At 33.4% G+C, this 72,089-nt stretch overlaps 2 protein-coding genes and 2 pseudogenes across 2 annotated transcripts; all 4 read right to left on the bottom strand.

Moving 5' to 3' along the window:
- Nucleotides 1-15,952: 15,952 nt before the first annotated feature.
- Nucleotides 15,953-18,576, bottom strand: LOC149549371 (L-type lectin-domain containing receptor kinase SIT2-like). The gene is made up of 2 exons (XM_089792781.1): nt 18,325-18,576; nt 15,953-18,166 (listed from the first exon to the last, which is right to left on the bottom strand). Exons 1-2 carry the CDS (start codon nt 18,348-18,350, stop codon nt 16,198-16,200), a joined length of 1,995 nt encoding a protein of 664 aa, XP_089648907.1. The 5' UTR covers nt 18,351-18,576; the 3' UTR covers nt 15,953-16,197.
- A 3,045-nt stretch (nt 18,577-21,621) lies between these two features.
- LOC149549370 (L-type lectin-domain containing receptor kinase SIT2-like) lies at nt 21,622-24,122 on the bottom strand. Its single transcript, XM_089794903.1, has 2 exons — nt 23,904-24,122; nt 21,622-23,729 (listed from the first exon to the last, which is right to left on the bottom strand). The coding sequence occupies exons 1-2, from the start codon at nt 23,927-23,929 to the stop codon at nt 21,713-21,715; spliced, it is 2,043 nt and encodes a 680-aa protein (XP_089651029.1). The 5' UTR covers nt 23,930-24,122; the 3' UTR covers nt 21,622-21,712.
- A 22,472-nt stretch (nt 24,123-46,594) lies between these two features.
- LOC149549369 (protein WHAT'S THIS FACTOR 1, chloroplastic-like) lies at nt 46,595-50,591 on the bottom strand (annotated as a pseudogene).
- A 9,267-nt stretch (nt 50,592-59,858) lies between these two features.
- Nucleotides 59,859-60,858, bottom strand: LOC149549368 (F-box/kelch-repeat protein SKIP30-like; annotated as a pseudogene).
- Between the last annotated feature and the right edge of the window lie 11,231 nt (nt 60,859-72,089).

The following is a 72,089-nucleotide window of genomic DNA, read 5'->3' as shown; positions in this document are numbered from 1 at the left end:
AAGTGAAGTGTTGAGTACTCATATGTGTATCTCAAGATAGAAAGCTTCATGATTTTTATTTGTACATGATATTTTTATTTAAAGATGGATATTTCTATTTGATGTTCATGATGAATAGTGTATAGTTTCTGTTGGATTATGAGATAGAGATGTGTTTTTTGTTGATGTAGTATTTCACAATGCTTATTTATGTTTCTTAATTGTATCATGTTATTAATATGGGAAAACACTGATATTTTTGATTGGATTCAAAAGGTCTCCTAGAGTGTGTTGATGTATTATTGCCCAACTTATTTAGTTTTCATGTTGCATTAGATCGTGAGTGTGATTGATAGATTGTGGCATACTAGAGATTATATATGTGGGTCCTAACTATGTCTTAGTTTACATATCTTGGGTAAAATTGATTATTGTAGTTCACTTTTGTAATTAATATGATGGTTAAGTTCAACCTTTTTTATGTTAATTGCATGTATATAAAGGTGAAATTGTTTTTTAATGTTACAAGAAAATGGTGATGTTATGAGTGTATGAGATATAAAGGTGTGTAAGAATGTCATACTAAAGATTGATATAAGAGGTATGACTAGAATATATTGAAATAGAGAGTTGATAGTTCTTATTTAGAGTTGTATTCACATATCATAGATGCTATAAGTTAGTCCATAATTCAATGGATTTTTGTCCATAATGGATTGTTGTTTGTTCTAGGGTTGTTTCCCTCAAAATTGTTTCCCTTTTGTATATTCAAGTAGCTAGATCAATTTTTATGTATACTCATTTTGTGACACTAGGGGATTGTATTCTCATTATGGATTATATGTTCATTGCGGGATCAAACAAATTTTAGTAATTTTAGCTTTGTTGGCTTGAAATCTTAGTAATGAATGGGTTAAAAAGGTTATAAAATCTAATATAATCATACAAACTCATAGCTAAAGTTGTAACGAATGTAGACTTCATCACAAGTTGAATGAGTAATGGAAAATTATAAAATGTACTTAATTTAATAGTTTCATAGAGGAAGTTTATAGTTGGTATAGTTTTAATGTCTGAAAATATCAATGTACAAAGATCTAGTATTTAACTTAAGACAATTATATCTATTAAATAGCTCTACATTAATAAATTAATTTTTATACACAATCCATTTCATTATTTAGAACTAAATATTAATAACATATATTCTCAAAATAATATTATTCATATTATCCATAATATTTCTTCAACCCAATTTAAAATCATTAAATATAGTTTTCAAACTTAGGATTAAGATTACTTTCCATTATACCTATTGTTATGGTTACCTAGCTAGGGATCAAGTGTTAGGTTTAAGATTTGAAGTTACAAATAGAATTAGGGTTTAACATTTAGGATTAAGTTTATTAACATGATTAGGGTTAGGCTTAGAATTAAATTTATCAATTTTAATTATATAATTTGTTTAAAATTTTAATCAATGTTAGGGTTAGGTTAGAATTATGGTGAGAGTGAGTTTTTACATCAAGGTTAATGTACTATGTTTATGGTTAGTGTGTAGTTTTATTTTAAAAAATATGATTTTTAAGGTAAGGAAGCACATTATGTAACACCTAGCTAAGGGATCCAAAGAACTAACCTAAAGTTTTGTTGAGTAAGTAATAATATGTATAATAATTTACATAAAAAAAATAAGAGATCACATTCCTTAACAATCCTAGGATGTTGAGTCACATTTCATTTTAAAATAATTATACTAGAAGTAAAATAAATAGCACATCCACATGAAAGAATAACTACAAGTTCAATCCATTTAAATAATATACATTTGTTCTAAATGCCACTTGGCATTAATTCAAAATGTACAACCATCCACTGTACATGTCATAGGGCATGAAAGGCTGAAAGAATATACATTTATAAAATAGTTTACATCATTGATCCATGAAACAAAGTACAATACAATAAGTAAAATTATTAAATAATAACTTTTATGTTTGGATCCCTTAGCGGGGTGTTATGTGATTAAATACTTAGTTTTATGTTTAGGGTTTTATTGTACAGTTATGGTTAGGTTGAGGTTAAAGACTTACAAATATAGTTAGTTTTACTTTCTTTGTTATATGGTTTACAAACTAATCTATAATTGATCACTATTTATTTGAAATAAATATAAAATATTGAATGTAATTACATGTTTAAACAATGAATTTACATCTTTCTAATCATTTAACATTGTAATTTACATATTAAATAAATTTTAGAACATCTAAAATAATAATTTTTAAATGAACATCTATGAAACTATTATTTAAATTAACAGATACAATAATCTAAAGATAATACTATTAACAATGGAAATTTACAATTTTATGTATATTAAAACAAAACAAAAAACAATAAATTGATGGTATATAAAACATAAAATTTAAAATAATTAAATAAAAAAATACAAAAAAAATACCTAGTATGTCAAAAAATAGCAACATGGGGGTCAATAGACATTGAAACTGGGCTCTCGTATTGCTCTGAAATCAGGCTCACATTTTGAAAATGATAAAAATGACACAAAAAATGCCAAAAAGGGGGGGATTTGTAGTTTTTCAAATTGTGTACCTAATATTTTTAGAAATGGGCACCCAATTTTGAACAAATTGGGTACCTGATTTGTTCAAAATCGGGTACCCAATTCTAAGAAAATTGGGTACTCATTTCTGAGAGGTCTAATTTCATGAAATTAACTTCCATAGAATTGTGAGCCAACTTTTTGCTCTTACCCACTAATAGTGTTTAAAAAAATATTTGGACCCTATATCACCATCTCTAAGCTAATTCATTCTTGCCTAAATCCTTTCCTCTTGGATCTTATATCTATGAAGAAATCCTATTTTATGCTTGATGGAAACCAAAATTTTCAGTAGCACTAGGTCATCTAGAAAATTTTGAAGACCAAATTCAAGATCATTCTCTTCTTCATTTTTATCTTTGGCTACTTTTTTCTCAATAATCTGATAATTTTTTTTCCCAAGATTCCACTAGATAGCACTGCTATTTAACTAGTCTTACAGACTGATTACATAATTTGGATTAAAAAATCACCATTCTAATAGCCTCTTTATTATCAAGGTCTTTCAACAAAGAGGTACTTAACATAAAACTTTTTCCTTTCTTTTTCTCTCTATTAACATTATTAACCTTATTAATCAATATCCTTGCAAAAATAGGAGAATGATCTGACATTGTAGTAGGAGACACAGTAATAGTTAATGACCCTCTTTAGTCTGGAAGGAAAAAATGAAGAATCACAGTATCCAATCTACAATATACTCTATTCTACCCCCCTTGATTATTGAACCAGGTGAACCAAATGTCATTAAATTTCTCTCTATTATTCTCCAATGGATCAATTAAATTAAAACACCTACTAAATTTACACCAAAAAATTTCTCATTGCCTTTCCATTGATGCTTCAAACCAACTTGTTTATCACATTTGGCTTCCACCATGTTAAAATCTCCTACAAATATCCAAGATTATTTTGGCAAGTTAGAAGAACACCAATCCCATAAAAACACTCTATCCTTATAACCATTTGGGGCATAAATGTTACATACCCCAATTATATCCTCAAGTTTAAATGTCAACCAAAGTGCCTTTTGACATCTTGAGCATCCATGTTGCATGATGGATTCAGACCATTTGGGACCAATTAACATGGCCACTACACCTTTGTCTTTCTCATACTCAAAATGAAACCCTAGAGCTTTATCCCATAAAAAAATATTAATACAAGATGCTTGAAAATTGACAACTTTAATTTCTTGTAGGCATACACTATCCTTATCTTTTAACTTATTACACCACTTCCTAACAATATATTTTCTATCAATCATTTCCAGACCTCTAATATTCTAGCTACAAGTGTTTAACATCATGAAGGGGGTTGAATAGAGGGAGACTTTTGAGCCTTATAGAGCATATTGAAAAAAATTGGGATGGCATTCTTTGCAATATCCCTTGTGCAAACTGATTGGTTTTAGCTCAAGGAATATTGTCAAATGCTTGAATGTTGCCTCTCAATGCTAAGAAATTTAGAATGTTTGCAAATATTATTACAATGCCTCTTACAATGAACTGATATGCAAGTGTAGTTCTTTTGGTATTTTCAAGCATATACATGGAAACTAGATATGGAATGCATACCTACAACCAATTGACATTTTGACAAATAGCTGACATACAACTATTATGTTGATCATATATGCTATTAGATGGACATTTCATCAAAAAAATGGTATGGAACACGTATCTCCTTTACTGAATTCATTCTCATGGGCTTACAATAATGCCAAAATCTGATTTTGAATTATCACATCATAACCATATGCCTAAAAATTACAATGCTAACTACTAATAGTTGCAAGAGGAACTTGATAATAGTGATGCCCAAGAATGGAATTGAATCAAACATAAATACTATAGCATGGCATCATGCATGCATATCGTAGTAGGACAAATTCATTCTCCAATTTAAGCACAAATAGAAATCCAAAATGAAGCTCTCCTAAACACCAAATTCAGTGGATGTTTCACCACCTCAAATGGTTGCAACACTGAAGAGTTGACATTCTCCAATGGCTGACTGAAATCAGAAACCTTAGTTTCTTCTCCCAAGTTTATATCAAATGCAGCTCACAATAATTGAATGAGAAAAAATGAAGCTCTCACCTCTATTTATTCTTTTCCTTCACCCTTCTAGAAGGAAATAAAATATTATTTAATTGCACTGTAGAAGCTTCTACCTTTTCCAATGCAATGATTAGTTGTATTTCTAGAAAATGCACTCTTGAAGTTTCTCCCTTGTAATACAATTATTAATTGTGCTTCTAGGAAAAATTATTAAATATAAATATGAAGTCACCTTTTTATTTTAATTTATTTAATGACTTTATAAGAAATTAATTTAATCAATTTCTTCTTATTTCTCCACTTAGCCTTCAGAGAATGTAAAGGCTAAGAACTCCACTAAGATGCTAAAAATATGGGGACATTGTAGTCCGCCCTCCTTGAAATTGTTTGTCCTCAAGAAACTTCAAGTTTTGATGCTACAAAATCTCCTCATTCTCCCATGTTGCATCCTCCATTATTAGGTCCATCCATTTCACAAAATACTCCCTTATAGTGCACCACCTCAAGTTCCTTTCCTTGAAATCAATGATAGTCTCTAGCAGCAATACCAATTTCCCCTCATCATCCAAGGGTGGAATTATTGTAGAAGGAATAATATGATGTCCTAGCACCTTCTTGAGGCATAACATGTGAAAAATGTTGTGCACTTTAATCTCTACTAGAAAATCTAACTCATGAGCCACTTCTCCCACTTTCTTGATAATCCTAAATTGACCATAGTATCATGGCTTAAGTTTCTTGGCACCATTGTTCTTGAGAGTGGATTGATGGTAAGGTTGCAACATAAGATACAACATATCTCTAACCTCAAAAATCTACTCAGTCCTTTTCTTGTCTGCATACTGCTTCTACTAATTCTATGCCTCGGTTATATTATACTTGAGAGTCTTAAAAATGTCTTGACTCTCCTATAAAAAATCACCTACATTGGGCACTCTACTATCACTCAAAAGAAGATCCATAAAATTGGGTGTCTCATACCCATACAGGGCCATAAAGGGTGACATCTAAATAGACGTGTGATAAGTGGTATTGTAGCAATACTCATAGAGATAAATCCACTTTACCTATGCCTTTTGTTGCCTTGCTATATAATTTTTGAGATATACCTCCACCAATTTATTCACTATCTCCATGTGACCATCTATCTAAGGGTGGTAGCTAGTACTCAAAGTGAGCTTTGTTACACACAACCTAAATAGCTCCTACAAAAAATGACTCATAAACCTGTTATCTCTATCACTCACAATGCTCTAACGTAAGCCATGTAATCTACATATCTCCTTGAAGAAAAACTCTGCCACCTATGTAACAGTGATCGAAAAGAAGTGTGCAAACTTTGTAAGGCAATCCACAACCACATATATGTAGTCCCTACCTTGAGCTCTAGGTAGTCCTATGATGAGGTCCATAGATAAAAACTCCCACTTCCTATTAGGAATCAGAAATGGCTGAAATAAAATGGCTAGATAGGAGTGTTCTTGCTTATTTTGCTCATAGGTGGGACACTCCCTAACATACTAAAGTACCTCTACTTTGAGCCCTTTCCATGTGAAGCACTCTCTAATCTATCAATATGTCTTATAGAAACTAGGATGTCTTGCCATAGGTGAATCATGAAAATATTTCAAAACCATCCTCCTCACTATTGCGCCTCAAACCAAAAATATTTTTCCTTTGTAAATGATGAGCTCATTCACAAGGGTGTATCTGATGTCTTGAATAGTTCCATTTATAAATCTCGCTATCCATGCATCCTTTGCATACTCTACAAGGATCAACTATCTCCAATCCTCTAATATATTTGTCAATAAGCTCAAATGGCACCTACCTGATAAAGCATTAACAACTACATTCTATGTCCCCTTAAAATATTTAATATCAAATTCATAGGACTATAACTTGCTCACCCACTTCTACCACCTATCATTGAGATCTCGCTCCCCCAAAAAGTGTTTTAGGCTATTATGGCCAATTTTGATATAAAATTTGCTAGCTACCAAATATTGCCTGAATTTAGCCAAAGCATGCATAATGGCTAACCTCTCCTTATCATATATGTTGAAGCTCTACTCTAGCCCTCTTAATTTCTTGCTCTCATAAATAATAGGGTGCTTCTCCTACATAAGAATTGCTCCTATGCCCTCTCTAGAAGCATCATAGTGTAGCTCAAAAGGTTTTTTGAAATCTAGTAAGCTAACACTAGATAGGGATTCATCAACTTAGAGTCCACAAGAAATCTCGCTTTCTCATCAAATCTATCAAGGGTGTTACATGCCTAGAATATCCATCCAAAAACCTCCTATAGAAACCACATAATCATAGAAAGCCCCTAAACTATATAAGGTTCACCGGTGAAGGCCACTCCCTAATGGCATGAATTTTTTTCAAGATCCATGTGTATGCCTTTTGCATTGATGATGTGACCCAAATACAATAACTCTATCATACCCAAATCACATTTTGACTCCTTTACATATAAGGACTCTCTACCCAATATATCCAACAACATGTCAAGGTGAATCAAGTGCTCCTCCCAAGATCTACTATACACCAATATATCCTTAAAGAGGACAAGTACAATTTTTTTCAATTGAGGATGGAAAACCCAATTCATTGTTGCCTAAAAAGTAGCAGGTGTGTTAGTTAGCACAAATGGCATAAATAAAAACTCAAAATGGCCATAACAACATCTAAAGGTTGTCTTCTTGATGTTCTTCTCTCTAACTCTAATCTAGTGATAACCTGATCTCAAATTTATTTTTTAGAAGAAGCAAGCTCCATGAACCTCATCTATCAACTCATTGATCCTGACAATGGGGTACCTAATTTTTATTGTCTTCCTATTAACCACCCTATAATAAATGCACATCCTTAATGTCTCATCCTTCTTCTTCACCAACACCACTAAAGAAGCAAAAGGAGACTTACTTGGTCTAATGCAGCCCATAGCAAGTAACTCCTTTATGTTTTTTTTAAAATTTCATCCTTCAACCTCTTTGGATGCCTATAAAGTGTAATCATGATGGGATTAGCCCCCTCCTCTAACTCAATGATGTGCTCAATACCCTTGTTTGGTGGTCTACTTGGTGGAATGTCACTAAAAACCTTAGAGTGTTTAACTCTAATCTCCTAAATATTAGGAGGATATTTAGTGTTCGATTGTCCCTCCTATGATGGAAAATAACATGCACTCTAGTGCTACTCTACCTGATCATGTTGAATCAATCTAGCCATCCTCTAGAAAGAGACCATACTAAAATCATTGTCCCTAATTTCTTTAAGAATCTATGCCTTCCCATTCACTTTAAACCTCATCTCCATCTCCTTAAGATTAAGAGTGAATTCACCAATATCGTGCAACCAACTCATCCCAAGGACTATATCTATATCTCCCATAGGCACAACATAAAAATATGCCTTAAAGGCATAATTATTAACTTCCAAAGGGAGTCCAGTGATCTTACAATCATAATTGAGGACATAGCCATTAGCTAACCCTCAATCTAATTCCCCCAAAATCCTCTGTTTGTATATCACACTTCTCCACCAACCTAGCATCAATGAAATTATGAGTGGCATTGGTATCAACCAAAGTTATAATTCATTGTCCAGAAAGTGCTCCTCTCATTTGAAATGATTTTTCCTGCTTAATACTAGTGAGACAAGCTTCCCTAAGTTGCCCATCTTGTCCCCCATCCTTGGACTCTATTTTAGACAAGTTTTTAGCATTGTCTTCTTTTATCACCATCTATTTCCTCTATATCAAACTGTTGGTTTGAAATATATGCGTATGATTCTTCATAGTATGCCCACATAAATCTATTAGCTTTTTCCTTTGGTCTAAGAGGAAGATTATGGTTTGCATCATAGGGTCCCTTACAGTAGAAACATAATTTTTTCTTCCTCAAATAATTTAATGTTTCCATGTCAAAAGGTGTTGTAGTTTTATCTTTAGAACCATTTTAAAAATTGGTCCTCTCTAGATTTTTATAAAATGGTTTGTTATCCTTACTAGAAGATGCTCCTTTGGACTAATATTTTTTTATTGGGACTACATGTTCCATACTTCTTGCATTTTTCATAGCTTCCTGTAAGGAAATGAGATCAAATTCCTTTATCTTAGTGGTTTGAATAGGCCCTCAATGAAAAGAACTATCAATTTATGCTCTGAAATGTTTGGCACCATGACTACCAACCACTAAAATTCACCAATGAAATACTCCAAGTTGCTTTTTTGTTTCAACTATGCTAATTCTAAGAAATAAACCTCTAGATCTTTCTTTTCAAATCTTTCAACCAACCTATCCACAAAATTCTGGTACTCTATCACCTGATTATGCTTCAGTGTTACCATACCATGGTAACAACAATCATGTACTACTCCCTCCAAATGCAAAGTGTCATATTTGATAGATTCAATCTCTTTCATTAGCCTTAGTGCCAAGAATGTGTCAAGCTTATGAATCCAAGCTTGAGTTGTCATCTTACCACTCCCATCAAATGTAGGCATAGTAAGCTTTCCTATAGCCCTCTTTAGCTCACTATTTTGACCCCTAGGCCTCCTATCCTGTCTAAGTGACCTATAATGTTCTCTCCTATAATTCAAAAAGTGTTTAAAGGTCATCCTCTCTCAAACTTGAGGAACTAATAATTCCCATTTATCATTTGCAGCCATAGGGAAATCTTCAAATCTCTTAACCTAAACTTTCTCCATTAGTTCCTGCACTAGTTCCTTTCTAACAAAGGAAAGATGTTTGGGCTTGCCTGCTATTTTGGAAAGAGTTCTATGAGCTTTAGGTGATCCCACTGCACTCCTATTATCCTCATATTCTTGATTCAATCTATCCTATGGGTTCATGTGCTCAACCATGGTAGTGAGTGCCTGCAAAGTCTGTGCCATTCACTCTTTTCTTGTAACCATTGCTCTGAAAAATTCTCTTTCATCCCAATCCTCATTCCTATTATCACTTGGTGGGCTACACTCTTTCTTGTAACCCATGGTGTCTGGCTACCTATCGAAATCATGTTCCCTATCAACAAAGCTTGCCTAATAGTGAAAGATCTATGAAAGCTAACCCTAGGTGGCTTGTGATTGCTAAACCCTCAGGGTGGTAGGATTCATCTCTGATACCAATGTAATATCCCTTCCCCAAATTGACTAATTTTAGCTCAAGGAATATTTTCAAACACTTGTATGCTTCCTCTCAATGTTGAGAAAATTAGAATGATCGCAAATGATATTACAATGCCTCTTATAATGAACTGATTTGTAAGTGTAGTTCTTTTGGTATTTTCAATGAATATACATGGAAACTAGATATGGAATGCATACCTATAGCCAACTGACATTTTTACAAACAATTGACATACAACTATTATGCTGATCATATATGCTTTTAGATGGACATTTTGTCAAACAAATGGTGCAAAATGCATCTCCTTTATTGAATTCATTCTCATGGGCTTGCAATAATGACTATAGTAATGCCAAAATCTATATCTAAATTGTCATAGCATAATCACATGCCTAATAATTACAATGCTAACAATTAATAGTTGCAAGAAGAACTTGATAATAGTGATTCCCAAGAATGGAATTGCATCAAACATAAATATTGTAGTGCAGCATTATGCATGCATACTATAGTAGCCAAAATGTATTCTCCAATTTAAGCACAAGTAAAACTCTAGAATGAAGCTCTCATGAATACCAAATTTAGTGGATATTTCACCACCACAAATGGTTGCAACATTGAAGAGTTGGCATTCTCCAATGGCTAACTAAGATCAAAAGCCTTAGTTTATTCTCCCAATTTTATATCAAATGCAATTCATAATAATTAGATGATAAACAATGAAGCTCTGACCTCTATTTATTCTTTTCCTTCACTCTCCTAGAAGGAAAAAAAACATTATTCAATTGCATTCCCTAGAAGCTTCCCCCATTTCCCAATGCAATAAGTAGTTGTATTTCTAGAAAATACACTCTCTAGAAGCTTCTCCCTTGCAATACAATTATTAATTATTCTTCTAGAAAATTAAATTAATTAAATATAAAGTAACCTTTTATTTTAATTTATTTAATGACTTTATAAGAAATTAATTTAATCAATTTCTCCTTATTTCTCCACTTAGCCTTTAGAGAATGTAAAGGCTAAGAACTCCATTGAGATGCTAAAAAGATGGGGACATTACATTCTTACCACCAGAACTACCTGAAACTGACCTTTTCTCATATGTTTTCCTTTTCTTTTTAACAACATCAATGAATTGCCCCCTCGCATCTAAATTAAGATTTTTTTGAATCACAAGTGAGGGAGAACTGATCTCTTTAGGGATACCAACCTTATTATTAATAACCTTTTTCCTTTTCTTTAATGGATCTAATAGCAAGTTGTTGAGCATTCAATCTGGTAGGGATCTCACCAATACTAGCCTTAGCCACCTCTGGTCTCAAAATAACTTAGACCATGGGATAAACTTCACCAAGAATATGACTAGCATGTACAACCAGAATCATGTCAAATTCTTTATCATATAAAGGATTATCTAAAGAGACAAACCCACACATTCCAAAGAGTCAGCTTCAAAAGGGCTTTTTGATGGCATAGACTGGTTAGACATACCACCATCCAATTTTCCCTTTGGAGTAGATGGTAAACCATCCTTGTTTGATACTTTAAAAGCATTAACCCTCTCTGGTATTTTTTCCTTGGTATTATCAACATTCACCTTAGCTTTCTCAAAATGCATAGTGTGAGTCTAAATTTTTTTCTTAATGTGACCATTAAGTTTATAATGAAAACATGCATGTAAATTACTTAACAAAGAAACTTCCCAAGGGAATTTATCATCTTCTAAATTTAGGGAGATAATATTAGGAAAGATCACCTGGGTATAGGGTCACAAGAACATGTACAATTAAATGCAGAAGAGTAACCCTAGACTCTTCAATCTACAAAACTAACCCAAGGGCCTTCAAAATATGAGAAACAAATGGCCAAATTTTGGCTTGGAGATTCTTATTTTTGACCCAATTCGGAATGAATTTTTTTATAACTTCATCAAAATTATGATTAGATGACCAAGGATGCTCTAAATAAACAATGTCCAACATTACCATTTTTTAATATTCTTTCTTGCATATTATGGGATTTTAAAAAAATAACGAAGAGCCCTTTTTGAATCATTTTGCAAAAGTTAACATGTAAATTCTTTTCCCCACATCATATTTAATCAATCATCAAGAAATTTACGTGAAGATAAAGCATTAGCATCTACACAAACAAAGAATATGGTAATATTTCTTAACCTACTTTGCTCTACTCTAACAACTTTAACCATATCTTCATTGGGAGACAAGGTTAGGGTTTTCAAACTATCAGAAGGACTCCTAGGTATCTTCATGTTCATGAACGACTCCTCCACCATCTCCAACATCCTATCTATCTCCATGGGTTGTCCTCCCACTTCCATTTGAACACTCAAAAACTAGAATCCTTTCAAACTTGCTCTTGAAACAAGTTGTCTCAAGGAAAACTAGCACCAAAGTATTTGTAAGGAGTGTCTTATACAAAGGCTTTTCAATCTTATTCTCAGAGCCACCATTTCCCATGATACCTTCACTAAAACCATCCTTTCCATCATCACCAAAGATATCTAGTTTATCATTGTTTGAAACATTATCAACCCTCAAACTTTTATCATTATCACACACTGGTTCATCTGGCAGCTCACTTGCCATGGCCACATCATTACCTTCCATTAGCCCTCATCACATATGCAAGCCAATGTCAAAACCAAACAACAAATTCAAACTGACAAAGAAAAAAATACAAAAACCACACACAAATTGTAGGCCAAGGCACATAGGAAAAAAACATGGGTTAAGGTACATAGAACCAAAAAAAGAACAAAAAACCACAATAAAAAAAGGACACAATAGAAAATTCATGAGTTTGATGCACTATAATCATATGGGGTTGTAGATTCATAGATAACTCATAAATTTGTTAATATTCTAATATTATAAATTCTAGTCAAAGAAATATAGGTGCTTTCTATATATCCATATCTATGAAAAGTGCTTCTAGCTTGATATAGGATTGATGACAAAATTACTAATCATCACTTTGTTATTGAATAAAACCTATTAGATGTTGAGCCTTCTAGTTCTCTTTTTAGAGAGTAGTTGAATCTCAAGTAAATATTATGGTTGAGGATATTACAGTGATGACATTTTTACCTACTCATCATCTAATCCTTAGGGATAGAGTACTATTTTATTTCAACCATTGGTAATTGGGCAACCTCTAGTGCATAGAGGTACTATGGTTTGATTATTTTATTTTTCCTAAAATTGAGGATTTCTCATTAGATTTTTGAAATGGGGTACTTCAACCATTCATAACCTTCAGAGTTTGATTTATTTTTATTTAAGAAGATAAAATAACTTTGCATCAATACAAATCTTCATATTTTTAACTATCAATTCCCTATAGTTACTCCTATTTGCAATCCCCACTTTTAGATTTTAACATACAATTCCTATGAGCAAAAACTATAGGATTACGAAGAACAGAAATGTTAATTTTAAGTAGCTCCTTTAAAAGAGAAGGCTAAAAATTATAAATATTCCTAGAGTTCCCAATTTTATTCAAAATATCAAGCCATATGATTTGCAATGGTGGCTTTGAAAGAGTTGACCATATTGGCTCAAGATGAGAGATTTTTTTAGAGTATTGGTAATGCAATTTCTGAGGGAGGATGAAAAAAACATTACCATGCCAATAGTTTTAGGATTGAGGAATACTAGGGGGATGACTTAGTGTTATGAACTTATTAACCTTATTAAACATATTGCACAACCATAACACAATAGTAACATAAACTAAATAAAAAAAGCATAAATAGTGAACCCACAACATTATGGCACCATTTTTTTTGTGCCAAAACCATGTTAGGGGGATGCCATAGTAGGGATGGAACCCAAAAAAATTTAATATGCAGAAGTAATGACCCTATTAAAGGTTTGAGTACAATAGGCGAATGCATTGCATTTAGACACACTTCCTAGAGCTCACTAGTTAGATTACAACATATAAAGGTTTCTTGCAATAAAAAATAATTTAATAAATGAATGAACAATTAAAAAAGATTATAAATTATGATCAATAGCCAAAGTCAAAGTGGTAATGGTGTGTTGACATGCAGTCACCTTGTTTTTTGACGACATCATACATATCCACAAATATATGTGCTAATGCATTATAATATGTATATCAATAGTATATTCTTTTATGAATGGTTGTCATAAAAATTGGCATACTGAACACTAGATAAATGTTGCAGCTTGGACATTGACACTACACAATAAACGATGTGGTGACCCATTCACACAAAGGTTCCATAATTTATTAATCTGTAGTGTTTTAAAAACTTGTATGCATTCTTGATAACTACACATTTAATACTCATATTGCATCATTTTTATCTACTAATATTAGAGACTCCTATTGTTAATGACACAATTTTAAAGGAACTTGTAAAATGCAAGATATGTAAACATAGTATGTTGAGTATTTATTTTAAAGACATATAAACATGAATTTTCTAACCAATCCTACATCTACTTGATTACATTTTCCTTAAACATAAACACCTCATTATATCACAAATGAACTTGATAATATTGTATAACAAAATAATAAATATAAATAAATAAATGAGACTATGAAAGGAAACATGTTTATACAGTATGTATCTCATAGTCAAATATACCTATCAATTTCTTACAAGAAAACAACTTGAACATGAACTATACATATTTTTCATTTGTTCATTTTTTAGAGAGGTGGATTTATGATAATTATCTAAATAAATCATTCTACAATGTTTATCTCTACACAAATTTTTATAGACATAAGACCTCTAGTGCATAGATATACATGGAACTTATAAATATGTAGGACTACCTCATACTTCATAAAAGACACTTTTACTAAACTAAAAAGGGAGGTGTATATACCTTATTTCTTGTAATAGTTTAACTTGAATTAACGAGTTAACTAACTTAGATGCATAATAATTATATTAGCCACAAAACTAATGAATTTTAAATGAATATATAACATACTAAAAGTAAACAATAAAAACTATACCAAACAATAATTTTGAGGTTTTGAGGTATATACAATTTTTTTTGGGTTTTGAGGTGGCTCAAACCCCATGTAAATACTTGGGCATACCTTTCTTTCAAGGTAAGGATAAGGCTGCATACTATAATCCAACATAATAGAGTCTAGATTGCTTCTTGGAAGGCAAGATGGCTATCCTTGGCTAGGAGGATCTTGTAGGTCAAGGTTGTCCTCTCCACTATTCTGAATTATGTTACGCCAATCCTGCTTGCTCCTAAGACAGTTCTAGAATCAAATAAGAGATATATTTGGGACTTTATTTGGAAAGACAACTTAGATGATAAAAAGAAGGTTGTGTTGGTTTCCTAGGACAAGATGTGCATTCCTACATCTTCCAGTAGGGTAGAGATTCATAACTTTGTTTACAAGAATCTAAGTTTGGGAGCTAAGTTGGATTGGAAATTTTATGAGAAACCAATTGTCCTTTGGGATCGGATAATCAGAACTAAATATTTGGACTTGCATAATCCAGAGAGAATATTCACTGTGAGAAATCCACCAATAGGATCTACAATGTGGAATTTCTTGGTAAAGAGTAGGGAGATCTTACTTCCTTGCCCCTCATAGGTAATTAACTCTGGTGATAAAGCCCTTTTTTGGTCAGATTCTTGGTATGGTTATCCCCCTCTTAATTCACTTGGAAAATTTCCTATTGCTCAAGTATATTTAGAGATATTATAGGGTACCAATGTTCATGATTACTTTCACATCTCAGTCATGGAGGATGGTATCAAGGCTAGCTGGAAAGTCATACCGGATGGTGTGACCAGCAGAGGAAAAATCAAGTCTGGTTAAAATCCTTAATCAGAGGTCTATCTTTATTTCCGATGAAGAGGATAAACTAATCTGGTCATTCAGCAGTTCAGCCATAGCAGGCCTTTCAAATACCACAGACCCCTGCTCTAGATGGCAGCCTCATACTGTATTTTTCTGTGCAGCATTCCTAATTTTGTAATGTTTACATCTATATTTAATATAAGTATGACAGTATGGACCTTTTATTAAAATTAAATAAAATTTAAAAAAATTGTATCATGGATAAATACTTTAATCGATATGTTTCCAGACTTAAATGAAGATTACAATGGTAAAAGAAAGTCTTATCATTGAAACTATAAAGAACCTCGTCGTATAAAAAACAACTAAAATCTACATCAGTAAACGAACTCTAGAACAGCTTAAACATCACACGTAAGATCTAAGATCTATATCCATCACAACCGCTGAACAGCTGCCTTGACATGGAAATTGAAGCAACTGTGGTCCGACAGGAATATGTAAGAGGGTTCCAAGTACTAGTGGCTGAACTTTTATGCATATTTGGCAGAATCTATCGAACGTCCAAAGATTTGGAAATGGAAGCGCCACCGCTGTGACTGTCATCTGGAACAGACATCGCAAAACTGCTTGGTGAGCTCAACTCTAAATCAAAAGGGCTTTCAAAATCTGGAACTGGAGCTTCTTTTTCAAGTATTTGCAAAACTTGTCTCATCCCAAGCCTGCCTTCTGGTTGTGGATTGGAACAGATAAGCCCCAGCTTCAGCGCTCTCTCCATCTCATCTTCAACATATTGACCCTCAAGATTTGGGTCGGCTGCATCCATTAGGCTGCCTCTACCATACAAAACTCTCACCCTGTCAACCAGAACAATGTCACCAGATTGAAGCGAGACATCAACAGGTCTCCTTCCGGATGCGACCTCCAACATTAAAATACCAAAACTGAACACATCTGTGGCAGGGCCGGCCTTCCCTGTCTGCACGAGATCTGGTGCGATGTACCCCGGCGTTCCTACCACTCGACTAGTGTGTGACTTTTCGCTATGCTCGTACAGACGGGCAAGCCCAAAATCCCCCAGCTTCCCGTTCAGCTCCGAGTCGAGCAAAACATTGCTGGACTTGATGTCTCTGTGCACTACGCATTGCTCCCACTCTTCATGAAGGTACAACAAACCTGCAGCAACATCTTTGAGGATTCTGTACCTCTTTTCCCAGTCAAGAATGTTCCTAGGGTTTCCAAATATCATCTTCTCCAGGCTCCCATTCGGCATGTAGTCATAAACTACGAACAGCTGCTTCTCCCGCCTGCAGAACCCTCTGATCTGCACAAGATTTCGATGTTGAAGGCGACCAAGACTGGAGATCTCTGCTATGAATTCCTTCACCCCATCATCTGTTTCTCGAAGGATGCATTTCACCGCTACTTGGAGGCCGTTTGTGGGGATGATTCCTCTGTATACACGACCGAAGCCTCCTGATCCCAAATGTTGTTCGTCTCGGAAGCCCTTGGTTGCAGTTTTTAGCTCCTTGTAGCGAAACCTATGAGGCCAATACTCCATTTCCCATTGTTCGATAAGGTCACTGTACTGCTTTCTCTTCAACCGCACAACTAATGCTGCCACAATTACTACAAGGACCAGCACAACGCAAGCTGTGCTAGTGCCAGCTATCAATCTGGAGTTTGAGCTCTTGGATTTTCTGTGTATAAACGACGGAAGATTAGATGTATTCAGGGACGGGGCGGTTCCGTTTATAGTAAAGCTCCAGGCAAGGATGTAGTTCTCCTCGTAAATGCCCGCCGTAGCTGCTGAGAAACCAACGTACATCTCTTCTTCCAGAATGTCCGATAGATCCATATTTTTCATACAGATCAGTGGTTTGTGTGGGCGATCAAGACCAGCCCCCACAACGGTGACATTGAGCTCTTTTCCAAGATGATCATAATCAATCCAAGCTTGAATATTCTTTCCACTTTTGAGATCCAATTCCTGGAATTGGGTGCTGTTGGGGCCGTAGCCGGCAGCCTCAGAGTTTACAGATGTGAGGTCGTTGAGATCCACACCAACGTGATTGTCGTTAATATCATGAAATTCCTCGTTCTTCATTGTGTCGAACTCAACTGCAAACAGATGATTAGAACGGTCTCCCATAACTGATAAGTTTCTTATAAGTCCAAGGTACGGACCTGGTAGAAATCCTTCGGGAGATGTGTCGGGACTCATTATAAACGCCAGTCCGAACCCAGATTGTGAATCTGCAGAAGGAACAAGGCTAAACACAAAAGCTGTGCTGAAAGAGAAAGTGGTATTCTGAGAGACGTGATCTTTCATCCGCACAGGGTATTGATAAAAAGCGCGGCCAATTCTATATTGCGATGGTTGATTAAGGGAGATAGCACTGGACTGCACTGAAGCATTACCTAAGAATTCGACAGTCGATGCGTTGAACTGGTTGAACATAAAATATGTATCGGCGCCTGCAGTAGGCGATGGGAGGAGGGGAAAAAGTAAAAGCAGAATCCTGTTCGAACATATGTAATGAGCAACATTTATCAAAACAAAATAAAAAGGAAAAATGAAAGGTAGATAGCCAACAGGTTGAAATTATTGGTCCCGTTGGAGTCAAAATTGGAAAACAAATGTTGAGTAAAGCATGCTTGCAAAAGGTTGCAGATTTACCTTATGGTATATTGTAACGTTTCCATTGTTTCAGGCTGTTTTCCCTTCTCACCTCTAGCATAATACAAGTCAAGAGCTCCTTTGTTATACGAATCCCATTAGGTCTCTACTTATACGAATATAAAATTACTGAGGGAAGGGACAAAATAGTAGAGAAAAACGAAATAATCATGTATTCGGAAGTGTCGACCCGTTCAAAAGCAAACAGACCTGAGCACTTGTACCCATGTAAAAACAGTTAATGGCTTTTCCTGCAATTTTTGTATTCCGAAAGTTCAAAATTTAGTGCTTTTTGGGGTTTAAACTTCACCTTGCTGCAACAATCGACAATTAATTTTTGAATTTTTGAAATGTATCACTAATTTGATTTAAGCTATTAATCTTATTCGACAATTTATTAATAATAAATAATGAAGAAAATAAACTAAATACAAATTATTGTATAATTACGTTGTAAGAAAGCTAACACAGAAAATTTGAAGTCTATACTTATTAATCCCAAAGCGAATTCGAGGATTAAAAAAAACTTGGATATACTTGATTAATTACAGTGAAGTAAGTCTCAAGGATATCCCCATCAAATATATTCGTTGCATTCTTCGATTGTAATCGGTATAGAGGTCGGTCGAATAAGTCAAATATAAACGTAAGGTAAGCTCATGCGTTTAGCGAAATGGGAAGAACGAGCACGATTCCAACCATGGTTAGCCTCACCGGGAATAAGACGAAGAATGAAATATGTAGGAAACTAACGTTGAAAATTAATGAAATATGGAGGAAGCTAACGTTGAAAACTGCAATCTAGACATCAAGATAATTGACTTTTTCAACCTAAATGTGTCCTTATTAGATTGGGATTGCCGTGAGGAATCAGCACACGCACGAGAAGCTCGAGAAATAAGCCAACAAGAGGTCCGTGTTTTACACGGAAATATATGATTTTAGGTGGATTTGTTAAGAAAAGTTTAACATGTCGGCAAGACTAGATTTTAATACTCACATCAAAAGTAAAGCGAATTAAACAATTATTGCAGCTAATCAAATTCGAAATATACATTTCAAGTTAGGGTTAACGAATATTTCTGCAATCCAAATTTTATGTATTCTATTTTATAATGTTATTATTCAATTATTAGAGTATTTTACTATACAAATTTTTAATCAAAAATAGTTTTAATTTTTTTTTTTAATCAAAGTGGTATAACTACTTAAATATATTTTTATTATATATAATTTAAATTTTTTACATGCTTGTTCGTGAGAGCTCTCAAAAAAAAGAACCAAAAAGAAAAACTTTGTTCATAGCTCATATCATAATAAAGTGGGGGAGGGAGGGAGCGAGGGAGAGAGAGAGATAGAGCAAGCAAGTTCGATGAAGAGGTTTATACCATAATAGAATCAAGCTAGGAGAGCGTGCAAGCTCATACTAAGAATAAAGATAGACAAAAAATCTGACTAAAGGAGCATACAAGCTCATTCAGATGTATACAATATTAGAATAGATGAAAATATTCATAGAGATTTCAAAGCCGCCAATTGAAGAGTGGCAAAAACTAAGAAGGCATCAACAATGTTGATACAATAAATAATACTTATTTCAGAAAACATTTAAAACAATGTTATACTTATAGCTAAATTTTTATGTCTTATTTTAGATAAGATGTCTTAATAATAAAGATTAGAAGAATTTTTTTAAATGACTACCTTTACCAATACATTTCCATTTAATTTATTAATATTAAAAATAATATTTAAAAATAATTTGTTCAATTCATATGTGATAAATAAAATAAATATAATTGATAGTGAATTAAAAAATTGTACACACATTAAGTGCAAAGGAAATTTGAAATAGGACAAAAAATATAGAAGCTTATAAACTTGTGTAATGATGAGTCTCTCTTATGCTTAGGATGTTACAGCATCCCAAATAGTTGCACCCTCCTGATATCCCCATTAACAAATGTTGATAGTTGGATTGGTTGCATTCATCGAATTGTAGTTGGTATAGAGCTTGGAAGTATGTTGGATAGTTCATTATAAATGTTGGGTTGGCTTGCGCAATAAATGTCCTCATATGAATTTGAAGACATAAGCTGGCTAGGGGAGAGAACCCAATAGTTGAGCACCCCAACTTCAGGCTTCTCAAAACCATGTTTAGAAATTTCAAATGACTCCCATTTTTTGACAATAGCTTACTTGGCAAGTCTCTTGCTTATAACTAAGGTTTCAAAGCCATATCATCAATATATGGTGCCACATCAACAAGATTTTTGCCAAGGTGTCCAAAATAGCTCAAAAAAAACTGAGACCAATCATAGTGCATTAGAGACCCCATACTTGTGCAATTGATGTGGCATCACACTACTAATTATTTTTGGGAAAAGGGACACATTTCATTGAATTATGGGTAGTCATCATTAGCAAGAACAACTTTAAAGTCACAACTATTAGTAGAATCTTGTCAAAAATGTTGGATATTAAATCAGCAAGTGTGGGTGTAAAGTTACCAACTCCTATCACAACCATTGGAACATGCTCAAGTACTAGGTCCTCTCCCCTAAATGTTTTTGTTTTATGTGGAAGTAGATGGTGTGGCTATATAGACGCTTCCAAATATTATGGCATTACGTCAAATGCAATTAGGAGAGGTGTTTCACTGTGGAGAGAGGATATTGAATAATTTAGTACTCACATCAAAGGCTAAGTAAAAGGTTACAACTAGTCAAATTGAAAATGAACGGTTTGGACATTGAAATACATATTTAAAGCTAGGGTTGATCGATATTGGGGGAATGTGAATTTTGTGTATTTAATTTTTTTAACGGTCCTATTTAATTTTGTTGTATTTTATCATACCAAGAATTAGCTCATGTTTCAAGTTTTTTTATTTTTTTAATAAGGGTTCATTGTCAGGTCTCATCTTTTAAGGTGTTGAAGATTTGTAGTAGTAAGACTTGATCTGTGGTAGGCCCTTTGTGAGTCATTCAAATGTAATGTGAATAATATATAAAAGATAGTGCTATAAAGTAATTTTATATGAATTATAAAATATTTTAACTTTTTTTATATATTTTTATTATCAAATATTAAAAAAATGTTGTTCTAACGATAAAATTGTAAAGATTATTATCATAAGATTGCATCTTAATGTAAAATTGTTTTTCACATTTACCATCTCCAACATGAACTAAAAAGATAAATGATGTAATATTATTGTAACTTAATTAAGATAGTTTTAAAATTCTATATACTCAATAAAAATACACGTATTAATTTTGAGTTCTGTACAAGTCCTTGCACAGCCAGATAAAGAGTTTGAATTGGATAAAGAGATCGGTCAGGCCATTCATATACAATAGCCGTGGAAGGCATACAGAGATCGATCTTATCGAGTGACACAATCAGATACAGAGTTTGACATGGAAATGGAAGCGTCTGTACAGCTACTGGAATTATATGGAAGTGATTTCCAGGTACTGCTGACTGGACTCGATATAGAATAAGACGGAGAGTCAAAAGCTGCTATTGGAGCTTCCTCTTCAATTACTTGCACAACATGTCTCATGCTAGGCCTACCTTCTCGGTGAGAATTGGCACACATTAGACCCAGTCTGAGCACTCTCTCCATTTCACCTTCAACATATTGCCCACCAAGATTTGCGTCGGCTGCATCCGTTAGTTTTCCTGTGCCATGCAACTCTCTCACCCACTCCACCAGAACTATTTGATCAGATTGGAGAGATTGATTTACAGGTCTCCTTCCGCATGCGACCTCCAGCATAAATATACCAAAACTGAACACATCTGTGGCGGGGCTCGCCTTTCCTGTCTGTGCCAGCTCTGGTGAGATATAACCCAGCGTTCCAACCACACGGGTAGTGTGTATGTTTTCATTATGCTCGTACAGACGGGCAAGCCCAAAATCTCCTAGCTTACCATTCAGCTCAGAGTCTAGCAAAACGTTACTGGACTTGATGTCTCTGTGCACTACGCACTGCTTCCACTCTTCGTGAAGATACAACAAACCTGCGGCCACGTCTCTGATCACTCTGTACCTCCAGTTCCAGTCGAGTACCTTTGTTGGGTTTCCAAATATCATCTTGTCCAGGCTCCCGTTTGGCATGTAGTCATAAACTATGAACAGCTGCTTCTCGCGCCTGCAGAACCCTCTGATCTGCACAAGATTCCGATGTTGAAGGCGACCAAGACTCGAGATTTCTGCAATGAATTCCTTCAACCCTTCATCAGTTTCTCTAAGAATACATTTCACCGCTACTTGGAGACCATTAGTGGGGAGGACTCCTCTGTATACCCGACCGAAACCTCCGGATCCCAAAAGTTCTTCGTCTCGGAAACCCTTAGTTGCAATATGCAGATCTTTGTACTTAAACCTGTGAGGCCAATACTCCACCTCCCATTCTTCAATAAGATCTCTGTACTGGTTTCTCTTCACCCTGACAAGCGTCGCTGCTACCACCACGAGAATGACGACTACGCAAGCTGTACTGATACCAGCTAGCATTTTGGAGTTGTAGGGTTTGGATTTTGTGCGTATAAAGGATTGAATACTAGATGTATTCAGGGGCGGCGCGGTTCCGTTTGTAGTGAAACTCCAGGCCAGGATGTAATTCTCTTCAAAAAGGAGTCTTGTAGCTGCTGAGAAACCAACGTAGATTTCTTCTTCTGCAATGTCGGACAGGGATATATTTTTTATATGTAACAGTGGTATATGCGGACGATCAAGACCCGCCTCCGCAATTGTGACTTTGAGCTCATTGTGAGGATTGTTATAATCAATCCAAGCTTGAATATTCTGTCCGCTTTTGAGATCCAATTCCTTGAATTGGGCGCTGTTGATCCAGTAGCCTGCAGGCGTAGAATTTACAGACCTGAGGTCGTTGAGATCTACGCCAACGTGATTGTCGTTGATATCCGCAAACTCGAAGTTTTTTGATGTGTCGAACTCGACTGCAAAAAGATGATTAGAGGCCTTTCCCATGGCTGATAAATTGCTAATCAAGCCAAGGTAGGGACCCGGCAAAAATCCCTCTGGAGACTTGGTGGGCGTCATAATGAACGCCATCCCAAACCCAGATTGTGAAGCAGGAGAAGGAACAATACTAAACACAAAAGTTGTGCTAAAAGAGAAAGTCGAATTCAGAGCTTTCATACGCACAGGATGTGGATAGAAAGCGCGGCCCATGGTGAATTGGAATCGACCATTAAGGGAGATGGCATTGGACTGCACTGAAGCATTCCCATACAATTGGAGGGTCGACGTGTTGAACTGGTTGAAGATGAAATTTGTGTGGGCTTGGGCAATAAGCAAGGTGGGGAGGAGATAAAATACAAGTATCACTTTAAAGCCTTCCGCTGTTGAGCTCCACTTCGAGTTGAATTTGCTGGTCCAACTTAAAAGTTAATGAGAAACATAAATCAAAATTAAAAAGGAAAAGCTCAAAGCAGATGGCCGACATGTTGCCATTTTTTATTCTGACACAGAAATACACCTATGAATGAGGAAAAGACGAAAAATTGACTGAATAAGGCCTAGAAATTGTTACAGAAACATTTACCTTTTTGCGTATTGCGAACTTTCCATTTATTTTTCCTGTTTTCCCCTCTCACGCCTCTACCGTAATACAAGACAGCTCTCTGGTAGTTTGAAGACAAGAATTTTCTTTGGTTACTCGAAAATAAACACAGTGCGGCAAAGGATACCAAAATATCGCAAAAACAAAATAACGATATGCTATGAAATTTCCACGCGCTCAAAAACAAAGCCGAATCCGTGTTCGCGTCCCTGATACGGCGGAGTCTAACTTTCAACGGGAAAAGAAATACATTTACAACGGAGCTAAGATTTTTTCTACGAACTCCACCTGTTTTTTACCACCTATCACTAACTAGCTATATATACCTCTATATATATTACGCCGAGTTACGCCGAGAGTAATCGTTCTCGAGGCGCCTATTTTTATTTTATTCCAAAGTTATTCTAATCGAAGTTGGGATTAATGAAAATAAAAATAGGCGCCTCGAGAACGATTACTCTCGGCGTAATATATATAGAGGTATATATAGCTAGTGGCAGTCGCGGCGCAACCAAAAAAATAATTTTAACTTTTTCTATTTTTTATAAGGTTAGTAGTGATTTTTTTATTTCTTTTTAAATATAGTTGTATAAACTTACTATAAAATAGTAGTAGTATAAAATTATTGAACATTTTTTTAAAAATCCTTATTAGTTTAATTGAGTTTAATTTTAAGGATATTGTTAGGTAAATTGTTATATTGAAGAGTAGAGTTAGGGTTAGGGTTAGGGTTAGATATAGGGTTAGGGATAGGGTTATCGTTAGGGTTAGGGTTAGGGTTAGGATTTTAAATAGAGTTAGGGTTAGGGTTAGGGTTATAATTAGAGGTAGAGTTAGATTAGGATTAGAGTTACAATTAGAGTTACGGTTAGGGTTAGGGCTAGGGCAAGGGCTATTTTAGGATTACAACTATTCTTAGGGTTAGAGTTAGGGTTAGAGTTAGGGTTAGGTTTAGAATTAGAGTGTGTTAGTGTTAGGGTTAGGGAAAGGACAATGGTAAGAATTAGGGTTTAGGTTAGTATTATTGTTAGGTTTAGGGTTAGAATTAGAGTTAGGGTTGAGGTAGAGTTAGAATTAGAGTTAAAATAAGGGTTACGTTTTTAGTGAAGATTTAAGTAAGGGTTAAGGTTTGGGTTAGAGTTTTGAATCGGGGTTGAGGTTAGAGTTAGGGTTAGGATTTTAGTGAAGATTAAAGTAAGGGTTAAGGTTAGGGTTAGAGTTTTGAGTTGGGTTAAGGATAGAGTTAGGGTTAGGGTTTTAGTCAAGAGTAAATTAAGGGATACAGTTAGGATTGGAGTCTAATTATGGTAAAGTTAGATTTATAGTTAGAGTTAGAGTTAGGGTTAGAGTTATGGGTATGGTTGGGGTAAGGTTTAGGGTTAGTGTTAGGGTTAGAATTAGAGTTAGGGTTAGGGTTAGAGATAGGTATATAGAAAGGTTTAGAGTTAGGGTTAGGATTTTAGTGAAGATTAAAGTAAGGGTTAAGGTTAGGGTTAGAGTTTTGAGTTGGGGTTAAGGATAGAGTTATTGTTAGGGTTTTAGTGAAGATTAAAGTAAGGGATACAGTTAGGATTAGAGTCTAATTATGGTAGAGTTAGATTTATAGTTAGAGTTAGAGTTTGGGTTAGAGTTATGGGTATGGTTGGGGTAAGGTTTAGGGTTAGTGTTAGGGTTAGAATTAGACTTAGGGTCAGGGTTAGAGATAGGTGTATAGAAAGGGTTAGAGTTAGGGTTAGCTTTAGGGTTAAAATAATTGTTAGGGTTAGAGTTAAAGTCCATTTATGGTAGAGTTAGATTTAGGCCTACAATTACAGGTAGGGGTAGGGTTATAGTCATGGTTAGGGTTAGGGTTGGAGTTAAAATAATTGTTAGGGTTAAAGTCCAATTATGGTAGAGTTAGATTCAAGGCTGCAATTAGAGGTAGGGGTAAGGTTACAATTAGGGTTAGGGTTAGGGTTAGAGATAGAGAAAGGGTTAGGCATAAGGTTGTTGTTAGGGTTATGTTTATATAGAGATAGTGTTATATATAGAGGTAGCATTAGGGTCAAAGTTAGCGTAAGGGTTTGAGTTAGGGTCAAGGTCAGAGTTAGGGTTAGGATTAGAGTTAAAGTGTAGATATGGTAGAGTTAGATTTACAATTAGAGGTAGGGGTAGGAGTAAGGTTAAGGTTAGTGATAGGCTTAGAGTTACGGTTAAGGTTAGGATTAGAGCTAGGGTTAGGGTTAGGGTAATAGATAGGGGTAGAGAAAGGGTTAGTATTAGGGTTAGGGTTATGGTTGAGGATAGGGTCACGTTACGGGTTAGAGCATGAGTTTGACTTAGGGTTAGAGTTAGAGTTATAGTTTGAGTTAGGGTTATAGTTAGAGATAGAGTTACAATTAGAGTTTGGGTTAGAATTACAATTAGGGTTAGGGTTAGAGTTAGAAATAGATCTAATATTACAAGTAGGGTTTGAATTAGGATTAATGTTAGAGTTAGGGTTAAGGTTAGAGTTTTAAGTCAAGTTTAAGGATAGATTTAGGGTTAGAGGTAGGGTTAATATTAAAGTAAAATTATGGTAGAGTTAGATTCATAGTTAGAGTTAGGGGTGCAATAGGGTTACGATTATGATTATGGGTGGAGTTAGACAAAGGGGTAGAGAAAGGGTTAGATTATGGGTTATGGTTAGGGTTAGGTTTATATATTGAGTTAGCGATATATATATATATATATAGTTACATGAGGGTTAAGGTTAAGGTATGGGTTTGAGTTAGGGTTATAATTTCAGTCAGCATAAAGTTAGGGTTAGGGTTAGGGCTATATAATAATTATGATAGAGTTATATTTAGAGTTAGAGTTAGGGGCAGGGATAGGGTTAGGGTTAGTTTTAGTATTAGAGTTAGGGTTAGGGTTAGGGTTAGGGTTAGGGTTACGGTTATAGATAAGGTTAAGGTTAAGGTTAGGTTTCAGTTGATGGTTAGAGTATGAGTTAGCGTTAGAGTCAAAATTAGAGTTAGGATTAGGTTAGACAAAAAGTAGGACAATGGTTAATGGTACAATTAATATTAGTGTTAGAGGTAGGGGTAGGGTTAGGGTTAGAATTAAACATATGGGTAGAGAAAGGGTTAGGGTCAGGGTAAGGGTTAGGGTTAGGGTTAAAATATGAGTTAGGGTTAAATGCTAAGTCGAAATTAGGCTTATAGTTTGAGTTAGGGGTAGAAAAAGCATTAGAATTAGGGCTAGTGGAAAAGTAGGACGACGGTTAGAATTACGATTGGTGTTATGTTTAAAGTTACATTTAGGAGAGTAGCTTGTTCTCCTTACACATGCCTCTTACCATAATAGAGCAATATAAGGATTACAATGTTCCTTATGTAGTTTTATAACTTTAATAGTTGCATTTATAAATAAACAATTTATTAATGTTAATTATGTTTAGCATGAATAGTGTACAATGAAGGACTACTAAATGTTATTGAGGTAATGATTGCACTTAAAATGAGTATAAAATGAATATTCTACTTTAGAGTGGATTAATAGTTAGATATAAAACATCAATTTTATACATAATTTGTTATGTTTAACATGAATAGTGTACAATGAAGGACTACTAAATGTTATTGAGGTAATGATTGCACTTAAAATGAGTATAAAATGAATATTCTACTTTAGAGTGGATTAATATTTAGATATAAAACATCAATTTTATACATAATTTGTTATGTTTAGCATGAATAGTGTACAATGAAGGACTACTAAATGTTATTGAGGTAATGATTGCACTTAAAATGAGTATAAAATGAATATTCTACTTTAGAGTGGATTAATAGTTAGATATAAAACATCAATTTTATACATAATTTAATGATCAACATATAAATGATATATCTCATGTTAAAGCTTTAATAATACAAACACAAAGGTCAACGAAAAAGATTTGAAATATTTGCAAGTATAGTTGAGAAGAATTTGAGCTAAGAAGTTAAATTGTTTATTTATTTTTTCGATACATAGATGAAAGCATAACAACATCTCCTAGTACAATTCTCTAGATAAAGTAATAAGTAAAATACTAAAAATTGTGAAATCATCATATGGACCATGTATATAGTTCTCCATAATGATGTAAGTACATCACATAATGTTCAGAGATTAAAATTGTATTACGGCCTTTGTTCGTAATATGATCATCATAGACCTCTTTCATCATGGATGGAAATGCATCTACTTTTGTAGATGTGTTGCGTACATATTTTGCAACATCTTCCATCTCCATTATCTCTATCTCTTGTACATGATCAATAGATAAAGCTGCATTATCAAGAGCTTTTACCATAGTTGTACAACATTGTTTAATTATTTGTGCACACTTCTGAAACTCTGTCTCATAAAAATGATTTGAGTCCACTGAAGAAGTTGGGCTCATGTCAACAATGCTTGACTGTCTATCAGAGGCTTCCATGCCTAAAAAAAACATGGAAAACAATTTAGAAAGCATTATCACCAATTTAAAAAAATAGAACAAATGTATACTTAATGAGAGGGATAAATATTTTATATCAATAATGGTCTTTAAAAAAATAGAACATGTCACTTAGTACAATCAATTGTGGAGAAAATGAATACAAAACCAAATTGTATTAAAATTTGTAATGAAAGTTTGGGTATTGAAACATGGTAATATTATGACCATTCATGGATAGTGAAGAATAGACAAACATAGATTTCAAATATTGAGTAGCAATGTATTGGTTGAAAGTAATGAAGCACAAACATTATGATTTATTTGAATTGAAGAATGCCTTTATAATTTGAAATAATATTATAAACTTAATTTGTGGACCCAATTGATGATCATAGTTAAATTTACAAATTAGAGAATTAGTATAATAAAATTTTAGCGTAATGGTACTTGCAAGCATTAAAATGTGCAAATAAAAAGGTTATCATGTGACATTGAGCATATCAAATTATACTTTTCATTAACTGTAGAATATGAACTATCAATGTGCATAATAAGAATAACAACATAATAGTTGATGATGATGATCACATAATGTAGTAGAACAAATAAATCTTTATTATTAAATAATATGTTTCAAAAAATCAATGATTTTCAAGACTTCTCAGTCTACATTCTTCTACTTTTCTCTTTGAAAGTTGTTTCCCACTTTTCATTTTCTCATAACGGTCGTATATAAAGGGTGGCATTATCCTCAAACCTTCCAGTGACTTAACACGAGATATCCCCACAAATGTCAATCCTGGTCTTTCTCTTGGACCTATGTCAATTGTGGCTTTTGAAAGAGCTAGCCCTTGAGATTTGTGAATAGTCAATGCCCATGCCAACCTTAATGGTAGTTGGAAGGTCCTACCCCTTTGCAATGGTGCTATTGGTATTACGTTTGGATGGTGATCATCAAATGGTACTCCAGAGTAATTGTCAAATTCAACTGTAACATATGATGGTGGCTCAGGTGGAGCAGTTCCTGGTTTGTAAACAATATTTCTGATATATCCCAATGATCCATTGACAAGACCAGCTTCTATCCATATATTTGTAGTCAACATTACTCTTGCATTGTTACTAATCAATAACTCTGTATCAAGTTCATCGCTTGATAAATCTTCTTTTCCATTACCATTCCTTGACTTGGTTGCAAAGCTACGTGCGACTGGATGTCTTAAAGAATACAACATCCTCATGTTATGGTTACAAACATTGTCATTTGTAGAGAATAAATGCACTACCCTATCTAATTGCCAAGGAGCATTATACCTGAAACATTGGTGAATACATATGTAGTTCACCCAACTTGTTAAAAAATGTGAAATAGAAAATTTAAACATAATTTTTTTTTGAATTTGATTAACCTGCAAACCATTCTTCCTCTTTTTTTACGAAGGCATGCTCCCTCCTTACAAATAGTGTGTCTCTCAACACAATTGAGTATCTGTTCATAATCCTAGTCTATATCCATCTCAGCTAGTTGCATTGTATGCTTCAGGCATGGATGCTCACCAAAATTCTGGAAGACCTATAAATGATAATTCATAGATTATTCTATTGGATAGAGGTGAGAAACACATATTAATATTTAACTCATTTATAATATGAAACTTACATTTATGTTTCTTTGATGTGGATCATGTCTAGGATTCCAAGCATGAATAATGGAATCAAAATATCTCTCAGCACATTTTCGTTCATCCTCATTTGACCAATTAATAGTGTCCATATTTGGTGCCCCTTCGAGCCATAAGAAGCCGTGAACATGAGGTGAACCACAATGTTGCCACTCATATCTACACCAGAAGTCCTTTACTTTCATACCTTTTTCAAGTATTTCTTTCCTTAACATTGTATTCCTTAAGTGCATGTAATAAGTGACAATATGCGGATAGTCGATGATATTCTGCCTTCTCCATCTTTGAGCCTCTCGTGGATTAGTAGGTGTTGTACCATGCATTAGTGCATGTAAATCAGGCCATTGCATATCCGCTGCACTTAATGTGAAGAAAATTGTAGGTGTGCCAAGCTGGTCAAGCAAGTCAGTTAATTCTGCTTTACATTTTGCCCAATATGATCTTGTTCCTCTTAGACTTGTTCCAAATCACATCAGCCTATCTGCAAGATTATTGCGAGGCATATTTTCCATATGTTCACACAATTCATGAATAGTTATTGGCATTTCCTGAAAGCTCCTTTTTGCAAAAACAGATGCTGAACTTTGTGTGCGATGTCTCATTACCATGTTTTGCACAAAATACCTAAACCTTGGATGTTTTCCAAAGCGATGATCCCTATATTTGATCAAATGCTTTACAAATTCATGCAAGTATACCCGCTTCATTCTAGGCTCTAACCAATCACAACTTCCATCTGGAAACAATGTTGGGAAAGCCATATCCAACAACCCAGATGTGACATACTCATTGATAGGTGATGCACCCATAGATGGCCACTCAATTAAAGCAGATGGAATTGCATCAGGATTATTAACCCAAGCATGAATTAATTCCATTTCCCTTTGAGCATTAGGTGGCCTTGAAGCCATAGATTTTGTGTGCTCAATTATATTACCTTCATCTGTCTCCATGAGAGGACCTAGGAATACAACTTCATTTGCATCAGAATCAAACTCCATGTGCACTGTCTTTAATGTATGAAAAATATTCTCATCCCTATTTGAAGGCAAGTCATTAAGAGCACTTTCATCTATCCTGAGATCTGCATAAAATTTATCATTTTCAACTTTGTATTTCAATGCTCTATAAACACGATCCCTATTCACAGTAAAGTTATATCCTGTACCACATTGATCCCTTCTTCAAACAATGATGATTGGTAAATGATCAATTGTGTGTGGCAAGACTTTTGATAATTGTTCAACATGCTGAGGAAAACTAATGGTATGTCCTTTATACTTATACTGACCTCCAATTGCATGTGTAACTTGCAATATAGGGTTTGCACGTGCAATGAGCATTTCTTCAACTTGAGTTAAATTTGCAAGCTCTGGTGGTTGACATCCTGGATCCATATTATTTGAAGATGAAAACCTATGAATTCCTGTCTCTTGATGACACCTATTACATATTGGACCCTCACTGGTGCGATATACTTTCATTCCTGCATATGACTCCTGACAAACATAACACATCTTTGGTGTTTTCAAACTATCTATCTGATATCTAAACTGCATTTGGAATCTTCTAAATTCAGATTGAAGCATACCATTTGGATTGGAAATGTTTTCTATATCACCTTCTAATTCATCATTCACATGGATTTGACTTTCATGTTGTGGTGTTTCTGGGACACGTTCTATAGATGGAGACCCTTCATACTGAACATTTAGTTGATTATTTGCATGTATAGGATGTTCATGTATGTCACTTGCTTGCACTTCAACATGTTGGACTCGGCACCTTTGTGTATCTGGAAGGACCCTCTGAGAAGTACGTTGACGATTATTTCTCTGTACATTTCTGTTCTCTCTTTCATCATTTTCTAGTTGTGCAACTGACACTTCAGACCTTCTTCTACCACAACTTTGCCCATTTCCTTGATTAAATGTTATTCTTTGATGTTCTGTTTCATTTTCTATTTGTTGTTGTTGTTGTTGTTGACGTCTACGGTATTCTCTACGATATTCTCTTTGATATTGCCTTTGGTATTCTCTTCTTGCCTCCTCTGATTCAAAATTTAACCTAGGTCTCACCATAGCTAGTACAAAACAAATATTAGTGAATTAAGCTATATTTTTCATGACACTAAATAATTTTCCATACAAACCATATAAAAGATTGCTGAAAAATATATTAATTAAGAATAAATGAAGAAAGTATGAACAATAAATAAGAGAATACATTAAAAAAATTATGAAAATACATTTTTTTAAAGAAATATAGAAACATGAAAATTACATATAATTTTAATTACAATTAACAGTATAATAAATTGCTTACTATTATAATATATAAAAAATGGCGGCATTGCCTTTCACTTTTCAAAGATTGAATGAATTTTGATACTTTTCAAATTGCACATAAATAATAAGCATAAATTAAATTAATATATGGTTACTCTAATTTTCAAATAACAAAATTGAAAGTATAAATTTATTTTTTCTTATTTAAAAACAAATAAATTGATATTTTAATGAAAATATATGGTGACATTATCATCCACTTTTGAAACATTACAAATATTTTTAGATATATGTAACATTATAATAGATTGCTTAGTATTATAATATTTAAAGAATGGCGGCATTGCCTTCCACTTTTCAAAGATTGATGGGTAAAACTTACTATTTATTCTTTTAAAATTGCATATAAAAAATAAGTATAGCTTAAAATAAATATATGGCTACTGTACTTTTCAATCAGCTAAATTAGTATTATAATATTTAAAGAATGGCGGCATTGCCTTCCACTTTTCAAAGATTGATGGGTAAAACTTACTATTTATTCTTTTAAAATTGCATATAAAAAATAAGCATAGCTTAAAATAAATATATGGCTACTGTACTTTTCAATCAGCTAAATTAAAAGTGTAAATTTGATTTTTTAATTTAAAAATGAATAAATTGGCACTTTAATAAAATATTTGAAAAATGGCGGCATTGCCATCCAGTTTTCAAATATTAATATACAAAGATTAAATTTAATCTAAATGTAAATTACAAAATTATTATAATTGAAATAGTAATCTAATTCAAGTACTCTAAATCAATATACTAATCTTAATGAAAACATTACAAATATTTTTTCAAATATAATTAATATTATAATAAATTGCTTAGTATTATAATATTTTAAAAAATGGCGGCATTGCCTTCCACTTTTAAAATATTGATGCTTAAAAGTTAATAATTATTATTTTAAAATTGCATATAAAAATAATCATTAATTAAAATAAACATATGGTTACTCTAATTTTCAAATAACAAAATTAAAAGTCTAAATTTGATTTTTCATATTTAAAATTAAATAAATGGGTACTTTTATTAAATATTGGAAATATGGTGGCATTGCCATCCATTTTTCAAATATTAATATGTAACAGTTAATTATAATCAACAATGTAAATATATTAATTATAATATGTAACAATTAACACAATCTACCCAGAAAACACAGCTAAGAATTAATTATAATCTAAATGTTGATTACAAAATTATTTTGATCGAAATAGTAATCTAACTCAGAATATTAATATAAATCAATATATTATTCTTAATTAAAAAAATATTATAAATCAAACTACTTTTGTAAATGAAAATAGTAATCATTAAATTTATAAATCACTATTTTAAAAAAATATTGATATGGCGGCATTGCCATCCATATGAAATATTATAGAAAACAAAATACAACATTAATCTATAAAAAACATTGAAAAATATGAAAAAACAATAATCTACACAAATCATATCTAAATATATAACATGCAACTATATATAAATTATGCATGAAACATGCAAATATAAATTTGAATACAACGATGTAAAAGCTAAGAAATCTAATTTTAAAAATAACATACAACTAAATGTAAATAGTGTAACTACAATTCTTAATGCGGATAATAATCAAAATGCGAAATAAAACTTAATATAAACAAAAAATAAATAAAAAACTTACTTAGCTTTTTGATCTACTTGGTGATCTTCAAATGTAGAATGCTTTTCCAAATGATTTATCTCCCTCTTTTCTTCTCTCAACAAAAACAATGAAGCTTTACTGAAAACTTGTCTTCTGCAAATGTATTCTTTTACAAATGACGAGAAAAATGAGAGGAGATGAGTGTTTTATAATGAGACAGAGAACTCTTCATCTCCCATTAAGAAACTCTTCAATTTCCACTAAAAAAACCTTTCAATTTCCACTACTCCACTCAAATTCGAAATTCAAATTAACATTAAAAAATTAAATTTTTAAAAAATACACATATGAAATGTGTACACGTCGCTACACATCGTCGTTGATAATAATTTTTTAAATTAAAAAATGTTTTACGCGATGCGTTTCGCATGCGTTTCATTTCAAAAAAAAATTTTAAAAAATTTAAATGAGGTGACGGGCCACCACCCCCGCCACCCCATTCTTACACAGCGTGCGACAGTAACTGCCGCTGACAGCAGCGGCTGTTACTGCCACACACTGCAACCACCGTTTACATAACGTTTTTTTTTTTTTGTTTTTTCGTTTTTAAAAATTTCTTTTTTAATTTTAATTTTTTTTATTTTTTATTTTTTATTTTTTTAAAAAAAAAATTTCTCTTTAAAAAAAATTAATTTCGTATTTTTATTTCATATTTTAAAAAAGAATATATGTAATTTATTAAAATTTATAGGAGCCTATTTATTCGGGTTTCATTTGGCATCTTCTTTGCCAGTTATTATTTCGAAAATATTTTTTATTGTCTTTTATGTTGGCCATCTATTATTTCGGCCTCCATTTGGCTCCCTATTATTTTGGCCAGCTATTATTTCGGGAATTCTTTTTTAATATTTAATTTGGAAGTTTATAACTGCTCCCAATTCTTTTTTATTGACAGGAATCTTGGCATATTCCCGTGCTGGGCATTTGTGCTGCCATTGTATAGAACGCCTCTCGGCGTAACAACATGATACATATTTTTAAGAATTTTAAGGGAAGTTGTTTAATATGGTTTGATTGAAATTTATATTTTCAAAATCTATATGCAGCTATTATATTTTTATTTTTTTCAATTCTAAAATATATTTTTCTTTATATAACATAAATCAGAGTTCCAATAATGGCAGGAATACTAATGGAACCGTTTAGGTGCAAAAAATAGAAATTAAGAATTGATTCATCATTAAGACATTTTAAATAGTTTGTTATTTTCATCTATATTTAAAATTAAAAAAACTTATTTATGTAAGATTCTATTGGCTCTCACCAATAAAAGCAATGAGAAAAATCAAATTTTCAAAACGAAAATTACACAAAAATAAGTCCCATCTTTTGCATTAAATGAGACAACTGTACTTGCATCTAGATCATTCTGTACTAATTTTTCTTTAATTGATTTTTAATTCACCTCCATACTTACTAATGTCTCTTCATTGTGAATCAGAGTAATTGAATATTGATGCTATCAAACTCCACTGACACCATCCATCTATCAGTTTGCACTAGTTAAAATATAGGCAATGGGTGTCAATTGGGAAATGGGAAGTTTCTACGTCAAATAAAAATACTATTATTAATTTTTATGATTATGTTGGGTTATGGTTAGAATGTGTAAACATTTTTCTACTTTGGATATGTTATATGCTTATTAGTCCTTGCCTATATATGCAGGAGCTAATGTTTTCGGTCGCCCTTTCTAATTAATTTTTATGATTAAGATTATTCTATTCCCAAAGTTTGAAGGCAAGTTTATTTTCAAATTAATTTCTAATCAATAATTACTATTTTTTGATTGGTTGGTTCTAATTTTCCTGGGGATTTTATTTTTTTTTCTTTTTAACTATAAATATAAAATATGTGTGAAAGTCTGTGTAAAGTGTTAGAAATTTCATGAAACCTCTGAACTAGTCTCGCAAAGCTTTATGGCTATTGAAGATGATTAATCACAAATGTACAACACTAAAAATAAGAGTATTAATGGTCATAAGTGTTGTAGAGCTTACGTGGGATTTGAAATGAACCAACTTAAACTTTAAAGAAAATTATTATTAATAATTTTTTTGTGCTTAATAGTGCTTTGTACATATGTGAGTAGAATAAGCTTGGGAGAGTAGTCTTATAGGTTGGGAAATTGAAATTTAACTTTTTTTCTGCCTACTAAAAAGGCTGATGCAATCATTTTCCAAAAACTTGGTGCCGAGTGTAGTATAAATAAATTGAGTTTATTGATATAATGATTACTTTTTCAAATATCTGATTTTGTATAGTTATATTTTATATTGTAATATAATTTTAAAAAATAAAAAATGTTTAAAATATATATATATATATATATATATATATATATATATATATATATATATATATATATGTTATATTTTCTTCAACTTTTAGAATATTTTAATAAAATAAATTATGAGTTTTGTATGTAGAAAAAATTATAATTAGACATACCAATAATTTTAATTTTTTATTATTTTAATTACAAAACATGTACAATAGTTTTCTAAATGCACTATAAATTTTTTTATCAATATTAAAATGTCATTTAATAATTTTCAAACTCAAACTTGATGACCCATGTTTCATGAGTAGTGATTCAACATGAATCCATCTCTCATGAAACATGGGTCATCGAGTTTGACTCAAAAATCACAGTTAAATCCTGATATTCATATCACAATTTGACTAGCTGCGGAAATCATCTCCTACTTATCAATTTTCAAAGTGTTTAATATATAAACATGAATTTTTTTTAAATAATCATTTTAAATTATAACATCTATAATCTAACATAAAAAGAACATAATAATTTTAGAAATTATTCAACCCAAGAAATGTTGAATCTCTATAATGACATTGAACATAGTTAAAACAAAGAAAATTTTCATTGTAAAATGAAAAAAAAATTCTCAACCCATCAAAGTAAGAAAATATTATGATTTTTATGTTTGCTATAATTTAAAATCATTAGGAAATGACAAATGTTACTTATCTAACCTACCAACCTACCTTCTAACCCGTGCACAAGGCAGGGACTCATGCTCTCCCATAGCTCTTGTTATTTTTGGTGTTAATAGAATGTTTTTAAAACAATTTGAATTATAATTTGTTTTCTAAAAAAATGTTATTTTTATATTTAATTTATCTCTTTTGCAAATGAATAACTTAGTAACTTAATGATAACACTATTACATTAAAAAATAATACAACATAAGAATTTATATTTAATTTTTTTAAATATGAGTTTTACTATATTAATTTTTCAAAATCATATAATACATAATATAAAATTAAAATTCTTTTTATGTATTTTGAAAAGATATTTTTAGTATAATTTTTAAATATTTTTTACATTGTTAATACATTTAATTATTAGTTTAATCCATTTTCTGGACTCTCTAGATACCTTCCATACAATGATTCTAAGTCATTAAATTTTTGCTAGATGCTCCTTTTAAAAGTATTTTGATAAGCATGTATGTAAAGTGTAGATGGATAAACAACACACTTCTTCTTTTGTAGAATTGTCACATTTTGTAAACATAGAAAATAAAATTCTAAATGACTTTTAAATGTTTAAAATATCTTCTTTAGAAACAACTTATTATTTTGGAATAATATTTCTCATGTAATTATTAAAAAATGTAAATATCTTACATTTGAAAAATCCTCCGCAAATATTACTTGCTAAGAATTAAATTAAAAAATAAAATAGAATCAAATTACTTGATAAGTATTAAATTTCACATAAATATGAAAACTCTGAAAGCTAAAAATAAGTTGTGTTTGTGAATGAAAAAATCATTTAAACATTCTTCTAATAAAAACAATATAAGTTTCTAAGTTATTTCCTTTATAAAAATAATAGTATCAATTATCTTTTTATTTTTAAAGGATTTTTATATGTAAAATTTAATTTAATTTTTTTTTGTTGTAGAATTATTGTATAATGTTTTATTTAAAATAAAATTAATCTGAAATAGCTAATTATTCATTCATTTATAGTATTTTAGTTCTATTTTATACATGTACTTATACAAAGCATTGTTAATATAAAAATATTTTACAATTGATTGTATGAAATTACAATAGTTAAAATTATACCATTAAGATAAGTAATATAATTTAATTTTACTTAAATAAATCCATAGAGCTCAAATTCTTTGGAAAGAAAATGTTTCTTCAATAGCATCCCAATTTCAAGAACATTAAGACATTAGTATATCATCCAGGTTATCCAAATAGAAGTATTTATTCTAGTGGACATCAATTTAAAGAATAATGTGTACAAGAAAAAAGACAAAAAAAAAAAAAAAAGAATTAACATATTCTAATCGAAAAAAATTTAAAGAATTTTAATGTGTGAAAAACATAAAGATAAAAATGAATTAAAATACTCAATTTTCAAATTGTCATATAGTAAGACCTAATTTTAATATATCTATGAATGATTTCCCACTACAATTGAGAAAATTCAAATAAATTAGATCTACCATTCAATGAATCTGAGTTTTGAACAAATGGCACTCTTGCATATTTTATTCTTAATTTTTCATTCTCTGCTAATCTGTTTCCTTATGTATTCTCTACAAAGTGGAAAACTTGAACATTTCTCATTTGCAATACAATGTCCTCATTCTTTTTATTGTCATTTTGTCATATCTTAATTCTAGAACAATTACACAATAGGCAGGAACTATGATGCTTGCGTCCTTTGAACTATAAATGGCCTATATAAAAATGGCTATCCTAAAATCTTAATTCTAGTATTGATTGTTTGATATTATAATTAAGAGTTTTAACATGAATTTCCTCTATAAATCTGCAATTATGCATTTGTCAAGATAGCATCTTATAAAGACATTTCATCAAAAAAATTCCAAGCTTTATTGTCACAATCCTTTTTTAAAAATGTTGCAACTATCTTGTTCCAGGAAACCATGTCTCATGCAAGAAATCTTTCAAATAGATCAAACCATTTGTTAAGATGCTCTCTCTATCCATATCATGTGAATATTGTTTTTGATATTAAAGCAACCTAAAACTAGGGGGTTGGCCATGTAAAACAAAATAATGGATAAAAAAATTTACAACAGATAGCTAGCAACTAACTACCACAACATTTCCAACCTCATTCATTAATATCAAAAACACATTCTCCCATAACCTATATAGCCAAAATAAGTTTGCATCTAACATATTAACAAAATTACTAACAACCATAGCATTGTTCATTCAATTAATGGAAATAAACATGTGCCAACTATACCTACTTAAAGAAAACCTATTAAAATTAATTAAAAAGCTATTAAAGTTCATCAGGGCGATCATTGTCCAGTCAAAAGAGTAACTAGATGGAAGAATCCAATAGAACTAGAACATAGAAAAAATAGGCTCAAAACTTTAGCCTTCTCCTTTTCTTTTTTCACCAATAAGACCTTACCCCGATCATCAGCCAGGAAACCATAAAGTATCTTTGAGTCCTCCATGCCGAGACCCTTGTCCTCTTCCTCCTGGTGAAGCAACCAGAGTGTGTTAGCCATCACATCAGTCACCTTGATAAAAAAAAATTGAACAATATCTTGGAGATATTACCTACACTAGTAAATTGGAATTTGAGAATTTTAATCTCACATTTACTATCTCCCATTGTCCCGCTCATCTCCTAGCAGCCAAGACATTTCTCTGTAGATATCACCGTCTCATCAACCTTCATCACATTGAGGTTAGTAGAAATGATATATTTTTATTTCTTCTAAGTCCTCATAGGGTAGATATAATTCATAAGGGAGGTATCATTGATATTATGGATAGGGGATGAGTAATGGAGGCAAATTCAAAAGTATCATGGTGAAACTAGCAAACACATGTGTAGAGACATGATTCACCTCCTTGATCATTTTGCCTTTCACCACCTCCAAGTATGAGGTCTCCTCCTCCTTCTCCTCATCATTTTCATATTCCTCCTTACCAACCTTATTATTCCTAATTTTCATCTCTTTTCTTCTCAACCTCCTCTTCACACTGGCTCTCGACCCTAAATTATCCTTAATAATACACTTCTACCTATTAACCATTTTGTTTTTTTTTGCATGAGTCTTCACAAGTCTACCCAAATTCCTATGGCCCCCATCATTCTCTTCTTTAGAGTTGTCCAAATTAATTTCAATAGAATGCTTTGTTTTAGGCTTTTTAGTAGTAGCATGAGATCCATCCAAAAAAATTCTTGTATTTTTTGGAATTTCTAGAGGGAATAGAAGATGGGGATTGCTTAGGAATGGGGGTTATAGAGAAGCCCCCACACCCATTTTTGTGTGGATTCTATCAATCTTGGTAATCATCTAAAGCAATGTGTTAAGGCAAACAAAAGGAATGGTGAGTATTATAAAGACAATGGAGGAGCTCGAGGTGGAGGTTGGTATAATTTTTAGCCTTCTTGCTGCTATCCCTAACCTCCATCATTGATGCTTCCAAATCACGTAGGAGGAAAAAAGGAATAGAAAACTCATCATGGTGCCTAAAATGGTTTAAAATAGGAAAATGGTAAAAAAAATAGACACCAAATCTATCTTCTAGAGTAAGATATTTCATTACCACAAGACATGACTCATCCAAAAGCTCTAGAAAATTTCATCATGACTAAACCCACCTCTGAACTTCAAATGCTCTTCTTCACCCTTAAAATTTTTTTTGAGGCTCATCTCATAAAAAACTTTACTAACTTTCTTCCACTTCCTACCCTCCATAGATAACCTTGTAGCCATAGCAACAATTTCTTCATTCACTTGGATGGAGGTACCATTAATGGTGACCCTCATGTCCATCCAAGAGTTAAAAAATTGAGAAGAATAATTTTCATTGGCTTCCATGAATGGAACTAGACCCCCTTCTTTCAAAATCATCCAAGTACAAGGCTTCCTTGCATAATCGTCAATTTTGGATGGTTCAATCCTTACCATATAACCACTCATTTTAGGCCCCTAACCAAAATCCTCTAACAAATTTAGAATGAGAATCATGGTTAAACCCTTACACCAATGACTTGGTCTTTGTAAAAGAACACTCACATGAAGCCAAAAATAGCAATAAAAAGAATGGTTTAAGATGCCATAATTATAAACAAAGTGGTAGATAATTGTTTGTCCCATCACTAATGAGATAACATGTTTATACAACCTTTCCTGGAATAAATTGTACTATTAATTTGCCCCCAAAAAATGTGCCCTCTAATTCAAGCCAAGGGAATGTAAAGGTAATAAATTTTTTCATTTGATCTTCTTTTGACATAATATTTAAAAATCCTTTCCATAATATTCCCATTAATTTTCATGATGACTATACAACACAAGTACCAAGTCACATTTAAAATGTTAAACTCGGCCTTTCTTTCCATCATTTGATATAAATTTAAACTCAAAGCCATATACTACTTAAAAGTAAGCATTATTATAAGAATCTAACAATGAAACATCACATGACAACCATCGATCATATTCTCTCTTAATTATTTGTTCCCTTTCCATGAGAGCTTGAACTTCCATAGATAAAGAGGTCATCTACCTCCAATATTCCTTGGATTTGCAGCCCCAAGCTATCCAAAGAATCTACAAATATGCTCCCCTCTATATAGATGTGGTGTATGCTAAAGTTTCCTCCTTTGTTGTGGATTCTCATGTATAATCTACAACAAATTATCATAAACTAGAAATGTCCTTTTAATAATATTTTGATCATATTGTCACGATTATTATTGTCTACAAAGCATCATTTATATTGTGCAGTTTGCATACAAAGTGGTAATGACATTTTTTGCAAAGTTATGAGACCAAAACATAGTTAATATTTCATATGTGTATTGATAAAATTATATAGATTCGGAGTGGATACCTGATAAATATATCCTAGAAAATGTTAAGTGAATTAATTTGAAACATATAATACATTACAATCCACAAAAAAATATTTCTTATTACATTTGTTTAAAGGCCAAAAAATTAACCACACTTACATGCTTTCCACATCCATGATTACCCTTGTTGCATAGCAGAAACTCCTTAAATCTGTAAATTAAAAAGCACATACTCTATATAACAGAGGAAGAAACTGAGAAATATACAAGAAAATATATCTTTTTATAGCATACAAAAAATCTACTGTTTTCTTTATTCAGTAACATAAAATTAAATCTCCAAAACTGTTCTTACCTAACGCCAACAAATCCCCTTTATTTTAGAGACCCTCTACCAAACTTGCGCCTAGATAGATTGCTAATAGCTAGGAAGACTAAAACTAGTTATGTTTAAATTCACTCCTACATAACCACCCGCAGATAAGATTAAAGCTAATGAGAGCACGACTCAACAAAAATAAAAGAGACAGTCAAAATAAGAGGATGAGTTGGCATTGTACCTTCAATTAGATTTTGAATGGTTGGAATAATCATTTCATAACCAAACATCTTAACTGGGACATCATCCTCCCCTTTTCTAGAAAGGCTTGGACATTTCAGTCCTTTTGTGTCTAGTTTGAAACTTGGATCAGCTTGGCTATGTTTAATTAAGTCAACTTTGAAGCCATGATGTTGCCTTCTTCTACATTAAATATCTTTAGAGATCATCACATTTTTTCTTCTTTTTCTTCTGACCACTTGTTGAAATAAAGATCTTCTTCTTTTGTTAATTGGTCTTTGTCCTCTTTTTCAAGCTCATTGAAAGCTTAGTAGTTTTCCTCCATTGAAAATTACTACTATTCTTTGCACCATTTTGATCACTTGCACATATATCACTTAAAATAAAAACAATGTTAAATGAAAAAAACTCTCTCACAAGGGTTTCTCCTCTTTTGTGTTATATGGTTTAAGTATGCTTTCAATATCATATTTTGTGAGTAGCCTCCATTACTCACTTGAGTTATTTGTTCACAAGAAAAATCATTTTGGACATTTTCCTTTATAATAGAACTATTCACATATTTACTCTCATCCTTAATTGTCCTTATTTCCTCTTTATAAAAGTGATATTGTAAAACTTTTTCATCACTATTAGGATTCTCAAGATAATTCTCTAGCTTCTATCAACAAGTTGTGTTCTCTAAAACCATTAAATATTTGTAACATATGCGGATCTCATAAATCTCCACCACTATTGTATCTTCCACTTTGCTATGGACTGCTTCCACTACTACAACCATTTGAGCCTTCTCTAGTGATAGGCCACATTCTTTCTCATTGCAGTATTCCTTATCTATTTCTACATTGTACTCTACAATACCTTCCCCTTCTTTGGGGTAATTGAGATCAACAACTTCCTCATAGTCAACTAAGTCTTCATCTTCATACCATTCATTTATTTCTTCTCTTTGTAACTCTTGGAAGATCTCATCCAAGGGTCTTTTATCCATTAATGTTTTTTCCAAATTTTCAATGGATTCTATTTTTCCTTGTTGTAATAATGTTACTCCCTATCTTATCCTAGACTCAATAGTTTTCCTCTCATAGAATGGTTCTTGCCCACAAGATGAATAATTTTCTTCAACATTATTTATCACCTTCTCATAAGTCTTCAATGTGTTTGCAGTATACTTCTTTTTCTTTTGCTTCTTATTGATGCATGTCCCATAACCTTCAAATATAGACCATAACTCTTCCAATTCATATTTTAACTGCAACAACTCCTTTTGTTGGGCCTTTGTTAACTTCTTCCTTTGCCCTTGTCTTATTCTTTCTTCAAACTTTGTTATTCTAATTTTCAAATCATGATACAACTCCATAATTATATCTTCATCTCTAAGACATTACCAATACTCTCTTGTCTAATATTCCTTACATATTCTCTTACAAATCTATTACCATAGTTTAATAAAAATTTGATATGGTAGTCCTCTTATTTTTAGGGTACAATTGAAAGGGAAGGTGTTGAGAATAGAAAATTAGGCCATAGAGACATCAAGCCCCCAACTATTTTTCATATAACAAAGTAAGTCCATCAATAATTTATAATCATGGCAATTGTCCGTCTCTTTGCAATTCAATGTTTCTCGTGTTCTACCATTAGAAATGATTAAGAATATTTTTCAATAATTGTAGGAAATGAATCTATCCTCCATTCTAAATTGGCATTCTCCTATAATGACTATCAACTCAATAATGTATGTACTCACAACTATCAAACCCTTGTATATAAATAACTCTCTTAGCTCTGACAATTTGATGGCGCAAAAAAATGTCATCAGTTCGAGAGAGTCCATGCCACTGATAACACTAGTTTCATAGAAATTTTGGTGTAGTGCTTCAATGTTGTGCTTGTTTATATAATTCTTTTGTATCTTAACCTATCCTGCACTTCTTGTCATGCTAAAATGATTTTAAAAAAGGATTTTTTTGATAAGGAATAAATATGAAAGAAAAAAAAGAGGATCCTAAAGGTTTTTGTCATAGGAATTCATTTTTCTAATAAAAAATTGATGCAAACACTCCTTAGATATGCAAAATAAAGTATGCAAAATAAAGAGCACATACTCTGTATAATAGAGGAAAAAATTAATAGATAAAATATACAAGAATATATATCTTTTTATACCAAACACAATATATTTTGTTTTCTTTAGTCAATAGGAGCTCTATTTGAGCTTCAGTCACTGCCTTGTGTGAAGAGTGAAAAATAGTTTTTTAAAGAAAATAAAATAGGGAAACATAAATTGATAGTTATTAAAATAGGAGTTTGTTAGATTAAATTTAATAAATTTGATTTGATTAATAGAGAAGAAAGGGACCTACCTACCAATAATGTCTAATGAGTATACATATTTTTAAATGTTATTTGAAGATGTAAGACATAATAGAACCATTTTTGAGTTTGCTAGATACAATTTCCACAGTTCCTATACATTCAACTTTTTCCCAAAATGTTGCTCAAGAGTAGAATTTCTACTTTTAACAATAGACATATGACAAAAAAAATTTGTGTATATGATGAATATGAGACTAGTAATGTTTATAGATTTAGCAAAGTGGGAGGACATGATATTTGAATATATCACATTGAAGCTACCTATTGCTTATATCACCTCATCTAGCATAACAAAGACTAAATAGACTTTAGGTATAATGATTTTGACAACATACAATGCCAAATAGAAATTATATATAGTAATTTTGACAAAGTATTGTTCTAAAGTGAGATTACCTATAGAGATTTGGATAGTATAGAGTTACAGTAAGCCAAATGGAGATAAAATACAACAATTTTGATAAACATAGTATAGCAAAGAGGGAAAGGGAGGAAAAATTGGTAGGGTGATTTGATTCTCATGCTCACTCATTCACTAGTCATTATCATTCCCTGTAAAGGAAAATTTATAGAATTTAAAGAATATAATCACTTAATCCAACTTACATTAGCATACAAAACATGTTACAATTTACAAAAATTGGGAAAAAATAAATAATTATGAGTGAACTTACATAAGTTTAATAAAAAAAATTGACAGAAAATTTTATTATAACTACTAAAAAATATATCACTCAATTTACAAAATATTGAAAGAGTACATATAATTTTTAACAATTATGTTATTAACAAACTAAAATTTATAATTTGATTCATAGAACCATAAAAAATACATATCCTAATTGAAAAAAACAAAATTCAATTTACTAAAGCGCGTGTAATTATAAACCCAATTCAAAAGAAATATGATACAAGAGATAAAATTTTAGCAAATGTGGTTTAGACAAACAAATCTTTAAAATATTGATAAATAGACCCTAATCTAAACTACAAAAAGAAGAATTTTGTGTTCTAAACTTAGTGTCTTAGAAGCTTCAACTTGAAACAAATTGAAGCTAATCTAATGGATTTTAAAATGCATAATGGTATCATTCTCAAAAAATATAACTGTGACAAAAATATTAGTGTGGATGTGATACTGGTTGTCGATAAAACATTCATCTCTAATATGAATCTCTCTATACACTACTTATGCACACTCGAATTGTAATTTGATTTTAGATGACAAGGATGGGAGATGAAACACCAACTCATGCTTATAGAGACACCCAATTTTGGAGCATGGTTGCATTGATATACTCTTGCAAGTAATACAAACTACTTCCTAATGATCAAAGGCTCCAATTGATCACATGAAGAATTACCACCAAAGGCTCCAATTGATTACATGGAGAATCATATTTCTCCAATAAACGATAAAAGAATCGAAAGTATCATTGTTGTGCACCTTATAGGAGGACTTGTCCTATACAATTATAATAACATCATAGAGAAGGGCATTAGATACCTGCTCCTATATTTGCTGAAAAAATAATCAAGGATGAAGATTTCTGCATAAAGTGTGTTGAATACAAGGACACTAAAACTATATATACGAAATAAATAACACTATGTCACCAATCATGTCATTTCCCTCAAAATGCATTTGAAGCAAACCTGAAATGGTTGAATTCATGTGAAGTGTGGAATTTAGATATAAGTTTGTGGCATAGTTTGTTAATAAGCAATATGTAGGACTCATCTTGAATTAGGATTAGGCCATGCTTTCTAAAACCTTTCTCTTGTTTCTTTTTGATACTTCTCTTCTTTCACTTCTACTTCATTATCAAAACTCTTCCCAACTTCTTAAAATCATTATTCATCTTCTACAGAGGTTTATTTTTTCTTCTCTTCTCCAAATTTATTTTTCTTTGTCTCTTAGTAAACTCATACAACCCATGCTGAATGAGTTCCAAAAATTTTCCTTTGCAATGACCATATGGTCCTTCTCAACAAGCTCAAATTCAATATAAACATATCTAGGAACTATCGTATGACTATCATTCTTGTTTCAAACATAAAATATTCTAGGATACCTCATCAACATGCTAGCCAAATTTTGAGCAAACTGAAACTCTCTATGGAACTTTTCCAGCTTTTCAATCAAGGCCCACTTCCACACTATTCTTTTATCATAGCATTCATATGCTTCATCTAGATCGTCACAATCAACATATGGAACTTTTTAAAATTTATTTATTTTTTTCTGCTTCTAGACTGTCATCACTCTATGATGTTGTACTCTTAAACATAGGCACCAACTTCTACCCTATTCTAAGAAAGAATTAGTGACTAATATTCACTAATAGGCCAACTTTCTTGATATTTTGTTCTATTTCTATATACATGGAAATTATTTTTCTTGTAAAAAAAATTAAAATTAAAAAACTCAATATTGAAAATTAGACAACTTCTCATCTAACAAGAATCAGAACTCCCAAAAAAAATTCTCACCTATTTTTCACTCCTCTACAAAACATAAATAGCCAAGCTAATGTTCTAGGAAAATAGTTGAATTTCTAAGCCATTTCTCTTGGCTTTATAGTCAATAACCATTAAAAAAACTTTGGATTTATGTGAATGACACTTAGAACATAATCACCTAATAAACCAAAGTATTTTCTTATGTCATTAAATTTAAATTTTAGAATAAATAAGCTCTTTTAGGTAAACATAAGTATTTTATCCAATCTTTCAGCCATGACAGGCTCTAGCTACTCTTTTAGGTCTTCTTCCTCCTCTATTAGGAGCTGCACTCTCTTTGTGAACTTTTAGTCCATCTTGAAATTCTCCATGTAGATATCAAAGAGGTGGGTATTTTCTGAGCCAATTGAGAACAATGCCTTGCCTAATGTCGAGGGAATTGAATTTTTTTTTAGGAACCCTACTGAAGCAAACTCTTGTGGGCATCTCTAAAGAATGTTTTTGGAGTTGATTGTTCATCATCCACTATCAATTTCTTTTCAAAAAGGTGAGCTAATTGGTCTTGACTATAGAGACATGCCTTAAAATTATACATGACTCTATTCAACTTGCCATTCATCCAAAGATCAGATTCCCAATACTTGTTCTCTATGAAAATCTAATACAAAAGAATCCATATAAAATGCTAAATTTGAAGTGATCCATTGTCATTGCATTACATACCAAATATTCTTATTTTTTCATACACATAAACACAATAGAAAAGAGAAAACCAAAAAAACATTTCAATCCCCAAATAGCAAAGGCTCAAACTATAATTTGTTCATGCACCAATTCTTAACCAAATTAATGAAAAATCATTTGTCCCCACCTGGGTTCATTATGGCAGTGGAAGTATCGATACAACTCATTGCAATAGGAGGCTACTATGCAACATTGTCTCTTGTAGTGTTCACACCTATAATTAACTCCCAATAGTCAAGGGCAAGCCCTATATAATTTTCATGAGTGAAAATTGAAACATAGAGCAATGAAACAAATATAACTCTTACTCTATTCCTGCAATGCTGATAGAAATTCCTCCTCCCCAATGGTGTAGCAAAAAATACATCAATTAAATGCATTATGTATAATTGTAAATATGTGATTCAAGGAAGAATTTGTATGCAAAATACATGTATACCAAATGTGAAGGCAAGGTGTCTTCTTCACAAGCATCAATAAAAACTTGAGATTAATTGTAGAAAATTTAAAATGTCTTTTGAAATATTATTGCTACCAAATTCTCTAAGGAACAAAATAAAAATATTACAAGCAAAAAGGAACATGGTGAATGAAATGCACTAATTCTATTTAATGATTTTTTTAAAGATAGATTACAACCTATATGGGAAATTAAAATTTACACAGTTACAAATGGGGAAAAGACTTTTACTAATATTTTTTACATAAATAAAAAGGCTAATAGGAAAAATAGCAAAATAGAAATTTATATATAATGCCAAGTCAATTCTGAAACTCTTCCAAAACCATAGTTTTAGATAGGATTATCAGACGGTACACAATTTTGAAGAGTGAACTACTGCTTCAAAAGTCTATTGTAAACTTTAGTCTCCTACCGATAGAGACTAATAATAACAAATTCAAGCCTCTAAGATAATTACAAGTAAAATTCTTATTGATGAATGTAGCATTGAAAATGGCAAAATTTGCATTCATATCAATAAGAGAAGTACTGCATCTAGGGAAAAAAGTACATTTTCAAATTGGTTACTGCTGATAATTTTAACATAGTTCACTTATAATACTAATGTAAATGTTTTATGTTTGTGGAGTCTAGGCAACACAAAGATAAACGCTGTGGGGGAAATATCATGTCTCTGTGTTGTCTAGTTTGTATTTTTGTTAAGTTCGTATAAATAGTCATCATGATATAGTGGCATTATTGAAATGTAAAGAAACATCAAAATGCAATGTGTATGATCAAAATGTGAAAAGTAGGTTAATGTACTTAATTCATTCCATTAATCAAACAATCATAATCCAAGATTTTCTTCAACTATTTGAAGCAAACAATACATAAAATATAAGAAACCAAAAATATATTTACTTAATTCATTCTAATGATCAAGTACCTAATGACTTCCAAATTTCACTAAATTCATTGTCAAAATAAAGTGCCTGACACTTCCAAATTTAACTCATCCCATAGGCAAGAAGGACAAAATTAACTCTTTAAGCTCAAACTTAATTAAATTCACCAAATTTTAGGACACTATTATGCAATGAATTATCATATTTGTTCAAAATTTGTGCAACATTTATTTGAAATGGTTTAACTAGTTTGAAGTATCTCGCCATTTTGAAGACTATCATTAGACACATTCGGCTTGATGTTTTTCATTTAAAATTTGTTGATTCAAAGGTTTGACTCAAACACATTGGCCACTAGTGTGTCAAATAGACTTGTAGGATGTTGAATGTTTTTATTTTTCTAGGTTTGGTTGAAATGCTGACTAGATGCAATGTCCAATTTTATTTTATTTTTAAATATGAAAAATAGCACAACTAGCTCATATAGAGTTTACCTCAAACTTTACTAATCATTTTGAACAACAAAAGATCAAATATATGTCTATTAATAGAATAAGCCTTATACAATAAATGTCCATACTTGCAACAATTCAATACCTAAAATAAAACCAAAAGTTTGTGATTTCATAAATTATTTAAGTTTGTGATGCTCAAAAGTAAATTCACTTTAGAGAATATGACATCCAATATATTACAAGAAAATAAGTTTAGAAGAACAAATTAATATTAATGTTCAGGCTAATATCCACTCACTGAAAATGCCCCTATCTATTACACAAGCATAAGAAATAATGGAACAATTTAACTCATTACTCACTTAATGACATAAAATATAGCAAAGACCTTAAACATGCAAAATGCCTGAAGTCAAATATACTTTTTTCACAATATTTGATGGAAGAAACTAGAAAGATTACTAGAAAAATTAGAAAGATCCAATAGTAAAATAAAAATAAAAAATAAAAAATTTATTTTAATATAAAATTTGCTTCCAACTATAGGTTTTTCCAAACATATCAGAAGCAGGTCACCCACATTTAGTCATTAGTCTAATGTGAGCTACTCGCCTGCAATCGAGACTGCTGGAAATAACAATTTTAATTTGGATTGAGCAAAATGCCCAACACTTTTTTTATTGTACCCTAAAGTAATCACTAGAATACTGTAATGTCCCCATTTTAGCAGTTGACCAAGTGTGTGCGCGTTAGCCTTGTTCTACATGGTCCCGAGGGCTAACGAAGGGTTTAATGGGATCTTGGAGTGTTTTGGCCTAGTCATTTCCAGTTTGGGCCAAAACGAAGTTGATTTACTCAGTTTCAGGCATACTTACTATTTTTAGTAAGTCGGCAGGACACAGTGCAGGTCAATTTTGGTGATTGGATTCGATACTCCTTGGTGAGAGCTTTCCGATGAGCTATCACTCGCATTATTCGGAGTCCGATTGCTAATACATTTTAATGCCTGAAGTTTTATTAAAGTAACGTCTAATTTAATTGTAAAATATTAAAGTGTTACTTTAATATTTATTTTATGGTGATGTGTACCCAAGGGAGACATAAGGGGTATTTTAATATATGTTTTATATTACACATCTTTTATCCCACATTGCCCATATGAGTTGAGGGGACCCGTGGGAATAGAATAAAAGGAAGCATTTGTGGCTTCATTAGACAGGTTGAATATGAGAAGAAATTGGTGTGTGAGTTGCAGCTTTGTTCTTGGCATTTGAGGACGTCTATCCTCTCTTGTAACATTCTAGACGTCATTCCCTTGGGGTTTGGCCTTTGGAATTCTTTCTTATTGGCTTCATTATCAGGCAGTTTAGTTGCATTTCCGGCTACAGGCAGATTTGATATTTTGCTCATATCTTCTTCACTACTTGTCCGACGCTTATGCCACTTGGAGGGAATGGTATTATGAAGGTAGTGGACTGATTGGAGGACAAAGTATTGTAGCAGCAAGTTCGTAAGCATGGGCTGGAGTATTATGACAATATTGCTGAAGTAATTAGTGAGTTGATAAATCTGCCATGTATTTGATTTTATGAATTCTGAAAATAACATTTTATTAGCAGCAGTTCATTTCCACTTTGCATATTATTGTAGTTTCTTGCTTGTTTATGTTGTATGATACCAATTCCATGCATGAAACACAACAAAAAAATAAATGTTTGATTTCCAGAGTTATAAGGGGTTTTAAGAGGTTGCATGCAAACTATTTGACAAAATTCATTTCAGCAAATTGGTTTAGTTTTATGGGACATCCAGGGGTGTCCATTACAGTGGTATCAGAGCTATAAGTCCTGCCATCCTGTGGGGGTCTTATAGGGAATTTGGAACAGCCGGATCGAGGGAAAAAGTAAGTAAAAAAAACACAGGCTAAGCATTTATGTTTGAGCATGCGACAGGGGTCTTATAATTTCCGTGATACCAGAGCAAGACAAAATAGGATTTCAGACTTGCAAAGCAAACAGTCTAGTACATTCGTGCAGGGGGGACATTGAATTCAACCATACAGACACAGAGGAGATATTCTGTGATCAGGACAATAATATGGGTGATCGAGATGATAGGAATACAGGATTAGGCGGAGGCAAAAATGCTGGTCCAGATCAAGGGGAGGTACTGTTCTGACAGTTACTGGGTACATTAGAGCAGGGGCAGCGTATGCAGTAGGAGCAGAATAGGCGAATGGACATGATGTTGCAGCTCATGGCTAGACAGATGGGTGTCAATATTAATCCAGGTGATGCCAACAACAGAAACAATAACAACGAGGGAAACAATAACAACGGGGGAAACAATAACCATGAAGGCCAAGGCAACAACAATGGTCCTGAGAATAACATTAATGGTAATAATGGACACGGCAACAATGTGAATGAGGCTAATAACTTTAGACACGTTGCACGCCCAGCACGGACTGTGAGCTCGAGACCTCTTCTACCCACTTTTCCACCCAGAGATCCGGTTCATCCAGTAAATGAACCGCAGATTACCGAGTTACAGGATCAGTTCAGGAGGGACTGGGAGGCTAGTGGACCAGAGTTTCAGGCGGATATTTCTCTTAGAGATTATATGGACTTGAGGATGAGACACATGCCTAAAGCAGGAGGGAGGAATCAAAACTTTGAGCTGAGGAAGAAAATTGGAAAAATTTCTTTACCTTATTATGATGCTTCAGGGAAGATGACTGCACGAGCTTGGGTGCAGAAGGTAGATACATACTTGCAGCTTAATCCTATGCCTGAGGAGGAGGCTATCAAGTATGCGGCTATGCACTTGGATGACGTTGCACATGAATGGTGGCATCATGGCATGGTGACTTTGGGGCATAATCAGATTACATCCTATGAGGAATTCACCGAAACATTGATTGGGAGATTTGACACTAAGGATCCCGAGTTACATTTCAAGGAGCTAGCACAGTTAAAACAGTCAGGTTCTGTGGATGCTTACATTGCCGAGTTTCAGTGCTTGTCTGTACTTGTTACTGATATCTCTCCTAGGAGATTGGTGGTGTTATTTTGTGATGGTCTTGCTGATCCATTACGAGGTTGGGTGAAGGGACATGATCCACTCACGTTAGCTGAAGCAACTAAAAAGGCACGCGATTTAGCCCCTTCGGTATACAAAGGAAAAAACCATTCAACAGATTCTTCCTACCACAAGGACAAAGACAAAAAATCATTTTAGAAAGAGTATAGAAAACCCAAAGAAGGATCAAAAGGACTAGACAATGAAATCTTGAATGAACTTCAAAAGAAGAAGCTGTGCTTCCATTGTAGAGAGCCTTGGGACTTATCTCATAAATGTTCTCTCAAGGCTAAGGCAAATCAAATGGAGTATTTTTCAGCAGAAGAGTCAGAGTCAGAAGGGGAGGATCAACACTCCGATTCAGATGAGGGTAACACTATAGAGGAGAGCAACATTCCTAAGGATGATAGATCGTTGGCACGCTTGACAGGGGCCCAAAAGGCAATCACATTTAAGGTCAGGGGTACTATCCGGGGGCAAAAAGTGATATCTCTTATTGACACTGGGGCTACACATAACTTCATAGATGCACAGTTGGTAGCCAAGAGAGGGTTACAGACAGAGGAGCATGATGGGTTTAGAGTCATGGTGGCTAACGGTGATAAGTTATTATGCACTCGGAAGATATCTAATCTTTGCATCAGGTTTGGAGATGGCTACGAGTTGGAAGATGAGTTCTATGTTGTGGACATGGGAGATTATGATGTCATCCTCGGCATGACATGGATGGCTTCACTAGTTGAGTTCACACGCAATCTAGCAAAATTGGAGATGAGATTCCAGCATGAGGGGAGAACTATGGTACTTAGAGGGCTTTCAGATGGAGGTTGGTGAATAGTGTCCTTGAGGAGAATGCAGAGACTTTTTCGTCATGATGACATAGAGTGGGCGGCAGAGTGCCACATTATGCCAACTTCACTAGAGCCACAAGAAAAGAGGCATCCACTAGATGTCCAGAAGATACTTGATAGACACGCTAAAGTATTTAGCGATATTCCTCATGGGGTTCCTCCTGACAGAGGGATGGAACATGTTATTGAGCTCGAGGAGGGAGCCAAACCAGTTATGATTACTCCCTATCGTCATCCTAAGAAACACAAGGATGAGATAGAGAAGGCGATTAAGGATTTGTTGGAGATGGGGCATATCAGGCCCAGTAAGAGCCCTTTTCCTTCAGCAGTAGTATTGGTAAAGAAGAAGGATGGGACAATGCGCATGTGCATCGATTACAGGGCACTGAATAAGAAAACAATTAAAAAAAGGTATCCCATTCCTAGGATTGATGAGCTGATTGATGAGTTGCATGGGGCATGCTTCTTCACCAAAATTGATTTGCGATCCGGATACCATCAGATCAGGATGAGAGCAAAGGACATTGAGAAAACAGCCTTCCGATGTCACTATGGCCACTTTGAGTTCATGGTTATGCCATTTGGTCTAACCAATGCACCTGCTACATTTCAAAGTTGTATGAACCAGGTATTCAGGAAGCAGCTGAGGAGATTTGTCTTGATCTTCTTTGATGACATCTTGGTCTTCAATAAGACCTGGGAGGAGCACTTACATCATCTGGAGGAGGTGTTATCTATTCTGGAGAGAGAGTCATTGTATGCCAAGGAATCTAAATGTGAGTTTGGCATGACTGAGCTCCTTTACCTGGGGCATATCATTAGTGTAGATGGTGTTCGGGTTGATCCCGAAAAGATTAGAGCTATTGTAGAGTGGCCTACTCCCACAAACCTTACACAGCTTAAGGGATTCTTTGGTTTATGTGGTTTTTATAGAAGGTTTGTTAAGGGATTCTCACAGATTGCTACACCCTTGACAGATCTTACCAGGAAAGGAGCCTTCGTGTGGACAGGGGCAGCACAGAGGTGTTTTGAGCATTTCAAGAAGGTAATGTCTTCATGTCTAGTTCTAGCTCTACCGGATTTCACAAAGCCTTTTGAGCTTCATTGTGATGCATCAGGTGATGGGATTGGAGCAGTATTGATGCAGGAGAAGCATCCCATTGCATTCGAGAGTAGGAAGCTCCAAGGAGTTGAGAAAAGTTATTCTGTCTATGACCGGGAGATGTTGGCCATAATGCATGCATTGGCCAAATTTCGATCATATTTGGTAGGTGGACGTTTTTTGATCAAGACTGATCACAACAGTATTAAATACTTCATGAGCCAACATGATCTTAATGACCGGCAACAAAAATGGGTGACTAAATTGCAGGCTTATGACTTTGACATAGAGTTTGTCAAAGGTAAGAAAAATGTGGTGGCTGATGCCTTATCTCGGAGACCTCACTTATGTGCTCTCGCAGAGATTTCAGGAGATTGGAGAGATCGGATTATAGCAGAGTATGTCGGAGATGCTTGGGCTTCTGGATTGATTTCAGGTACCATACAGGATGATCACTATGAGGTGATAGATGGATTGATCAGAGTTTAGGATAGGGTTTATTTGATTCCGTCATCACATTTGAGAGAGGCGATATTGAAGGCATTTCATGATGCACCCACAGCAGGACATCCGGGGGTCTTCAAGACCTACAGGCAGATCCTAGAGCGATTTTCATGGAAAGGGCTCAAGGATGATGTTCAGAGGTATGTTAGGGAGTGTATGGTTTGTCAACAGAATAAGGGAGAACACACATTTCCTGCAGGTTTATTACAGCCCTTGCCCATTCCTGATAGGAAATGGGAAAGTATTTCGATGGACTTCATCACTGGTTTACCACGAGTGCAGGGAAGGGATTGCATCTATGTGGTGGTGGACCGCTTGACGAAGTTTTCTCACTTCTTTGCTATTCCGTCCACTTACACAGCAGGACAGGTGGCAGATCTTTTCTTTAAAGAGATATTCAGGTTACATGGGCTGCCCAGATTCATTGTCAGCGACCGGGATAGTAAGTTTATGAGTGTTTTTTGGCAAGAGTTGTTTAGGTTGTGTGGTACAGATCTTACACCTAGCACTAGTTATCATCCGCAAACAGATGGGAAAATAGAGATTGTGAATAAATGGGCGAAAGGATATTTGAGGAACTATGTAACTACACAACAAAAGGCTTGGATCAGATGGTTGCATATGGGAGAGTATTGTTATAACACCACTTATCATATGTCCATCAAGATGACTCCTTTCATGGCACTCTATGGTTATGAAGCACCTAGCTTCATGGATTTAGTTTTGGGGGACAATAGAGTGCCCAAAGCCAAAAACTTATTGCAGGATAGTCAGGACATCCTGAAAGTGCTCAAAGAGAATATACAACAGGCCCAGAATCAACAGAAATTGTATGTTGATCAGCACCGAATAGAGCGTAGCTTCGAGGTAGGGGATATGGTTTACTTGAGGCTACAACCATATAGACAGTCATCACTCAAGAAGAGCGGAGCTGAAAAGTTGAAACCTAGATTTTATGGTCCATACAGGGTGATTCGCAAAGTGGGCAAAGTCGCCTATGAGCTTGAGCTTCCAGAGGGCAATCGAGTGCATAATGTGTTTCATGTGTCTAGGCTTAAGAAAGCCATTGGTCAGAGTGTAGTGCCTTCTGCAGATTTACCCCCTTTGGATGAGGAGGGGAAGCTTGTGTTAGTACCTGAGGCTATTGTGGATACCAGAGAGAGGAAGCTTAGAAACAGGATAGTGAAGGAGTATTTGGTCAAATGGAAAGACCTGCCGGAGGAAGATTCTACATGGGAGAGTGAGCAGGTTATTCAGCAGGCTGGACTGAGATTGCTTGAGGACAAGCAATTTCAAGGGGGGCAGACTGTAATGTCCCCATTTTAGCAATTGACCAAGTGTGTGCGCATTAGCCTTGTTTTACATGGTCCCGAGGGCTAACGAAGGGTTTAATGGGATCTTGGAGTGTTTTGGCCTAGTCATTTCCAGTTTGGGCCAAAACGAAGTTGATTTACTCAGTTTCAGGCATACTTACTATTTTTAGTAAGTCGGCAGGACACAGTGCAGGTCAATTTTGGTGATTGGATTCGATACTCCTCGGTGAGAGCTTTCCGATGAGCTATCACTCGCATTATTCAGAGTCTGATTGCTAATACATTTTAATGCCTGAAGTTTTATTAAAGTAACGTCTAATTTAATTGTAAAATATTAAAGTGTTACTTTAATATTTATTTTATGGTGATGTGTACCCAAGGGAGACATAAGGGGTATTTTAATATATGTTTTATATTACACATCTTTTATCCCACATTACCCATATGAGTTGAGGGGACCCGTGGGAATAGAATAAAAGGAAGCATTTGTGGCTTCATTAGACAGGTTGAATATGAGAAGAAATTGGTGTTTGAGTTGCAGCTTTGTTCTTGGCATTTGAGGATGTCTATCCTCTCTTGTAACATTCTAGATGTCATTCCCTTGGGGTTTGGCCTTTGGAATTCTTTCTTATTGGCTTCATTATCAGGCAGTTTAGTTGCATTTCCGGCTACAGGCAGATTTGATATTTTGCTCATATCTTCTTCACTACTTGTTCGACGCTTATGCCGCTTGGAGGGAATGGTATTATGAAGGTAGTGGATTGATTGGAGGACAAAGTATTGTAGCAGCAAGTTCGTAAGCATGGGCTGGAGTATTATGACAATATTGCTGAAGTAATTAGTGAGTTGATAAATCTGCCATGTATTTGGTTTTATGAATTCTGAAAATAACATTTTATTAGCAGCAGTTCATTTCCACTTTGCATATTATTGTAGTTTCTTGCTTGTTTATGTTGTATGATACCAATTCCATGCATGAAACACAACAAACAAATAAATGTTTGATTTCTAGAGTTATAAGGGGTTTTAAGAGGTTGCATGCAAACTATTTGACAAAATTCATTTCAGCAAATTGGTTTAGTTTTATGGGACATCCAGGGGTGTCCATTACAAATACTATCACTTGGCTAAAGAAAAAAGGAAAAAGGCAACAGTAATAGAATAACCTACATGCCTAGCAATGTAAATTTGAGTCATAATCTTCTGTCTACCATGCAGAATGTAGCAACCATAAAAATTATAATCATTTGTCCACCATAGAGTAGAGCCACCTCTAAGATCAACATTTGCCCATATCATGCCAAGAATAATTTTTCATTCAAAATATAGATAACACATTTCTCCCAAGCCAAAAATCCACATTTCTCCCATGCCATGTATTTAGAGTATGCAAAATGTAAAAGGGTAGATGGGCCAAGTGGGTTGTGAAAGGAGGTGCCATATTTTTCATTTTTATAATCATACGTAGCATCATCTATATTTCTACAAATTTTCCAAGGGAAAATGGAAAAGACCACCAGGAAAAAAGAGCATGGCCAATAGGAAAATAGAAATAAAAGTTAAAAAAATTATTTTAATAGAAATACTTTGATAGACCATAGAGTAAGTGAAAGATGTGCAATTTCCAAAAATCCAACTAATATGAAAATCCAAGCTGAAAACTATAGTCTCCTACCTTAGCGGCAGGGACTAATAACAAGAAATTACATCTCCAGATTTGTTCCTACCCACAACCAACAAATCCCTTTATTTAAGAACCCCTCTACCAAACTTTCTCCTACGGGGATTGTTAACAACTAATAAAAATGAAACAAATTGTGCCTAAATTCTCTCCTATGTAACCACCCCCAGCTAACATTAGAGCTAATGAGAGCATGACTCAACAAAACTAAAAGAGAAAGTAAAAATAATATGAAAGGCAAGAGAGCAATGGTATTGAAAAAAGGTGGGAAGACATTATTTATTGGAAAGGTCCATTGATGAAATTATATTTCAGCACTACAGTGATGACTATACTTTGGTACTAAAAAAAGACTTTAATTTTCAACAAATTTTATGAGGGCTTGATTAAGATCATTCGAAGCAAAGATGTGGTGATGTCAACAACTATTTTGCACCGATTCCCTCTCCAAAAACTCTTGTTGGTTTTTCTAAGTGTTATTATTATTATTATTATTCTATTATGGGCCCAATTTAGATATATAAAATGAGAAGCCTATGGTCCATCTAGTACTTCATTTTAAAGCTTTAAAGGTTTTTATCACAATTCAAAATAAGATATAATAAATATATCTTACAAATAAATGAATTGAAGTGCATGATGATTAAAATTTACTTCAAAAGTGAACATTAAATATATTTTTATAATAATTGTTTTTAAAGTTCCAACAAATAATTATTTTACTTATCAGAACAACAAATAGTCTCAATGCTAATATATGATAAACTTGAAAGATGAGTAAATGAATTCACTATTTTGTATTTTGCATAATCTATATGTTGATATTTGATGCTGGTGAAAAAACATAGTTTTTTCTTAATCTATTTATTGATATTTGATGCTGGTGAAAAATACAGATTTTTCTTAAGAAGATTTTAGTTAGTTTTTATAGTTTTTATGAAAATAAAAAATGTGCTAAAATATGCATATATTTAGGATTTAGTTTTATTTCTCTATAAATAAAACTTTTCTAGGTACATGTGTATCTAGTTTTTTTCTTTTTTTTCCTATGAATTCTTTATATTCAACCCTTTGTAATCCTTTTAGTAAAAACCTGGAACAAAATTTATGATATGTAAAATCTGAACTATACACTAACAATTTCTGAAATAGGTACATGTGTATCTAGTTTTTTTCTTTTTTTTCCTATGAATTCTTTATATTCAACCCTTTGTAATCCTTTTAGTAAAAACCTGGAACAAAATTTATGATATGTAAAATCTGAACTATACACTAACAATTTCTGAACCAATTATTTCTAGTTTACTGTAGATTATGAGTACCTACTGAGGCATCCTTTACATATTCAAGTTATTGACTAGTAACATTATAAGACTTGTTTATATTACCAGGGCTTATTGTTTGGCAAGAAATTGCTAGTGCTAGCCCAATTAAACTGAATCCAAGCTCAAAAGCAGTCAAAACTCCAAGGTAACAGCTCCCATAGCATAGCCCTGGAGGCCCGATGGTCTACTAATCTCCATCAACTTTATTGTTTCTCTTGTCTCACTTGAAGGTGAAAGCATGTAAAAACTCTGATGACATCCATTGGGCTCTTCTTTGATCACAAAGATTTTTTGGCTAACCATAACAGCGAACATAACAGATTGGCAACAATCCTCTGTTGGAAGAGACCCTACAATTTGCAGCTTATCTTGGGCATAGTCATATTCAATCAATCCCTTACTAGAAAAGAAATAAAAGTGCCCAAATACAGCTATAAAGTGTAAACTGTGGAACCTATTCTCCATAGTTTTCTAGCTTCTGGCGTGGGAATCAAAAACCTCAAAAGTGGGAGAAGAAGATCCAATAACAAAAAACTTACCGTCAACAAAAGTGCTGCGGGATTCTCCCATGGGGGTGTTCATAGCGGGGAGCTCCTGCCATTCGTCCTCCTCCACAATGTAAACATCAGCACAACGGATGGGCTTACGAGGCCTGTGCCAGCTTCTGGACCATTTGCTATACCCTCCCCAGACATAAATCCGCTGCGGAGGCAAATCCTGAACCATCTTGCCAAACTGGCATTTGTACACCCTTCTACCATTTCCAGCAATCGAAATCGTAGAGCCACACATGGCTACCCTTCATCAGAACTAGTTTTTGTTTCACGAAATGGCAGTGAAAGGTGCCCCATTCTTCTTGCTCTTCTCTCAGAATGGGCAGCAAACTTTTGCAGGAGCTGTTCTCTGGGTTGTATACCGTTACTTTCTTTCCACTGCCCTTAATTTCCTGAACAATACAAACACGTTGCTCGAAAATATTCAATCTTTTCCGTTCTTCATAAAAGTGAGGGCTTTTCAATGCCGCGTTCCAGCTTTTGCAGATGCATCTGAGATTGTGGTGGGAATTCAGCTCCACCCTCACCAGGCATTGCAGCCCAATATCATCTAACAGACTAGGAAATAGAGATTCCATTGCAGTTTCTGGAGTAAACCTTTAGACAATTAGAACCATCATGTTCAATGATATGTACATGGACAAAACATGTTTGTCATGCCAAACAATTAGGAAGAAGAAGAGCAAGTTAAATAGGCCTAGAAGTTGAAATATCTATGTAAATGGATGGTTAAAAATTGGAAATAACTATATTTTTATTGTGATATTGCTATCAGGATTTAACTGTGTGATTTTGAGTCAAACTCATTGACCCATGTTTCATGAGTAGTGATTCAACACGAATCCATCTCTTATGAGAATAAATGGAACACTTAGCACTCATTGGATCTAGGTGATGAAGCACTGGGACTTCCCGAGAGGTCACCCATCCCAGTACTACTCTAGCCTGAGCGTGCTTAACTACGGAGTTTCCTCTATGGTTAAACCCAAAGCTTGCAACCCCATTTGTAAAACCTTCACCATATATTTTTATTATATTATGTAGAATTATTTAGGCTCCCTCTGATTCTTTCTGTTTTGTGATTGTGGAATATTGTATGGTTACTTTCTTGTTTTTTGAAATAATATATATTAATTATATTATTATTTTCTAATAAATTACATTATTCTAAGCTTGTATTTTATATTTGTCTTATGCATATCTTTTGTATCTTTTTATTCCTGAAAGTGGAGATCCAATTCCATATTCTCTCTAGAGATTAGGAACTTAAAAAAATATTTTTTAAAACCTAACTAATACTAATTTAAAAAAGATAGAATATATTTATATTAAAAGTTAATGTACATTCAAAAAATCTTGGCTAAAATAATGTAATATAGAAATAACCTGCAAAATAAGAGTCCTATAACACTCAACTAATTTAACCAGTCATGTTTTGACAAATACAATAATAACTTATGTTAAATTCATGGAAAACCAAATTAACCCTTATAGATAAACATGAAAAAATATTAGTCCACATGAAACCCCATTCCAAAACCTATTTAAGAATAAAATGAATTTCAAAATCTTTAGTCAAAATGGGAAAAAAAACAACTAAAGTTCAAGCTTGAAAATGATCTTCCATTTCTCCATTTTTAAGGGAGAATCATTTCTCAAATGTGTTAGAATTATTTAGAATAACTGACGGGGGGGGGTGAATCAGTTATCCAAGGTCCAAATGCCCTAATAATACTTTTTCTCAAATTATAGCGAGCCCATAAACTTTTCATCCATCCAAGCTTAAAATAATCATCCTAGCAAATTATAGTAAATCAATATGCAGCAATAAAACATGCAAGATCAACACATGACACAATGATTTACGTGGAAACCCAATTTGGAAAAAACTACCAATAACATGCTACTTGATTCTCACTCTTCTAAAGTGATGCCCTGTTAAAAGCTTTCTCTGTTAAAGGCTTACAACACACTATTAAATGTGACCTTGTTAGAGGATTTCACCATACTGTTAGGAATGGGCCTGATCAAAGGACTTTAAAAAATTCACTTGGAATGTCACCCTGTTAAAAGATTTACCTCATGGCTATTAAACCAACCTAGGTCCATAGGATTTAAACTAACTGTTATAATTGCTAAAGAGTGACGATAATGGCTTTTTGATCTGATACAACTTATAACATACTTTGCATATTTAAGATCTCACTTCAGTTCTATCCTTTTGCTTGGCTTTAATCACTTCAACTCTGACAGCTTGTCTTCCTCTCAAGCTTTGTCTCCTTGGGTCTTCTTACTCATCATGCCAATGCAATCATCCTTGTGTCATCTATCCAAATAGAGTTTTTGTGCTTTCTTCTCCTTGGCACCTTCTTCAGCACTTCATGCTTTTATGCTCGACCACCTTCTCCTCTCTTTGCTTCATGACCCTATGACTCCTTAAATAGAAATCTGGTTTGCCTTTTCTGCTCAATTCTCCCTCTCCAATTTTAGGGTTTCAAATGGATTAGGTAGGATAAAATGTATCTACCTCATATCTTGTTCTTATCTAGAAAATTTTGTCTAGAGTCCAGTTGTATTCTCCAAAAAACATTCCACATGGTGTTCTGTACCACTAGCTCATCATTCTTATCTTCCATTTAATTCACAAATTTCTAGATAACAACCTTGTTGGCTTTGATCTAGTGAATCTTCGATTTTTGAAATAATGCAGCAACTCGACACTATTGGTTTACTGATGCTTAGCATCTCTGTGTTATTTGGCACTTGTATCTGCTCGGCACTTGATTCTGATCAACACTTGGCACTTGATTCTACTCGGCATTCGACACTTGCTCGGCTTCAACTAGGAATCTGTTCGGCTCCTTAATGATCTTAGTTAGTCTTTACAAATGACTTAGCTAAAACCTTACATCTTTGATATGTTTCAATACACTTTTTCATCAATGACTTAGCTAATCCTTGGACTTCATTACAACATCATAACTTCAAGCTTTCTCTAGGTGTTCTAGTTACATCTTATTGATTGCCTCCTCCTTGTCAATCAACTAATTGATAGTATTTGGATCACTAAAGCAATTGTCATTCCAGCAAGTAGCAAGTTTGACATCAATGACAAAAAAATGATTAAGAACATTCTTTACCAGTTCCATATGATCATTCCAACAATTTTCCTCATGATCTTTTCATTCATTTCCAACAATCTCCCTCTTTAGCATTGATGGAAAAACCAAACTGATCAATTAATCAACTTAGTTACCATCAAGATTGTATACGTTGTCTGCTACTTTTCCTTGCTACTTACATACTTACTACTGATCTCATACATCTCTTTCAGTTTCTTCATTAATCTCCCTCTTTCATATATATGTCCCTTTTTCTGAGTATTGATCAGTTTTCTGCATATTTCTTCCTCTTTGACATAAATGCCAAAGATGTAACATCTTTATCATGCAAAATATAAGCTTTGCGTCTCATGTTTTCTCCCTCTATCACCATGCTTGTGACTAATTTGGAGTTTTTGCTCCTACTGTCATCCTTTGCATCATTCTTCTGATATTTCAATGATTTGTTCCTGTTGATGCAAGTCAGCATCCTTGTTGCTTTAAACTGCTTGAGTTAGGGGTATTACCCCCAACTTGCCTCTAAGATATTCATAAGCATCTTTGGGCAATGGTTTGGTGAAGACATCTGCAATTTGTTCCTTTTTGTGAATGTATTCCAACTTCACTTGTTTGTCTTCTACCAATTCTCTAACATAATGATACTTGATTGCAATGTGCTTGGTTTTTGCATGCATTACTGGATTTTTGGATATGTTTATAGCACTTTTATTATCACAATATAGTATCATAGGTTTAGTTACCTCTTCTTTCATTCCTTTCAATAAATGTGTGAGACATGCAATGTTTGTGCAATTGACTGCAGCTGCCACATACTCTGATTCTGCAGTTGACTGGGATGTGCAGGTTTGTTTCTTGCTAGTCCAAGTAACTAGTCTTTTACCTAAAAATAATGCACCTCCACTTGTGCTTTTTTTTTCATCAATGTTGCCTCTCCAATCTACATCTGTATATGAATTGAGCTCAAACTTTCCATTCTTTTTGTAGTATAGACCAAAGTTATCAGTTCCTTTAAGATATCTCATTATTCTTTTTATTGCTATGAGATGATTTTCTTTGGGATTAGTAGAGAATCTAGCCACTATTCCAACTACTAATGCTATGTCTGGTCTTCTATGTACAACATATTGTAGTTTTCCAATCATGGATCTGTACATTGTTTGATTGACTTCAACTGATTCATCATTTTTGGATAGCTTATTTCTTGTTGCCATTGGTGTGCTGATTGGTTTGGACTCCTCCAATCCAAACATTTTAAGTATCTCTTTGATGTACTTTGATTGTGTCACAAATATACCATGTTTTAGTTGATGTAGTTGCAATCCAACACAAAATTTGATCTCTCCAAACATAGACATTTCAAATTCATGTTTCATTTTGTCAGCAAAGCCTTTGCAAAGCACTTCCTTTCCTCTAAACACTATGTCATCCACAAAGATTTCAGATACAATAATATCCTTACCTTCATTTGATTTGATGTACATGTTGTTGTTATCATCAATTCTTTCAAATCTTATTTGTACTAAATACTTGTGAAGTCTCTCATACCATGTTTTGGGTGCTTTCTCAGACCATAGAGTGCTTTATGTAGTTTACAAACCATATCCCTGTTGTTCTCATCAACAAATCCCTTTGGTTGTTCAATGTATACTTCTTCTTGCAGTATACCATTTAAAAAAGCAAATTTTACATCCATCTGATAAACTTTGAAATCTTTGTATGCAACATATGCAAGTAAAGTTCTTACTCCTTCCATTCTAGCAACAGAGGTGAATGTTTCCCCATAGTCTAGTCCTTCTTCTTGAGCATAACCCTTGCATACTAGTCTAGCTTTGTTTCTAGTAATCTCACCATTCTCATCTAGCTTGTTCTTGAATACCCACTTGGTGCCAATCACATTTTTGTCAACTAGTCTAGGAACTAAACTCCAAGTTTTGCTCTTCTTTATTTGATCAATTTCTTCTTCCATAGCTTTATACTAGTCATCATCTTGTAATGCACCATATACTAATTTAGGTTCAGATTTTCCAATCAGACATGATTCATGTCTTAGTCTATTCTTTGTCATTGGTCTTGCATCTTTGTCACCAATTATTTGTTGAACAAGGTGATGTATTTTTACATATTTGGATAATCTTGGTTCTGTCCTTGGTTCCATGTTTGATCTTTTTGATTCAAGGTCACTATGTACTAAGTTGTCAGGTTGTTCTTCATCTATTTCATGTGTACTGACTTTAGAATCAGATTGGGCATTTCTTTCATTCTACAACTTAGCTTCTGAATGCAACTCGACATTCACTAGTTGTGACTTGGCTGAAACTAAAATTTGTTGCTGAGTTTCAATTTGATTGATAACATCCTCATCAACAGGTATTCCTTCATAAGAACATACAAAGGTTCTGTATTCATTCGTTCTCTTTGGTTCTTCAGCTTGGACTTCTGTATGCTCATCAAAGTTTACATTTGCACTTTCCACAATTTTGTTAATGTTAGTATTCAAACACTTATATGCTTTACTTTTAGTGGAGTAACTAAGGAATATGCCTTCATTACTTTTTGCATCAAATTTTCCATTTCTAGCATCTTTAAGAATAAAGCATTTGCAACCAAATACTTTGAAATGTTTTACATTGGGTGAGTGACCATACCATAATTCAAAAGGTGTTGTATTTGTACCTTTCTTGACTTGTACTCGATTCAGTGTATGAACAGCTACACTTATAGCTTCTCTCCAGTATTTTAGAGCAACATTCTTTTCCATCATTAATGTTCTGGCATAGTCAATCATAGATCTATTTCTTCTTTTAGCAATTCCATTCTGTGGGAGAGTTCTAGGAGCTGACGTTTGTCTTTTGATTCCTTTATCATTACAAAATATCTCGAATTCTTTTGATGTGAATTCACCACCTCTGTCTGATCTCAAGCATTTCAAGCTTTTTCCTATTTCCTTTTCAACTCTAGCCACATACCACTTAAACATTTGAAAGGCATAAGATTTTTGTTTTAAGAACATAACAGTAATCATCCTAGAATAGTCATCGACAAACAACATTATTTACTTATCTCCTCTATAGCTTTGTACTTCCATTGGACCACATAAGTCAGTGTGAACTAACTCAAGTACTTCTTTAGATGTATATTTTTTGCTTTTGAAACTTGACTTTGTCATCTTTCCTAGCTGACATTGTTTGCACATGATATTATCAGGTTTCTTCAATTTTGGTAAACCTCTGACTTTCTTCATTTTACTAATATTGACCAGATTGTCAAAGTTGAATGACATAGCCTTTTGTGCCATAACCATTCATCATCAAATTTTGCAAAAAAATAAGAAACATCATCTATATCAAGGTAAAATAGATTACTCCTTGTTTGATCTCCTTTTCCTATCAGTTTACCATCAGTATCATAGATTTTTACAGTTTTGTTTCCAAATTCTACTTTGCATCCTATATTGCCTAACTATGAGACACTTAGCAAATTGTTGTTTAATCCTTCAACATAGTATGCATTATCACATGAAATTTTTTCTATAAGCTTAATGGAACCTTTTCCTTTTATTTGACATGGAGCATCATTACCAAATCTAACACTATTTCCATCATACTGAGTAAAGTTAACAAACTTACTTTTGTCTCCTGTCATGTGATGTGAGCATCCACTGTCTATGATCCATCTGTCATTTTTGTTCAGACATGTTACCAGTGTTGTAGGCTCTTCTTCATCAAATTGGTCCTTCATGGCTACATAAAAAACTTCATCATCATTATCATCAAAATTTTCTTCAACAATATAACACTTCTTTCCTTTGTCATTGTAATCTCTCTTTTTATCATCTCTTTTGAATTTTTATTTGTTGCCTTCCTTGTAATCCTTTTTCTATATACATCTGGTAGCAATATGTCCTACTTCATTACAATTGAAATAAATGATAGGTATCTTACCTTTAAATTTTTCTTTGCCTCTGTAAAATCTTCTAGCTAGCAAAGTTTCTAGTTGTTCCGCATCTTCCTCATCAGTGCTACTGTCGTTGGATACATATTTCATATTTCTTCCCTTCTTTGATTTCACCTGTTCAGCATCTTTCAGTGATAGCTTGGCTTTGAAAGAAGATTCAACATTCTCAGGTCTGTAGTTGTCAAAGTTAGATAGCTCAAATGCAGTGAGTCTACCCACTATTCCTTCAAAACTTAGATTGTTTCCTGGTATACATCTTAGTTCTTGTATTGTTGATACTCTAATAGCATAGATAGGGAGCAAGGTTCTTAAGAACTTACTATTAATAGTATCTTCATCCAATTGACCACTCAAGCATCTTATTGCACTTACCACTTCTTTTATTCTTGCACCATACTGAGCAGCATTCTCATTTTCTTCCATTTTCATATCATCAAATTTTCCTTTGAGGCTTTCTCTTTTTTCTCTTTGTACATTATGATCTCCTCCATAGATGTATGATAGGGCTTTCCAAATTTTGAATGCAGTGTCACATCCTTTGATATCATCAAATTTAGCATAGTTGAGTGCAGAAGCAATCTCCAGCATTGTCTGATTGTGTTCTTGTTTATTTTTCAAATCTTCTGCAGTAAGAGTACCAGTTGGATCAACATGTTCAGTAACAATTGAATTTTGGGCATAATCTCCTATGGATCCAAGATGTAGCTTCATCAAACTTTGTCATGCAATCATCATTGTCTTTGTTGAGCTTGGGAACTTCTCTCTTAGGCATTTTGATCTTTTCTGCTTCTAGTCCCTTTTAAACTAAATCAGCAGTTTGGCTCTGATACCAATTGTTAGAATTCTTTAGAATAACTAAGGGGGGGGGGGGGGGGGGGGGTGTGAATCAGTTATCCAAGGTCCAAATGCCCTAATAATATTTTTTCTCAAATTATAGTGAGCCCATAAACTTTTCATCCATCCAAGCTTAAAATAATCATCCTAGCAAATTACAGTAAATCAATATGCAGCAATAAAACATGCAAGATCAACACATGACACAATGATTTACGTGGAAACCCAATTTGGGAAAAACCACTAGTAACATGTTACTTGATTCTCACACTTCTAAAGTGATGCCCTATGAAAAGCCTTCCCTGTTAAAGGCTTACAACACACTGTTGAATGTGACCTTGTTAGAGGATTTCACCATACTATTAGGAATGGGCCTGATCAAAGGACTTTAGAACATTCACTTGGAATGTCACTCTGTTAAAAGATTTACCTCATGGCTATTAAACCAACCTAAGTCCATAGGATTTAAACTAACTGTTAAAATTGCTAGAGAGTAATGATAATGGCTTTTTGATATGATACAACTTACAACATACTTTGCAGATTTCAGATCTCATTTTAGTTCTATCCTTTTGCTTGGCTTTAATCACTTCAACTCTGACAGCTTGTCTTCCTCTCAAGCTTCATCTCGTTGAGTCTTCTTACTCATCATGCCAATGCAATCATCCTTGTGGTCGTCTATCCAAACAGAGTTTCTATGCTTTCTTCTCCTTAACACCTTCTTCAGCACTTCATGCTTTTATGCTCGACCACCTTCTCCTCTCTTTGCTTCATGACCCTATGACTCCTTAAATAGAAATTTGGTTTGCCTTTTTTGCTCAATTCTCCCTCTCCAATTTCAGGGTTTCAAATGGATCAGGTAGGATACAATGTATCTACCTCATATCTTGCTCTTATCTAGAAAACTTCATCTAGAGTCCAGTTGTATTCTCCAAAAAATGTTCTACATGGTGTTCTGTGCCACCATCTCATCATTCTTTTCTTCCATTTAATTCATAGATTTTTAGATAACAACCTTTTTGGCTTTGATTTGGAAAATCTTTGATTTTTGAAATAATGCAGCAACTTCACACTATTGGTTTACTGATGCTCGGCATCTCTATGTTAGTTGGCACTTGATTATGCTTGGCACTTGATTCTGCTTAGCACTCAACACTTGCTCGGCTTCAACTAAGAATCTGTTTGCCTCCTTAATGATCTTAGTTAGTCTTTAGAAATGACTTAGCTAAAACCTTACATCTTTGATATGTTTCAATATACTTTTTCATCAATGGCTTAGCTGGTCCTTGGACTTCATTACAACATCATAACTTCAAGCTTTCTCTAGGTGTTCTAGTTACATCTTATTGATTGCCTCCTCCTTGTCAATAAACTAATTGATAGTATTTGGATCACTAAAGCAATTGTCATTCCTACAAGTAGAAAGTTTGACATCAATGACAAAACAATGATTGAGAATATTCTTTACCAGTTCCATATGATCATTCCAACAATTTTCTTCATGATCTTTTCAATCATTTTCAACAAAATGTTTTGGATTTTTAAATTCAAATTAAATTTTTTTTTCCTAACTTTATAACCATTTCAAAAGTTAGAAAGTTCGAAAAGCCTATGCAACTTAGAGAGTTAACAATTTAGAATGTTAGAAATTTGAATGGAAAAGTGTGGTCCAAATAAGTCAAATGCTCAATTTCTAACTTTTGCATAAAATGTGTTTTAAATCTAACCTTTCAAAAATTTAGAATTCTAACTTTCTTAGTTTTTGAGTGAAATTGATGAGTGCAAGGCAGGAGTATCCCCAATGGAGATGTCCTAGCCCCAGCTATACAACCACATAGTGGAAACACAATAGAAAGAAATAATAACACAAGATCTAATACCAAATTACAATACTTTATTTATAAAATATAACTGATTACATGCAATATGCCTGGCTATAAGGCCTTCCAGGTTAGGGCCAAATACAAATAAAAAATTACAAAATCAATTCTACAAGATCCAACAAGATCCAACTTACAACCACTCTCAGCTAGTCTAGATACACAATTGGATAAGAACACCAAGAAGAATCCACACTTGTACCCGCAGGTCCACCAAGACATCCTCTAGCTCCTAAGTTGCAACTCTAGCTCTTCAAATTTAATCTATCCTTCCTTTTATCCTAGCTCCATAATGACTAAATGACTCCCCAAGACCCCTACTTATACTAATCTAAGCCACAAATCAGCTCATAACAAAAATTAAATACAAATACATAAATTAAATTCCAGAAGTTAGCCTGCAACAACAATTAAATGTCTAGAAATCAATATTCGAGTAAAATCATGATGCATCCTAGTTCCAATTGAATTAGAACTCGTGCTTCGAACCATAGGTATAAATATAAGTCCTATAAAACCCCTTAAATGAAAAAAGTCTGATTTCACAAGGAAAAGTGCACATCCATCCTGAAAGTCACCCACAAAGACTTGTCGTGTAGTTTGCCAAAAATTGATACTGTAGGAGAATTGTCATATCTCCCAACTTGTAAAGATTTAGAACTTGTGCACTTGACAAAAGGAATAAATCTAGGCTCTCTTCAAACCTTTAAGTGTGAAGCTTCAAATTAATTAAGTATAATTAGTTATATGCACTACAATAGGCACCCAGAAACCAGAAAAATGCGATTCCAACAGCAAGGTTCAAACAGTTCAAACTTCAAATCAATCCGTCCAATCTCTATGCAATCATGAGGAAAGGTTCCCCAATGTGTCTCCAACACATCCCTAACTAGGAAAACATAGCTCCACCAAAATCAAAGATTGATGATCCTCAAAAATCCCTCCAAACATGAAGGATTGCAGGAAAGCCTAGGATGCTCCTGCATCACAAACTCATTGAACCATGTTTCATGAGTAGTGATTGAAAAAAATCCCTCTTCAATGAGAATAAATAGAAAATGCAACATACAATGGATCTAGGTTATGCTTATAGAGATGAAGCATTGGGACTTCCGGTGAGGTCCCTCATCCCATTACTACTCCAACTTGAGCACACTACGAAGTTTCCTCCATGGTTAAACCCACTCTTCTTGAGACCCCATTTGTAAAACCTTCACCAAGTTTTGTGCCTTATGCACTATTCATTAGAAAGCCCCTTAAGATCATCAATTGATAAGTAGGAGATATTTTTCATAGCAAGTAAACTTTTGATATTGCTATTAGGGCTCATTTGAAGAAATAAAATGAATTCATTTAGTCGTATGTTTTGAATGTGTCCACTAGTTATTTTTGCTTACATCTTGTATGTTGAGTAGGTAGTTCGTTAGGTAATGGTGCAATCATATGATCTTTCTAATTTGTATAATTTTTATGATGAAAAACTTTCATCTCTTGGTATCTTGATGTGGGTGTGCTAGTGTAGTTTATCTTTTCATATGTTAGGGTGTACTCTCCAAATTTGTCATCATTGAATTTCATGCTAAATAGCCCCCTTTTCATCTATTACCCATGGTGAGATCCTATTTTGTATTCATATCTCTATCATCAGGGTTTCTTAGGTTTATCTTATTTATTTTTATGTTTTCTTTTGAAGATTACAAGTTGATAATGATCAGTTGTAGTCTCTCTCCCACTATTGGCACAATTTTCACTGTTCACATGGAAAACAAGATCAGGTTCAGAGATAATTTCATAGTGAAATTTTTTTATACCAAAAAACATGCAATCAAATTGACTATTGATGCTAAACCTAATTCACCAATAAACCAAACTAAATCCTAATCCTAAACCAACCTATATTCTTACAATAAAATTAAGTAAAATTAAAGCCAAAACTAAGAATAAACTAAATTGATAACTGAAGGTAAGGCTAAATTTAGTTAAAATTATTAAATCAAATGTAAACCATAACAATAATCC

The sequence above is a fragment of the Cupressus sempervirens genome, chromosome 7 (assembly GCF_028749045.1).
Source record: "Cupressus sempervirens isolate cs-2001-9-10 chromosome 7, ASM2874904v1, whole genome shotgun sequence".
NCBI lineage: Eukaryota > Viridiplantae > Streptophyta > Pinopsida > Cupressales > Cupressaceae > Cupressus > Cupressus sempervirens.
This window is presented reverse-complemented; position numbering and strand designations above follow the sequence as displayed.

What these genes read in the sequence shown, in the direction of transcription:
- LOC149549370 (XM_089794903.1), bottom strand. Translation starts at nt 23,929, where the DNA reads ATGGAAAGTTCGCAATACGCAAAAAG. An exon ending in AGTTCGCAATACGCAAAAAG is followed by an intron (nt 23,730 to 23,903) that starts GTAAATGTTTCT and finishes AAGTTGGACCAG; the next exon opens with CAAATTCAACTCGAAGTGGA.
- LOC149549371 (XM_089792781.1), bottom strand. Translation starts at nt 18,350, where the DNA reads ATGGAAACGTTACAATATACCATAAG. An exon ending in ACGTTACAATATACCATAAG is followed by an intron (nt 18,167 to 18,324) that starts GTAAATCTGCAA and finishes ATGTTCGAACAG; the next exon opens with GATTCTGCTTTTACTTTTTC.